Source organism: Nomascus leucogenys, chromosome 21 (assembly GCF_006542625.1).
Source record: "Nomascus leucogenys isolate Asia chromosome 21, Asia_NLE_v1, whole genome shotgun sequence".
Classification (NCBI taxonomy): Eukaryota; Metazoa; Chordata; class Mammalia; order Primates; family Hylobatidae; genus Nomascus; species Nomascus leucogenys.
The window spans coordinates 56532502-56598388 of NC_044401.1; the positions used below are offsets into that span (position 1 = coordinate 56532502).

General features: G+C 47.1%; 1 protein-coding gene across 3 annotated transcripts; it reads left to right on the top strand.

Moving 5' to 3' along the window:
- The first annotated feature begins 2309 nt into the window (after positions 1–2309).
- SSUH2 (ssu-2 homolog) lies at positions 2310–35590 on the top strand. 3 transcript variants are annotated; one of them, XM_030801772.1, is made up of 13 exons: positions 9372–9439; positions 19118–19216; positions 19602–19683; positions 20373–20620; positions 21222–21351; positions 22912–22972; positions 24093–24217; positions 25296–25358; positions 27237–27322; positions 28683–28775; positions 29357–29462; positions 31356–31463; positions 34981–35590. In XM_030801772.1, the coding sequence occupies exons 5-13, from the start codon at positions 21232–21234 to the stop codon at positions 35125–35127; spliced, it is 909 nt and encodes a 302-aa protein (XP_030657632.1). In that variant the 5' UTR covers positions 9372–9439; positions 19118–19216; positions 19602–19683; positions 20373–20620; positions 21222–21231; the 3' UTR covers positions 35128–35590. The 3 variants fall into 3 exon arrangements, with proteins under 3 accessions (XP_030657630.1, XP_030657632.1, XP_030657631.1); XM_030801770.1 differs by lacking the exons at positions 9372–9439; positions 20373–20620 and adding an exon at positions 2310–2404 and having other exon boundaries at positions 34981–35587; XM_030801771.1 differs by lacking the exon at positions 20373–20620 and having other exon boundaries at positions 9378–9439.
- The last annotated feature ends 30297 nt before the right edge of the window (positions 35591–65887 follow it).

Genomic DNA, 65887 nt, shown 5'->3' on the forward strand with positions numbered 1-65887 from the left:
GATGATGTGGGTGATTCTACGAACATGATGTTGAGTGAAAGAAGCCAGATTCTTTTGTTAAAAATTCACTTGTTGAAGCCCTACCCCCCAATGTGATAGTATTTGGAGATGGGGTCTTTAGGACGTAATTAGGTTTAGATGAGGTTGTGAGGGTGGGGTCTCCAGGATGGGATTAGTCCCTTTCTAAGAGACCGAAGAGAGCTTGCTCTCTCTCTTTCTCCTCTCCACATGAGGGCATAGCAAGAAGGCAGCCGTCTACAAGCTAGGATGAGAGCCCTCACCAGAACCCAACCATGCTGGCACTCTGATCTTGGAATTCCAGCCATCCAAATGGTGAGAAAATACATTTCTGTCGTTTAAGCCACCAGTCTGTGGTCATGGAAGCCTGAGCTGACTAATACAAGTGCCTGCTGTTTGAGTCCAAATGTGTCCAGTTTGACAGGCAAAACTGAGCCATGGTGTTTCAGGCAGGGAAATGGTTCCCATTGGGTGGGGTGGGAGGGTCAGGAGGTGGAGAGTGAGTACCAGAAAGTGGCCTAAAGTGGCTTCAGAATCTGGTCATGTTCTGTTCCCAATCTGAGTTTTGGTCACATGGGTACATTTACTTTGTCAAAATGCATCCAGTTGTGTTCTTAAGATTTGTGCTTTTTAAATGATTTGTGTTATAATTCAGTAAAATGTACACAAAGAAAAATAATCTCATTCAAAAATTATCAGTAAAAACAAAAGACTTGTGAACAATATTTTAGTTATTTCTATATTATTCATATTTAGCCCAGTGCCTGAATTTAAACCAGATTGTGTGCTAAATGTAAAATTTGCTACAGCAATAACAATAAAATGAACAAGGTAAAACTGTGTATGCTGTTGACACAGAAAGATATCCATATTGTATTTTGTGTTTTTTTTAACAAAAAGGCTGAGCAATATTTACAGCATGATTTCATTTATGCTTTTTAAAAATTCTAAGTGTATGCACACTTATAAGCAGATTTACATGTAAATTGACATATGGACATTGGAGGTGGGGTGACCATTAGTTTTTAGCTTTTAATCTTTCCAATCTTTGATTTTTTAAGGATTAGGATATTTCTTTTATAAATATAAAAAATAATGGTGAAGGTAAATAAAAGAGGACAATGAAAGTGAGTTTGGAGCAGATGATGTCTGCGGCCCCTGCTCTTGCTCTGAGGTCTGTGATTAACATTGACCTTTTTCATGTCCAGCCAGATAGATGACCAGGTTTGAGTTGGATGACACTGAATCTCCATGTGATTCTTAATTTAGATCCAAAAAGGTGTCCATTCTTGTGGCTATCATTTGGGTTTTTGGTTGTGGATTCTCCTTCTCCAAGAGGATGTGGAGCTGGCTCTGGAAGCCAGGTAAATAGCAGAGCCTCAGGCCATTTAGGTAGCCGATCCCCAGGACAAAGAGGAGCCCAGTCTCCTCCCCACTCCCAGGGAGATGGCCTGAGGGAAAGGGGGAGTCAGTCACATGCTTATATTCACAAATAATAGCCCTGTGGAGAGTGGCCTGAAGTCACAGAGGAGAGAAGAGTTGTTTCTGGTCAGGGAAATCATGAAAAGCTTCCTAGAGGAGAGGGCATCTGAGATGGTCCTTAGAACATGGGTAGAAGTTTGCCAGGGAGAAAATGGTAGGAGGAGAATGTTTCAAACAGGGGAAACTGTATGCACAAAACTCGATATAGGTATATCGGGGAAAACATGTGAGGGCTAAGGCTGGAAAGGCTGTTTGGAGGCTGACTGAAGATTTGGACTTTATCCTAGGGTAATAAGGAGCCATAAAAGATTTGAAGCAAGATACCTAATCAGATCTAAGTAGGCAGGAAAAGCTTTCCACCCTTCCCCTTTCTTTCCTCTCTCTTATCCTCCCTTCTTGGGAGGGGGACTCTGAGCAGCAGGAATAGAAGACAGTCTGGGTAGACATGATAAGCATTGAGGTTATGCCATGGAAGGCAGCTGCTATTAGTGACACAAAGGTTTGCTTGCCTTGTGGATGTCTTATTGGGAAAAATCTGGAGCTGGTAAAGCTATGTCTGTTACTAGTCTATAAGGCTACTCCTGATAACAGAGCACCTGAGACCCTCAGACTGGGGGAGATTGTGGTACAGGTGCAGAGGGAGGGAGATCAGAGACATCCCGAGGAGGGCTCTGTGTGCTTGGATCAGGGACTCAACAGGGAAGGTGGGAGAGTTCTGTCGCAATTTGGACACTGTGTGTCATCCTGATCATGTGATCGTTTGATTTTCCTTCTAGGGATGGACGGTTGACTTCCACCGTTTCCTGGTCATCGCTGTGCATGCGGGACACGCTGTAGAACAGCTCCCACTGGCTGGCAATGCTAAGCAGGTGTGGAGGGGAGTCAGAGACCCCCGGATGGAGGGGTGAGTGAAAGCCTGCCCGAGGCAGTCGCCACGGAGATGGAGGGAGGAGAGATTGGCAGGAGGTGTGTGTATGTGGGAAGAGAAGAGACAGGAGTTGAGGATAATTAGGGGTTTCCTGTACGTGTGGCTGGGCATGATGGTGAAGAGGCAGAGGAGAGGAGGAGCTGGCATGGGGAAAAAGAGAATTAGGCTGGAGCCATGGGAACACATCCATCCTTGCTGAGGGCTATCTCTCCAGTTGACATTAGATGGGAGGCCTAACATCAGGGGATGGAGGAAAAAATCATTTCTGCCACTTTTGGCTTCATGGGAGACTCTGTAATGGGACTATGTCTGATGTTACTTATCGCTCTGGTACCCATCAAGGTCTCTGCAAGGAATCAAAGCTCTTTAATAACATGTGAAAAAAATACACAATTCCTCATTCTGCTCCTGCTCCCAATTTTCTATGTGGCCCCAGGAGTCACTTCACCTCTGGGGACCTCAGGGCAACATGCAAAGTGTATTTGTCATGGAAGAAATCCTGGGCTATGGTCTGCTACTCACTGCCATGTGAGCCTGGACAAGTCCCTTCCTTTCTCTTGGCCTCGGTTTCCCCATGTGCACAGTGAAGAAGTAGAACAAAAAGAATTCTGAGGTCCCAACAAGTGCTCACCATCAGCAATGATGGCTTCCCTCACTTGCCTCCCCCCTTGCTGAGATAGCAGAGAGATGCAATGGGCTGGATCCCGAAGCATTTATGACAGAAACACCTCTGCAAACACAAGGATGGAAAGTTAGTGTTGTCCCGTGGCCTGGGAAGGCTGGTGGTGCCTTGCAAAGCAAATTGAATTTGTGTTTGAAAATTTCAGTGACCAAATAGACTGGCCTTTTAAAATTCCAAATTGGTTTTGTAGATAAATGGATCAGATTAGTAAGAAGGAAGGGAGAAACGGAGGGACCCTGCAAAATGCGTGCAATTGCTGGCAGGCAGCCTTCTGCCTTATGAGATTAGCATCTCTGCCTTTTGTTGGAAATGAGCCACTCTGTTCTCCTTGCCTGCCAGGAGCCATGATTTAAAACCTCTTCCATTTTCTAGCCCAGTGAGGACAGCAGCCAGAACCATAGAAACTGGTTTTAGTTGGTTTAATCTGCAGCCCCCAGGCTGGGCATCTGCATTGACCCACTAAAGAGCTCCCTGGGAAATGTCTTTCAGAGTCAAGGCCACAGATGGAGCAGGAGCTGTCACTGGTCACTTTTCCAACCATGGGGATGGAGCTTACTATAGTCCCAGCTTCCAGGGAAGCATCCTGCATTAAGCCTTTGAGCCACTGGGTCGAACTGAACTCCTTCCTGCTGTTCCTGTAATGCAGCACTGAGACTGGATCCCTGGTTTTGAAGAAGTAAATGTCTAGAAACAGGGACAAACTGGTAATTAAAAATTACCAGTGGCCTTTTTTTTTTTCTGTCAGTTTCCCCACAGATGGAACAAAGCTTATCTTTGGAGAAAACTGTTTAGAAGTCCAGGACAATGGGAAGATAAAGTCCCTGCATACTAATTTATTTATTTATTTATTCATTTATTTATTTATTCATTCATTTATTCATTCATTCATTCATTTATTCATTCATCACATATCTATAGAGCATCTATTATTTTCCAGGCCCTGTTCACAGTGCTAAGTATACAGCAGGAACTAAACAGACACAAATATGCTTTTTGGGATTTTTATCTTGGTAGCCTACACCCAGATTATGACAGGTGTTGAACAAAACACATAGTAAGTTAGTTAATGTATTGGATAGAAGTAAGTGCCATGAAGAAAAACAAAAGCAGGAAAGAGGATCTGAGACGAGATTTGGTGGCGGTGGCAGGGTGTTCAATTTTAAATAGGGGCCAGGGACAGCATCCCTGGGAGAGTGACATTTGAGCAAAGGCCTGAAGGTGGTGAGGGAACAGTTTGTGTGGAGATCTGGAGGGGAATTCCAGATGGCCAGCACAGCCAGTGCAAAGGCCCTGAGGTGGGAATGTGCTTGGTGTGACCCAGGAACGATGAGGAGGCTGGTGGGGCTGGAGGAAAGGGTTGAAGACAAGCAGTCAGAGGCCATATTGGTAGGTAGGGTGCAGGGCATCGCTGGCAGAGCACGGCAAGGACTCGGCTTTTAGTCCAAGTGATTTTGCAGCCAGTAAGGGTGTTGAGCAGAGGAGGGCTGTCTCCTGACTTACAGGTGTAGAGGGATCAGTCTGAGTTCTGAATTGAGCATGGGCTTTGTCAGGGCGAGGGCAACAGCTAGGAGGCCCATGAGGAAGTGACTGCAGCAATCCAGGTAAGGGGGGTGGGGGCTCAGGCATGAGTGGGAGCAAGGAAGCAGACTGGGAGGGGACCCAGGCAGATATGACTTGCTGACATTGAATGGGGGTATGAGGAAGAGGGGGAGTGAAAGCAGGTGGAGACCAGGGGTTCAGTGCTGAACACACAGAGAGAGCTCGAGGTGTCTGTTTGACGACTGAGGGGAGATGTCCCAGCCAGATAGAGGAGTCAGGAGTTCAGAAGAGAGGTCCAGGCAGAGGCAGAAATTGGGAATCATCAGTGCATGGACGACCATCACACTGAAGGAGGTCACCAAGGGAGTGAGCACGGATGGACGGGCACACAATGAGTCCAGACACCCTGATATTTAGAGATCAGGGGAGAGGAGCCACCATCCTACCTTGCCTGCTCCTGGAACCTGCTCTGGGAATGAGGAGAAATGCAATTCCTGCCGTCTTCATGAACTGCAGGAGCCTTGGGGCCCTGGATGTGGTGAGATGTGGTGAAAGTTCCTGTTGCAGGCAGCGATTTTGGGAAGAAGATTTTGAGGAGGAGGAGGAACTTTGTGTGTGGGAAGTTAGCTGGGGGTGCTCTTGGGATCAAGTCCTGTGAGGAAGCAAAGGCAGCAGGATTTCACAGAGGGAGGAGTTGAGTCGCGCTGCAGTCAGGACGAAGGTCTCGCCCATTGTTGGAGGGTAGGGGCTCAGGAGCAGGGCAGCCCTTCAGAGCTGCCCTGAATGAAGGCCCCGGGTGAGTCAGGGAAGGGCTTGGCCGGGCACTAGAGATGAGGTTCTCATCCTGAGGGGACCTGGGAGGGCAGCCCAGCACTCACTAAGGCACCTAGGGGAAGGTGACCAGGCCATCATTAGACAGTGGGGGCAGGCCAGAGTCTCTTAAGAAAGTTGATGAGTTAGGTTCCTGGAGCATGAGGATTGGTAGAATCCTGGAGCTGCGATGTATCCAGGGTCAAGGTTAAGTTTTGTGTTGTGTTTAATCATTTCCCCACCGGTGTTTTGGGAGGCTTCCAAGAGGGGCCTCAGCTACATCAAGGGGATGAGGGAAGGGGCGCTGGGGCTTAGAGAGGTGATAGAGGGAAGCCCAAGGCAGCAGCAGACCAGAGTCACAGAAGGGAGTAGTGCTTTGGTGAGCACTCATTGGAAGCTTCCGGAAAGACTTAGGGATGGGGAGCACCAGCTAAAGTGTGGCTTTGCTGTTGTTGAGGAGACAAAGGTTCAGGCTTGGCTAGGAAAAGGAAAGTTGGAGGGTGACCTTCCTGAAGGCCTCTGGCCTGCCGGCATCGTAGTTTCTCAGCTTTCCGCCATTGCTTTCTGTTCAGCTGATTGGGTAGCCAGACTTACACGGGCCAAGCCACTAAGTAGCCAGGTCAGTGAAAACCATGCCACGCTCCTTCCCCCAGCTTCTTACAATGACACATAACAACGCACAGAATTGTTTGTCATCTACATCAGGGCCTTGGTGCCAACTTGCTCTCATTCCTGTTCTGCCACACCAGAGCTGTATGACCTTGGGTAAGTCACTCAACCTCTCTAAGCCCTTGTTTTCTCATCTATAAGGAGGACAGTATCTATCTTATGGAGCTGTTGTGAAGGTTTAAATGAGAAAGCATCTGTGAAAGCATCTCCCTTCCTTTGTGGTATTTGGGGGGCATCAAAAAGATCTCAGTCCCTGTATTCTGTCTGTGCAGTTAGAAGTCCACGACTTGGGCCTGGAGTGATGTGCCAGTTTCCCTAGCTCCCAGAGAGAGGAGGGTGCTTGGGCACGGTGTTTCAAGAACCTCCTACTTGGACAAGTTTGTTATTTGTGTCAAGTCCATTCTCCTCCACTCCATACTTGATTCCCACCATGGGCACCCCTGGTCTCCATCCACCCAGCCTGCAGATAAGCCAACAACAATGTTATCGTGGCTGCCAGGCCCTTTGGGGCAGAACTCCTTTGTTGGCAGTCTTGGCTCCTGTGGGGGTTCTAGGTGGCTCTGGGCTCGGTTGGGTTGAGAGGGCCTGAGGCAGGGCCTGGTTCCTGGTGGATGTGCAGGGAGCATTCACTGGATGAATGAGAGTGAGGGCTCTGTAGCTGGTGGGGTGAGACCTTTGTCCAGCAGGAGCTGAGCAATAGCTGGCTTCTCTGAGACAAAAGGAAATAACCAGACCAGGCACTGTTCAAGGTTATTCCCCCTGGGAGTACCTCTCCTCACCATGGTCCTTCAGGGATGTTCTTGAAAGGGGCTGCAGTGCTGCTGTGTCCACTTTAGGACTTTGAACTCAGTCTACCCTGACTCTGAAGCCATAGACTGTGATGTTCTACTATTGCTCACACCCCACTTTGTTTAATCACCAAGCTTCTGCTTTAATATTCTTCCGAAGGGCTCAGTCCAAAGGCAAGAAACTCTTCTCCCTAGAAAATTTCTTTGTTCAGCTGAAAATGACCTCCATTCCGGACCAGCTCTCCGCATGCCTGCGCATGGATAGGACAGGTGTCCTGAGATTCTATTCTGCTGCTGCCTTCCCACACGCCCCTTTAAATACTTGAAGACAGTTATTGAACCTTGCTTCTAGGCTTTTCCCTCACTATCATGTTCAGTTGCAGTCCGACCACATGGTTCCTTGATTCCCTTCTAAAGCTCTGCCCTACCCTAATTCTTCCTGCAGCCATGACATATCCCAAGACAGACACCCACCTGTGAGATTACATAGATTTTATATCCAGGAACAAACAAGGTTCTCAGACAGCAATCAATGGATAGAGTCAGCTCCTGGACAGCTGTGCTGATTCCACAAATGTTTCATGAGCACTTAGCACATGCAGGACACGAGGTGTGCAATGGTTCATATTCGTGGACCCCTGAGGGCCAGTTCAGGAGGAGCTCTCAGAGCCCACTGATTTCCATCAACAGCAGGGAGGAAGAATGACCATCAGATGTCAGGCACAGAGTGGGTGCCTCTCTTCCCTGACCGCAACCTCCTTTGATTCTATAATAGTAAGAGGCAGAGTCCAGTACTAGCCTCACACTGTCATGGGTCCTAGAGCTAATGCTGCTTGTTCCTACTGACACCACGGATGTTAGGTGTTGATGGGTACATTATTTACCCCAAGTCACTCAAGCACACTGTTGCAGACAGCACTTCCATACTGATGCCGAAGCAAGATTAGAAAGGTCTAGCTGTTGGTTTGTTCATCCTCCATGCGTTTTAAGAGCTTTTTATTAACTTGCTATTATGTGATCTAAGTAGTGTGCAGAAAAGGACTGTCATTCCTGCTGATCAGCACTCCCTGGTTACGAAGATGCAGCTCAGGGTTGTCTGCATTTTTGCAGCCTCGAGATTTTGGGTCCTTGTAATGCTTAATTCTCTTTAACATTTTGTTCAATTTGACATTTAAAAAATTTTCTGTGGGTTTTCCTTTTAAATGCTGAGGAAGGTTTTAGGTAAGCATATATTGCTGCTTAAAAAGTACTCAAGATGTAATAGTGGTATATTGTTTTAGTTAAGTTTCAAGTATTCTGTCATTAATCTATCATTTGTCATGTTTTGGCTCAAATACATACACATGCAAACACACGCATAAACAGATACTGCAATGGATGCTCACACACATGTTTAGGGTAAAATATACACACAGAGAAAGGCATACAAATTCATGATAATCCCATTTATCATGGGGACAATTCTATAAGGGCTTAAAATCATTGCTTCATGTATAAAGGCATCAAAAGACCACATTTCTTCCTCAGGATCATGGTCTTCCTTGTGTATACACAGTAATGAAACTTATATGACTCTCAAGTATCAGAAATCCAGTGCTCCTACCAGCCATAAAAATCTATTTGTGAGGACTGAGTCACCTAAGAAGTGTTTGTGAAATTGTGAATACTGCTGAAGATTGCACTTGCATGCTGTCGGCAATGGGCAGTCAGTGACGAGGGTGAAGGCAGTAGAGAGAATAAAGACATGCTCTTTATGGAGCAGCTGGGAGCCATCTCCGTGTGCAGTGTGGCCATCCCAGACAGGCCGAACTTTAGGACACTGACAAAATAGTCCTGATGCTTCCCCTGGTGAAGGCAATCCCAGGTTGTCATTGAGGAATACCATGGCACATCCCATGTGCATTGCTGGGATGGGGAAGTCAAGGCATAGGGCAGTTTCATCGCCCTGGCCAGAGAACCCCAGGTTCAGCTGCAGAGGAGTGATTGCCAAGGATGCAGTGGAGGGGGTGGGACCCATAGAGCCTCGGGGACCAGCTCCTTGGGGAGGTAACCTCCTTGTGGTTATGACCTTTTTTCTGCATGCCCCCTACAATACTTAGGAGTCTGCCTCCTACAGCTGGGAGATGTAGCTCAGTTGTCAGGCACTCTGACTAAAGACTAAGACTGATGAGGGTTTGAATCTATCATCCTGCTCAGAAAAATGGGCATGATACCAGTGCCCCTCTCAAAGGGGTGCAGTGAGGACATGAGTAACTAGAAGCATCCACAAGAGCTCGGTTAGTAGAAGGCTCTTGTGGAAGAGGAGCTCCCAGAACCCGGTGGATTGGGTGCAGACCAGCTGCTATGATGAACGGTATAGATGTTTCCCTTTGTTGTATTCAAACTGGGTAACAATGGGCCTGCTGTTCTGGGAGGGGCCTGAGGGTGGTCCATCAGAGCACATCGGTCCAAGCACACTAGAAGGGCAGACATCTCTTTGGCAGGACGTCTGGAACATGGACAGGGATCTGAATGAAGATGACAGTAAGTAGAGCCTCAAAGATGGCACGAAGACTGTGTGGAGATATTTTAGCCTGCACTTGAAGAGGACCTAATCTGACCTCTAATATGTTGGAAGTTGTGTATCCATAGTCTTTTCTAATAAGCTCTGTAGCTAGCACTGTGTGAACTCTTCCATCTGCCCTAAATGCGGTCCTGGGTCTGCATCTGGGTTGCCGAGAGCACCCCTTCCTTCCTTCCTCTCATGTGTAAAGCCTACCTGCAGCTTGCAATCTCTTCTTCCGTTATGAGCCTTTGGACAATGGAGAAGGAAGGTGAAAGACGAAGTTGAGAAATGTTCTCTCTATCACAGTGACACCGTGCAAACCTTATATTCTTTTTCCTTTTTCTTCTATTCTCTAGTTGACAGTATCTCCTGCTCCCAGCCAAATGTAAGTGAGATTTTCAGGATTCTTATTTCAATCACAATTGGATTCAGTTCTTAGATGATGTTAACTCTACAGAAAGGTCGGGAAAAGTCTTCCCTCGTGATCTTTCTCAAGCAAACAGCCGGCTCGTCCATTACCGCTTATGAAACATAGCAAGGTGACCCCATCCTGTCACTACCAGGACAGAAATACAATGGATTCTCAGGGCTATTTAAAAACATGAAGGAAATGGTGTTTCAGAAAGAAATGTGCTATGTTTTAAAAAGGGAAATTTTTGAATCCGAATTTGAAACAGGCAGTGCAGAGAGGTGGTGGTTGCGGGTGGCAGGGAGTGGGGAGGGGAAGAGCATGAGACTGAGAAGTGGGAGGCCAGGGTTCAAGTCCTGGCTCTGCTCTGAATTGGCTGTGTGACCTTGGGCAAATCACTTAACCTCTCTGAGCTGCAATATTCTCATCTATAAAACGAGATTGGTTTAGGAGGTCTCAATCTGAGGACCATGAGGGTGTGGGCGAAATGTTTCTTGAACATGCTTTGTGGGGGATATAGAGAGAGGTCTCTAGCTTTCATCTGAATCCAGAGAGACCCATGACACTAACACAACTTCATAGTCACCAGACTTGCCAGACTTGATGACACTGGAGCTTATTTGCAGGCATAACGCTCTTTCTTGTTTTTAATGTTGATATCTAAAAGCTTTAAGTTTTAGACCTGAAGTGGAATATGAAATTAACCTATACTAAACTTAGAGAGCTCAATTTAAATTTTGTTGGAATCTTTTTTCATATTGAAGTGAAAGACTGCCTGGAGATATTTTAGCATGTATTGGAGGAGGACTTAATCTGACCTCTAATATATTGGAAATTGTATATCCATACTCTTGTTCTAATAAGCTTCAAATAACATTCTAATGCAATCTTTTTCCTTCAGAACACTGCTTATTAGCAGTCTTTCCATTTATGAATATAGTTTCTCATAGTAGCAATGGACTAGGTCAGATCTGGACTCAAACTTATGCTCTGCCTCCTAGTTTCTGGGTGACTTTGCTCAAGTCACTTAACCTCTCTGAACTTCATTTCCCGTATTTTTTTTTAAGGGGATGGTGTCATCTTGTAGGATTGATCAAAGATTCATTGGCTACAAAGTGCCTAATACATCACCAGCCCAGAGTAGACATGGAGTCAATATTGACTCTACGAAATGATCAGGTCCCCAGAACTTTAAAGGTAAACTGCTATTAATGGGAAACATTATCTCCTGTGAAGTTCCTGTTTTGACCTCATGCCTTTTGGTGAGCAAGGTGAGAGAAAGGTGAAGTCCTTGGCCCCATTACAAGTCTAGGAACCCTGAGTCTTTCATAGGGTTGTCCTGAGTGCTGGTCTCAGATGTGATGGAACTCAGGTGAGCACTTGGGGTACACTGCAAGGTATGGGGGCACCCAGGGAAACTTTTAGAAAAAGTTAATGAAATCAGAAACTAGGTAGATTTTTTTTTTCCTCCCCAAGTGTCAGAAAGGGAGCCTGCAACAGGCCTTACATAATTTAAATGTGCCTATTTAGGGGAGAGATGATTGCCCATTTTATCCAATCGAGTTAACTTTCCAGGCACTAAAGTGTTGTCCCATCACTTTTCAGGTCTATAATATGAATGACTTCAGAGGGAAGAAGCCTTTCCCCAGTGATACATTTTGGGACCAAAGTGCATGGATAGGAATATTCTGGGATGTGGCACCCATGTGCAAGTCTCCTCAAGGAGGCCTTTGATCATCACCTTCAGGTGCTGGCTGCCTGTGACAGCATCCCTGACTAGGGCAGCATCTCCCACTTTGGCTGGAACACTTCCAGTGATGGGCTGGTCCTATTTCTATAGCTGAGACTGTCCAAAATTCCTTCTTACATTGAATCGCTATCTCTCTCGCTGGAGCTTCTACTCTTTGGTCTTGATTCCAGGCTGCAAGTCTACTCCGAATGTCTGTTCCCTGTTTAAAATAAGAGCCCTGTAAGTCTTTTGTTTTCTAGCCTTCTGTTTTCTTTTCTAGCCTAACCAGATCCTGTTTCTTCAACAATCCCAGAGGTAATCACTCTTTTTTTAAAGTGCAGTGTCCTAGCAGAGAGCAGAAGAGAAAAAAATCCCCTCCCTTATTCTATATACCATATCTTTTGTGATAGAACTTACTTCTTTGATTGCAGACTGAAACCTCTTCCAGAAATGGTGAGCAAAAGCCTCTTCAAGTAAGATGGGCTATAAATACAGCCTCTGGTAATTTTAGGAGGCAGCTTTTCTGGTCTAGGACTATAAGACATGGGTTGTACCGTTTAACTCCTGGGCATGAGTCCCTGTGGACAGGGGCAGGGTTGAGATCACGAATGAGAGCCCTGGTCTGAGGCCAAATTGCCATCACCACCCCTGACCCAGTGCTGAGCAGCTGAGACTCTCCCCTGGTACCCAGGCCAGCTCTGCTCCCAGAAGGCTTGTTCATAGAATGCCCCTGCCCTCCACGACTAGGGATGGAAAATCGATACTAGCTTTCAGGCTCTCAGTGTATCTCGGTGAGAAAGGGTGCTGGACTTCTTGGCAAGGGCCAAGCTGCCATTAGCTGTGGTGACTGATGGGGGATCTCGGTGTTTTTCACACATCCCCTGGATGGAGGCACAGCCACTGGAATGCAGCCTTCCCAGCCAGGTCAGCCCTGGCCTCTAGGGGCCCATCTGGTCTTTCCCGCAGGCTGCACACTTCTGGAGGGGGATAGTGGTTCTGGTAGCCCCTAATGGGAAGATACAGCATCTACTTTGGGGAGTGAGTAAGAAATAAAAAGCTTTAATGAAACTGTTACAGCTTAGACAGGATACCCAGGGCTCTCCTGGATCAGTTTCCAGAGTCTCCTGTCATCCATTGTCTCCTTTGCTCCTCTCAGTGATCCTACTCCCTGAGCCCTGTTTTTAGGGAAAGGAAATCAAGGCCCTAAAAAATTGAGTGATTTTTTCTCCCCAAAGACTGCGTAGTGGGTTAGGTACTTTTTGCTGTGCTCATTGCTGGGAAAATGAGGATTAATAAAACATTGATCTACCTTTGCGGTACTCCAAGTCTGGTGGGGGACACAGACCCCGACATGGACTTTTTACAAAGGATTCTTAAGAAGCCATTTGGCAAAACAACAGTGGAGAAGAGGAATGGAGTGCTAAGGGGCACAGGACAGGGAGCCGCACTCAGGCAGGCTTTGGAGACAGGGAGGTCTAAGCTAAGTCAGGCTGGAGGGGGTGCCCAGGGGTGCCACAGGCAGGACCAGCTCCAGCCAGGGCTGGGGAAATGGCACAGGGTTGTGAGGGTGAGTACAAATGTCTGTATCATGAAGCCACAGGGCACCTCTGGAAGCCCAGTCCCTGTGTGGCCCTGTCTTGTCATGACAACACTTTCTAAGAAGCATTAATTTCACATTTCAAATAATTGAAAAATATGGACAAATAACAATCTCAAATAATTTCAAACAAAAATTGCAATATTTGCTGCATTCTTGCTTGGCAACCCAGGGTGGCCTACATAACTTAAAGCAAATCTTCTCCCAACTCTTCACCCATTTCTCTTGATGTTGGTCTCATGGCATGGTGAACATTTGCTCCTCCAAATATTTTTTCGATGGCTCCCAAACCAACTACTCATGCTTCTCTCTCCAGCAGGTTTGCCTTTCTCCTTCCTTCTTTCTTTCTGCTCTCCTTGTCTCTTTCCTTCCTTTTTTCTCTCTGTTCTTTTTCCCTACCATTGCCCCCTTCCACAGTTAGCTGCCTTACCTTCTCTCACCCTGGTCTGCACACGTAGGATGCTTTTCCCTGGCATGTGGGCAGATGAGAATCCTTTCTTCCTCTCTTGTGGGTAAGAGCATCTAATGTAGGGACCTTACCTGCCAAATTCAGGAGCTTGGATTTAGCTGTGGGTAATAGGGAGTCACTGCAGGGGTTAGGAGAGAGGGTGATGTGATCAGGTTTTCTGGTCTTGCTAGGAAGTACTTGAACTAGTGTGACCAATTATTTGCTTGTTCTTTGTGGGAAAACAGGACTTCTTTCTTTTCTTTCTCTTATGATCACCTCTCTCTTTCTCAAGTTGTTTTTATTTGTGATAAAATATACCTGACATAAAATTTACCATCTTAGCCATTTGTAAGTGCACAGTTCAGTAGTATTGTTCATTCACATTGTTGTGCAGCCATGACCATCCTTCTCTGGAGCTCCTTTCACCTTGTAAATCTGAAATTCTGTCTCTATTAAATAATTCCTTATTCCGTTCTCCCCGCAGCCCCTGTCAACCATCACTCTACTTTGTGTGTCTGAGTTTGACCACTTGAATCTTTTTGGCACCATCTCAAGTATAATTCAAATCATGAGGCATTTGTGCATATCGACAATATGCCCATCGTGGTAGGTTTGTTGTTCCCCTAACACTTACATGTGCCTGTTGTACTCCCACTCTTTGTTTAAGTGTTGAATGCCATTCCTTTCTTATACAGGAGAGAGGGGCCCCTGTCCAAAAGGGGCCCTCACACCTGTCAGAGGAGACAATGTATGAGACGAACTCAAGTAAGATGGTGATGGGAAGCCCTTTGAGCACGCTTCAGTGCTTTTAAGATGATAAATGTGGAATTAGGGGCAAAGGACATTGATTTCCTTTCTCATCTGAAGTCAAGGGAATGACATTTTAAAAAGAGAAAGTTAAAGGGGTTACCCATTAATAATACCTTTCTCCGCAAGGAAAATTCCTTTCTATACAAAAGAAAAATATCTTGTGGCTGGTGAGCTGAAACACTACCTTGGCGACTGTCTTTGCAAAGTCTTCTCAACATTCACTTGATGCTGTTTGCATGGAACCATAGGGTGTTCAGCTAAGTAAAAAGGTCACTGGGCTTGGAGACAGGATCTGAGCTCTAAGTGCTATTTCTATCTCTGCCATGCGTGTGTGAGCAAGTTGCCCCAAACCACATCTTTGAGTCTCATTTCATTCTTCTCTGAAATAGGGAAAACTGGTTATCATGAAGCACAAATGAGATCATGCCTACAGTGTCCCTTTGGGAGCCACAGGACACAATGTGTGTGCTAGGGCGGGGTGGTCCAGCTGGATGACTGCCTGAAACTCAGCTGCAACACCATGGGAACAGCAATGTGGCTGGTGGCCCCTTCTGAGTGCCCCGTGCTGGGTGTCACACAATGCCCTGTGACGTCCACATTCCCTGCTGAGCCCGTCAAGATCTGTACAGGAAATGACACATCCTCCTTAGTTCAGTCTGGAGTCTTTTATTTTTGTACATAATGGAATGGCGAGATTAATTTAGCTCTGATGAACTGTAGCTGCCCTGAGAGGTCAGGGTGGCTCCTGGTTGAGGAATGGAGTCTGAGTTTCCCACCTCTCATTCTTACCCTCTTCCTGCCCCTTTTGTTTGGTTTCCAGCAGGACATTGCAGCCGTGTGGTATTTCCCTGTCTTCGCATCAAGAGGAGTATTGATGCCCCAGCAGACCCAAGACTTCCGGGTGGGTGGGGGGCCATCCCAGGGGACAGGGCTGTGACAGTCTTTCTATGCTTGATATTTTCACTGTTGTCTCCTGGCTTAAATGAGCACAAAGAAAGGGGAAGACCTACCCTTCTTAGGTTTGAGGCAGTGACTGGGTTTTGTTATAGGCCAGGCACGGGACTAAGGACTATGCACACAGTGTCTCATTGCTTGGGTATTAATATCAACTGCTCTGTTTTGCATAGGAGGGAGTTGAGTTCTACAGGGATGTGTGGCTTACATGGTGTCGCATCATGCAGAGAGCCTGGGCTCAAGGTGACATGTCAGAACCCACGTTTCTAACCATGCTGCCTCTGGGTTTCTTACTCCTGTCAAAATGTGACAGGACCATTGGCTCACGAAGATGTGTTTTCCTGCTTACGAAGGCACTCTACATCTATGAAACTTTTTTCTATTTACCTTCCTTGTAGGTTTTCTGCCAGGAGGAAAAGACCTTAGAGATACAGATAGTATTTCTTATTGTCAGAGGACAAGGACATTCCCAATTTGGGAGGTGGTAGAGAGGGGGTGTTCATTCGTCCTAAAGGCATCCCCTCCTTCCTCCACTGCTTGGGCCACATATTTCAGGGCTACAGTCCAGCCCTGACCTTGATCTTTAATTCTGATAATGGAGCTGACAGAAACTACAGTGGACATGCATGGGCCTTTGCCCCAGAAAGCCTCAGGTTTCAGCCTCTTCCTTTCTGATCCCCTCAAGCCCATTCCCAGGAGAATGTCTAAGCAGACACACAGGTGAGTGTCTGAGTCAGGGATGGGCTAAACACGACTCAGAGGGCCAAATCGGACCCACCACCTATTTTCACAAATAAAGTTTTCTTGGAACGAAGCCACACTCACTTATTCAATTGCGTATTGACTATGGCTGCTTCACACTACAACAGCCAACTCGAGTAACTGAGACAGAGATTGTATGGCCTGCAAAGTCTAAAATATTTACCACATGGCTCTTTACAGAAAATTGTTTCTAACCCTTGGGTCCCTGGTGGCTAATATAGCTTCAAATGCTACTAAACTAATTAGAAGCAAAGCAATATTGAGAACTAAGGTATTAATAGTAATTCCAGATGAATTATCACACTGGAGATTTCAATGCACATTGGCAGGCATCAGTTTGAAGCTTTGGGATGACGTCACTTTGCATCCCAGCCACATCTATCTCAGATCCCTCCCGTGTTTCCTGGCAGAACCATTTGCTTACAAAGGTGGGTTTTCCTGCTTAGAAAGGTACTCTCTACATCACAAACCTTCTTCTACCCACTTTCCTTTGTAGGTTTTCTGCAAGGAGAAAAAATCTTAGAGATGCAGATAATAGTTCTTATTCTCAGAGGACAGGGACATTCCTAATTTGGAAGGTGGCAAAGGGGAGTGTTCATTTGTCTTAACGACACTTCGCTCCCTACATCATTCTCAGCCATGTGTTTCAAGATTTCCTCCTTCCTCACCTGCTGACAGCTCCACTTCCAGATCAGCCTAGGTTGGTCTCATTTAGAACAAAACCTGCTATTGTCTGGTTTTTGTTTTTATTAAACTTGAAGGGACAGAGCATATTACTTTTACTTTTGTGAAGGGAGAGATCTACTACGGGCTTTAAATAGGTTCCTCCCACCAAAAAAAAAAAAAAAAAAGAGGCTCTAGGAGATGGGGCAGTTCAGCTGGAAGTCTGATCTGAGTTTGCTTCAGTGACTGAGAGAGACAGCGTCCCCTTCCACGACCATTTCACAGGCACCATTTGAAGTCAACTCCTGTGACTGACTTGGCCGCTAGACAAACAGAGCCAAGGGATTCTTGTCTCCCAGTGTGAGGGGTTGTAGGAACAGTTTTAAAGGGGTGGCCCAGTGGGCTGGAACTAGACCTCTTGTTCCAGAGGCCTCCAGGACCTCTGTCCTGCTCTAGCACCACAGTTGTGGGACCTAGGATTACTGGAGTAATCTCTCTGAGCCTCATGTGCCTCATGTCAAGTGGGGTCAGAAGTGCTGCCTTCCACACCCCCAGGTGGGAGTACGGGATGACGCAACAGGTGTGGGAAGGTGTTTAATGAACCATCCAGTGCTTCAGGGGCCAGTTCTTATATTATGCTTTCCTCATTGGCATCTCAGGGCAACCTGTATCTATGTCACACCTGACAGGCTAGGATGAGGTTTTGAAAACAGATATGTAGTGAATGATTTTTTCATAGTTTTGCCTCATGAAAAGTACAGATACTACTCCACCGACAGTGGGGTTATGTTCCAATACACCCATCATAAGTTGAAAATATCAGAAGTCAAGAAGGCATTTAATACACCACGCAGTGGTGGAGTGGGAGCTGTGGTTCACTGCTGCTGCCTGGCATCATGAGAGTGTATCATATTGTCTATTGCTAGCCTAGGAAAAGACCCAAATTCAAAATTTGATGTTTGGTTTATAATGAATGCGTATGGCTTTTGCACCATCATAAAGTAGAAAAATCCATAAGTCCAAATATCCTAAGTTGGGGACTGTCTGTACTTGGAAAGAACATGAACTTTGGAGTCAGATGAGTCTAGGTTTGAATCCAGCCCCAGCCACCACTTGCTGGTTGTATGATCTTGGGCAAGTCACAACCTTTCTGAGCCTCAGTTTCCTCATTGGTAGAATGAGGGAAGGCGTTAGTGTACCAGTTTGGGTCACCCATGAAGCAGACACCAAGATGGCGTTAGATGTGCAAGGGGTTTCTTGAAGATACCTGTGAAGAGAAAAGAGGAGGGAGTGTCTTCAGACTGCAATGCAGGTCTGACATTTGTGAAGGGAGAGAGGGAAGGAAGGAGACTAAGTAGGAGGAGTCTCAGACTCCATGTGGCTCCAAGAAAGTCTTGGTCAAGTCTGCTGGGAATCCCAGAGCAAAGATTGTCCACTGGAGGAAGCTGCATAACAAATGACCCCACATCTCGGTGCCTTAAAACAACAATGTTATTGTATCTCATGATTTTGTGGGTCAGGAATTAGGGTAGGGCTCAGGCAGGAGATTCTTCTGCTCCACGTGGTGTTGATTAGGGTCATCCAGTGGCATTCAGCAGGTGGCTGATATGGCTTGGAGGGTCCAGCATGGCTTTGCTGGTTTGGCGGGGATAGCTGGAAGGCTGGACTCAACTGGATCTCCTTTCATGTAGTCTTAGGGTCTCCTCATGGTCCCTCCAGCATAATAGCCTGACTTAGAGCTCAGGGTTCCAAGACAAATGCTCCATGAGGCAGAAGAAGCTGCAGTCTTTTAATGCTTCCACTGTATTCTCTTGGTTGAGGCAGTCACGTATCTTCCCAGGTTCCATGGAAGGGAAGCATCAGAGAATATGTGGCAATCTGTAATTTACCACAGTGAGCTCCAAAGTTCATGTTCTTTCCAAGTACAGACAGTCCCCAACTTAGGATGTTTGGACTTATTAATTTTTCTGCTTTATGATGGTGCAAAAGCCATATGCATTCACCACAGTGAATTACAGATTCATGAATGCAATAATGCATATTCATAGAGTAGGTACCCAGCAAATAGGAGCTGGCATTCTTCATATTTCTTATCACTATTATTACTGCTTCTACTATCACCTGCCCTGCAGATGTATTCTGTGTCCCAAGGATGCCAGAGTGAGGCTGGCTTAAATTGTGAGGCTTTTTATAATGCACCCGCCCTCATTTCTCAACTTCCTGTGAAGCCCTCATCAGCCCTCCCCTCCCTGCCCAAGGCTTAGGAATGCTTGTCTTTCTGCAGGTCTGGAGGACCTCAGTTTTGAGGCCGAGAGTCCTCTGGCGCCCCCCACAGAGCTCCTGGAGAGACTGCCCAGCTATGACTGGCTTTTTCAAGGGGGCAGTAAGTCCAGGGGGGCTTGGGTCTTTGGGCTTCTACCTAGGGTTCATGCTGGTTGGGGGGATGTCTCTGGAAAAAGGTGGTGCTGAGATAGCTCCCCTTTCCCTGGGGGGACCCTGGGAAGCCCCTCATCATGGGTAGGTGGAAAGAGGAAGCAATGGGGCCTAGGCCTTCTGTCTATGAACAGTCCATGACCACAACAGGTCCCTCTAAGACCTAGATGGTGCTGGTCTTGGAGTCCCCATTCTTTTTGCATTAGATGCATTAAATGCATCACTTTTTCTTCATCTGTTCTTGCTCACATTCAATCAGTCTTTCCTTCTTCCACCACACAAATATTTGTTCCTTTGGCCTGGGCTGTCCAGCCCCTGACTCTTCCCTTCTCCAGGAGGACAGATATTCTTCCCGTCTTTGGAGGCCCCGGGGAGGCCCCAGGAGCAAAGGTCCTGGCCCTCGTTCCTGCAACACAGGTGAGTTTCAGGTTGTGCTATGTGACTGTGTGCATTTCCTATGTCACTATTGCCCCACAGGAGCCCTCCTTGAGGATCTCAGCCCTGGCAGTGCATCAGGATCCCTGGAGGGGGCCCTCTGCACCCCAGACCTACTGCACCAGATCCTCCAGGGATGGGGCTTGGGGATTTACATTTTACCAAGCTCTTCAGGTGGTTTGACAACAAAGCCAGGGTTGAAAACCATAGTCTAGATCAGGGTTGCAAACTTCTGTCTGTGGGCCAAATCCAGTCCACTGCACATTTCTGGAGTAAAGTTTTATTGGAACACAGTTACACTCAATTGGCTGTGTATCGTCTCTGGCAGCTTTTACTCCAGAGCTGAGTAATTGGGACAGAGACTATGTGGGTCACGAAACCTCAAATATCACTATGTGGCCCTTTGCAGAAGTTTGCTGACCCTGGTCTAGATCCGTGGAAATGCCGATATCCACCTTGTTTTGAGAGGACTCAGGGCTGAGCTCAGAGTTTCCAGCCAGCTTTGTGCAGAGAGAAGGTGGAGCTGCCCCCCATTTCAATCCAACCTCTCACCTGGGCAGCATGAGAGGCGTCTCCCGGGGGCTTCTGACCCTGCTGCTGCCAGAAGCAACCCCTGCTGCTGCCAGAAGCAACCCCTTTCTCCTCCATGGACACCCACTTTCCATGCTTAGGAAGACCCCTGCTTCCTCCATGGAGTCACCTCTGGCCTCTCCAGCCCACAGTGTCTCTTGTGCTTCCATCCATGGATCTGAAGACAGACGGGCCCCTCCGTGTGCCGGGGCTGGTGGATGCTGGAGACGCAAGTGTGCAGGATTGTGGATTAACGGCTCTCAGGGCTGCCATGGAGAAATGCATGAAGATGCAAGGGGAGGAAGGAGGATTCTTTCCTCTTGGAGGTGTTGGGGCCAGAAAGACTTCAGTAAGGGGGTGGCATGGGCTCAGGGAAAGGACTTCCAGGAGGAGGGGGAGGCATGCTGAAAGAGGGCCGAGGTTAGGGCCCCTGTCTGTCGTCCCACCCACAGTCCTCAGGGTGAGTCTCCATGGGCGCTGCCATCAGCCCTGGCCAGTGCCTGGCTGGGGTCTTCCCATCATGTTGCTAACAGCTCCTCTGGCCAAGGTCAAGGTACCCAAGGGCAGGAGCCTTGTTTAGCCTGTCTCTGCCTCCTTTTAACTGGGTGACATCCTCTCTGGACCTCTGTTTTTCTTATCTATAAAATGGTACAATTCCTCTCTAAGGTTTTGTTCCTTCAGTTGCAGGATTCTATCAGCCCTTCTCCTAAGCTCCACATTGCAACTAAAGTGTTTTTGGCTGTTCTCTAGGAAAACCTGCCCCGTTCTCACCCTGGGCACCTGTTCACATGCTCCCCTTTGTGGGAGATGCCCTCCCCACTTGGACTTCTGAGGGCTTTACCACTACTGTGGCCTCAGTTTCTCACCTGCTCATTGAGGAGGCTGGCTGGCCTGCATGAGTCCACAGGCCCTTCCCAGAAGCCCCTGCCTCTCTGTTCGGTCCCCTGCAGAGTCCCCGTGATGACGGAGGAGGTGGCGCGGGAAGCCCTCCTCAGCTTTGTGAACTCTAAATGCTGCTACAGCAGCACAGTGGCTGGAGACCTCGTCATCCGGGAGCTGAAGCAGCAGACCCTCTGCAGGGTAAGAGGCCAGGGCCAGTGGGGGGCCTTGGCCAAGGGGCTGGGGGTGCTGGGGGCTTTGGGACAGTGGAGGCCTGTTTGTGTGATGTAGCCAGGGGAAAGGAGTCCTGGGGGCAATGTGTTTGAGTGTGAGCGGTGGTGATGTTGAATCCCATCTGCAACTTGACTTGTCTGTGACTGTGAGTAATAATAAAAAGAAGTGTCAGGCCGGGTACGGTGGCTCACGCCTGTAATCCCAGCACTTTGGGAGGCCGAGGGGGGTGGATCACCTGAGGTCAGGAGCTCGAGACCAGCCTGACTAACATGGTGAAACCCCATCTCTACTAAAAATACAAAAATTAGCCCGGCGTGGTGATAGGTGCCTGTAGTTCCAGCTACTCGGGAGGCTGAGGTAGGAGAATTGCTTGAAACTGGGAGGTGGAGGTTGTGGTGAGCCGAGATGGTGCCGTTGCACTCCAGCCTGGGCAACAAGAACGAAACTCCAACTCAGAAAGGAAAAAAAAAAAGATAGGCGTCAGCAAACGCCACTGACAAGCTCGAACATGCCAGGCATCATGGAACGCATGCTACACACACGCCTTGTCAAATCCTCATGGCTGCTCTATACAGTAGCATCACTGTCACTGGTTTACAGATGCGAAATTGGAAATTTAAAGAGGCAAAGTGATTTTCCCAAGAAGATGCAGCTAGAAGTGACAGAGGTGAGATTCAAACTCAGATTTGGTAGCCTCAAAGCCTATGTCCTCACTCCATACTTCCACAAGGCATGGGCTGAGAAAGGTTCATCTACTTGCCACTAGACTTCAGCTCCCTCTGCCTCCCCAAAATCATGACTGTGCCAAGAAGTTATTTATTCATTACTGCAGGGAAGTCCTACCCCTGGCAGGCACTTTTGTCTCCTGTATTGACAGAGCAGAGGGGCAGCTTTTACGTTCACATTTCCTAGTGTTGCTGATCCAGCGATCCTCTGAGGAGCACATAATTGCACAGAAATTAGATGAGCCTTGCAGACAGTGGTTAGAGCAGGAATCTGGAAGAAGAGGCCACTGTGTGGCTGTGTGACCTTGGGCAAGTCAGCTGACCTCTCTGAGCCTCCATTTCCTCACATGTAAAAGGAGAGGGCAAGTGATGTTCAAGACCTCTTCCCATTCTGTCACTCTATGGATGAATATCAAGAAGGAAGATCTTGATATCAGGCAGATAAATTCCTCCATAAGGGAAATCTCAAAGCCATAGATTCCAGGGACCTCCATCTATCAAAGACAGCTACTGCTTTGAAGCTTGTCTCATAGAATCTTTGTATAAATTCATGGGGAACTGAATTAGCTCTAGTTTGAGCCTGTCAGGGGAGATTTCCTGGGGCTGGCTGACTTCCCGCAGACATGGGGGCACGTGGAACAGAAATCGCTGTTGTCAGCCAGTTCCAGGAGCCGAGGGTGTTGTGCGTGGACCTCTCAGTTTCCCCACTGAGCCCTGGCAGGGGAAGAGCTTCATCTTTTTGCATAATGCTCTGTCTTCATAAAGGGCACGAGTGTGAACATGCTGTTTTTTTTCCTTTTAGTATCGTCTGGAGACCTTTAGTGAATCCAGGATAAGCGAGTGGACATTTCAACCCTTTACTAGTAAGTGAATTGTCTGAAATTAGTTTAACCGGGGGCAAATAAGTCAGAGAGCTGGTGGAAAATATCAGGACTTGGCTCAGCCACTCTTCTTAAATAAGACGGTCTCTTGCTTGGAGCCTTGGCTTCCTTATCACCTGCAAAATGAGAGGGTGGACTTTCATCTCAGAGACTTTCCAGTGCTTATCTTAGAAAATGCTTCCTGCCCAGGAAGCAGGAGGTCCTGAAAGAGCCAAGCATTTGCTTTTCCTACAGTCTGGTGCTGCCACATGGGGCCAGGTAGTAAAGCAGCACGTGTGTCTAAGCATTCACCTACCCCCTCATGCCACCCTTAATTCCTCCTAAGCCTCTAGGCCCCTGTGCTCCCCATTTCCCTTGCCATCCCACCTTATGCTGAGCCCCCACTGGAGGCGTAAGTTTCTCTCTTTGGGAAGATCTATGTCCTACTTGTTTTCTCTAACAGATGACTCAGGTCCATTCTTCAAGACTGAGCTCACGTGTCACTTCTTTTAAGAAGCTTTTCAGGATTTCTCCTCCTGCTGCTCCCCTCCCAGCAGGATGGGCCAGTCTTCTGAGTTTTCAGAGCCGTTTGTGCAACTCTTGTCCAAAGCATGTATCATATCCTATCACATCTTATTGTGATGGTGTGTTGTCTGTCTCCTTGAACACAGCAAGAGGAAGAAGAAGATGGGATGGTGAAGGGGATGGTGATGATAATGATGACAATTCTTGTTTGTCAGCCCCTCAGTATGTGCCATCCCTGGTGCTAACAATTTTATATACATTCTTCCATTTAATTTTCACTACCATCTTGTATGGTAGGTGCCATGACTATCCCCATTTTACAGATGAGAGGATGGAAGCTCAGAGAGGGTAAGAAACTTCTCTAAAGTCAAACAGCTAGGACATAAAAGAGCCAGGAGTCAAACCCAGATCTGTCTCTCTCTAAATCTTGGTCGCTTTGTCACTGCCTCCAAGGAGGGCCTTGACTATCCATCCCTGTAGCCCCAGGATCTAGACTCATACCTGGCACCAACTGAAGGCTCCATGCTGTTTGCTGGATAAATGAAAGTTTATCCCTGCTGCCCTTTGTCATTCTTACAATGACCCCTTTCTGTGTCAGACCACTCTGTGGATGGGCCACAAAGAGGCGCCTCCCCCAGGCTCTGGGACATCAAGGTTCAGGTTCCTCCGATGTTTCAGGAAGACACCAGGAAGTTCCAGGTCCCTCACTCATCAATGGTCAAGGTAACACGATTAACACAATTACTGGAATACTTGCCCTTCTCCTTGAGAGGCTTTCCAGGCACTGCATGTTTCCTCAAACTCATCCTTTGAAGGGAAACCCAAAATTCAGGCCAGTGCTTCATTTGTTGGTTATAAATAAACATAATTTAATAAAACCTAGTGTATGGAATGTAGTCCCAAATAAAATTCCAAGCAAATCTGGGAGTGTTCAGGTAGCAAACAGATCATCCGATTTACAAATCATCACCAGCTTTAGTGAGCAGTGACATTCCTGGACCGGTTGAGTGTAGTTTTCATTTTTTTTTAAATTTATTTTAGCTTAAAACAGCTGGAGTGCTGAATGAAATTGATATAAAATAAAAACTTAAAACTCTGCTGGGATTTTCCATGAGAGTCAGTAAAGAAATGGAATCTGACTTCCATCCTGCTTTATGGACATATAATCATGGCGTGAAGGGAGAGGAGCCTAGTGGATTACGAAAACATGACTGAGATAGCTCATATTGTGTTCTTTTCCGATTACTGCCTGCTTTACACTTTTGGACTGGATTTAAGGGTGCAATTTTGCTCTTTGAGTTTTTATAGAGTTCTAAGATAAAGAGGACTTTGAGAGGTCAAGAAAGTGTTCTATTCCTCTCTCAAGGGGGGCAAGGCTATTTGAAATTAGTGATTAAATACTAGTAGCTAGCTCATTGCCTTTCATAAAAATCCTGTCCATTTTTTAATGGCTTCTGTTCCCAAACACCACATTAGCTACCTTATGGGCAAATGCCATCAGACTTTGTGGTTCAGCCTGGCAGGAAACTGTAGAGCATGAGCTAGGATATGGGGCTCCCAGAACACGTCTCCCCTTGATGGCATCCAGATTGGACTAAGGCTCAGAGGAAATAGTGACATGATCTCCTGATGCAGTCAAGCCTTCTGGAATCTTAGTCAAATGGGAAGGGCCATTTCTTTCCTGTGCCATCTTCCTATCCTGGTCCTGAGCCGCTGCACCTTTGGTTTAGATGGTGATGTTATGGGTGTGGGAGAAGTGGACCTTGGGAAACTAGATCCTGAGAAAGTGTTGCACTTTCAGGAATGCCACAAATGCCACGGGCGTGGGCGGTACAAGTGCAGCGGCTGCCACGGGGCGGGCACGGTGAGTCATCTGTGAACCATTGGTGAGTCAGTGAGGGTGTGGTGGCAGGGGGATCCTGGGGACAGTGGGCTGGGCTGGTGGCCTAGGGCTCCCTGCAGTAACTGTGTCATCTCAGGCAAGTCATCCTCCCTTTCTGGGCCTCCATTTTCCCGTCTATAAAATGAAAAAGTGGGGTTGTGCGGTCTCTAATGACACTTTCACTTTGACAGTTCAATTTTAATTTTTCTCTTATTTTCTCATCCGTCTACCAACATATACCGAATACCTGCTTGGCTCTGACCTCTAGGTCCTGTTAGAGGACCAAGGCCTGGGGTTCTTCTTACCAGGGAGTCCCTGCCAGCCAGGGAAACCAACAAGTGACTCCATTTGTCATACAGGGCGGTGGGTGCTGAGCAGGTGAAGTTTGGAAGGCTTGGAGAGACAAAGTAGACAGGACACTTAAGTTAGTTTCCTTCGGCTGCTGTAAGTCATGACCGCCAATGGGTGGCTTAAAACAACAGACAGTGCCAGGCGCGGTGGCTCCTGCCTGTAACCCCAGCACTTTGGGAGGCCGAGGCAGGCAGATCACGAGGTCAGGAGATCGAGACCATCCTGGCTAACATGGTGAAACCCCATCTCTACTAAAAAAAAAAATACAAAAAATTAGCTGGGTGTGGTCATGGGCGCCTGTAGTCCCAGCTACTTGGGAGGCTGAGGCAAGAGAACGGCGTGAACCCAGGAGGCGGAGCTTGCAGTGAGCCAAGATCACGCCACTGCACTCCAGCCTGGGTGACAGAGCAAGACTCTGTCTCAAAAACAAACAAAAAACCAAAACAAACAAAAAAACCAGACACTTATTATCTCAAAGTTCTGGAGGCCAGAAGTCCAAAATCAAGGTGTGGGCTGGGCTGGTTCTTCCAGAGGCACTGAGAGGGAAGTCATCTCCTTCCTCTCCCCTGACTTCTGGCAGCTGCGGGCCGTCCTTGGTGTTCCTTGGCTTGTGACTGTGCTACTTCAGTCCCCACCTCCCTTGTCACCCAGCCTTCTTCCTGCATGTCTTTTTGTCTCCACATGGGCTTCTAATAAGAACACGTCATTGGTTTTAGGCCCTACCTGGTCATACGACCTCATCTTAACTAAATGCATTTGCAAAGACTATCTCTAAATGAGGTCCCACTCTGGGATTCCAGTAAACTTGAACTTGGAAGGGCCACTATTCAACCCAGCACAGGCCCCTCAGTGGCATTCGTCATGGCATTAGTTGTCTTTTCAGAAACCTTCAGGCCTATTTACCATCCCAGGGGGTAAAACCAAACTCCTCGTGTTCTTTGCTGTCCTGATTCGAGCCTCGTCCTTTGGCCATGCTCTGAACTGGCCACCATGAACTGTCTTCTCCATCAGCCCTTTCACCCCTCGCCTGCTGGGTTTGCATCCCCTGCTCACTCCTGCACTGCCTGTGGGTCCCAGCGGTGGTCTTCCCTGAAATGTTTCTGAAGCCCACCATGAGCCAACTGGGAGCACAGCCTAGGCCTTTTCTGGGGGCCATTTCTCAAAAGGAGCTCCCCTGTCTCCAGTGCCAGGCCCCTGACCAGCGCCTCTGCCCCAGCTTCCTCTCAACACTTGGTCGGGGTCAGGTGTCAGGGGTTGTGGGGATCAGAGAAGAGGCAGGAGAGGCTGATGTCTCAAAAGCAACAGGGATTTTAGGGAGTAGAGTCTTTGAAAGCTACAACTGGAAGGATCCAAAGATACCCCATGTCCACCCCGCACCATTTTACAGATGAAGGGGCTAAGGCCCAGGGGGAGGAGGTCACCAGGCTGGGATTTGAACCAGGTCTTGGGATGCCGTTGGCCCTGCTTCCTGGGAGGCCGGCGGGGGCTGAGGCGGTGGTGTGTCTGCAGGTGCGGTGCCCGTCCTGCTGTGGAGCCAAGCGCAAAGCCAAGCAGTCCCGGAGGTGTCAGCTGTGCGCGGGGTCCGGCAGGCGAAGGTAGGGGCGTCTCCCAGCACTGCGGTGAAGTGCTCTCGCTTTCTGGCTTTCTGGCTTTTCGTTGCCTGTCCATCTGGAGGGCAAACAGGCACCTGTCTCGTCACTGCTGTGTCCCCAGAGCTCTGCATATAGTAGGTGCTCTGTGGTTATTTGAAGAGTAGGTGAGCTTTTCTCAAGGCCTAGCATTTCTGGACAAGGCTGGAACTCATCATGCAATATGTGTGGAAAGGATGTGAAGAAAGAGGCACTGCAGGGAGGAAACACAGGGACGGGGTTACCAGGAAAGGAGACCTCTCCTGCCCACGGGTTGGGAAGAGAATATCAAAAACCACCTAAAGGCCAGATTTTTAACTCTCTGAGGATCAGGTCCTGGGCAAACCCCTATTTGTAACTCATTTTGGGGTCCGAATGGAGGAGGAGTCAAGGAAAGTTGGTTGATTGACTAAACAATAAACAAAATTTCATCACTGCTCACAGCTTTGCAAACACCGGGCCATTGCATTTTGTAAATCCTATTCTTTAATGTATTTATAAATTTTTAAGGGAGACAGGAAACTGTGAGGAGTAAAAATACTCAAGGTTGGGTTGGTTCATGACACTTTTGCCTCATCAAATCCCAGGCCATCCTTCTGACAAGCCAGTTAGAGAAGCTTTGGTGCACCTTCCACCGTGGTTGGTAGAGACAGTCTTTGACTGGGAAAAAGAATCTTATTTTTCTTTCATTTGCAAGTGAAAGGAATCCAATTCAAATTGGCTTTGGAAAAAAGTAAATTTACAGGCCTAGGTAAGAATGAAGTCCAGGGGCATATTTCAGGGATGGCTTCTGGCCCAATTGGATCCAGGTGCTTAAACAACACCACCAAGAATCTGTCTCCACCTCTCACTCTGCTTTCCTTTGTGTGGGCTTCATTCTCAGGCAGGGGGTTCCTTGTAGTGGCAGAGGAGATCACCAGTAGCTCCAAGCTTACTAATCCCAGGAGAAAAGATGTCCCTTCCCCGATAGTCGTGACAAACATCCTGGGACAGATCTCACTGCATTCACCTGGGTCATGTGCTCATCTTTGTATCAGCCACTGAGACCTGGGACGTGGAATAAGATGATTGGCCAGTCCCAGGTCCCAAGCTTGTCACAGAAGGTGTGGGACAGGCCCTAGAGCCATGTGGGCTGGGTGGGGGAAGGGTGATCCCCATAGAGATATAAGGGCACTGCCAGCAGAAGGAGGACTAGGTGGTGGGCAGGTACAAACAATGCAGGCCCACTACAGTCTACCTCCAGGAGGAAGGGGGTGCAGATGGGAGCCTCTGGAAGCCACCAGGATCTGCAACTGATCTGGGGGTACGGACTCTATGCCCTTCTCAGATGCAGCACCTGCTCAGGGAGAGGGAACAAGACCTGCGCCACCTGCAAGGGGGAGAAGAAGCTGTTGCACTTCATCCAGCTGGTCATCATGTGGTATGTGGCAGTGTCTCAATGCTGTGGCATGCGGGGGTGTCTGAGGGACTTAGCCCCGGACTGGTTTCTGCAGAGAAACTCTGGTTGGTTGGGGCTTTCACAGTGCAAGCACCTGCCAGGACTTAGAAGGGGGAGAATTCCCTTGGAAGAGGCAGTGTGGGGTTGCGGGATGCCAACTGGCTTTAGAACAGACAGACCTCAGTTCAAATTCTGCCATCACCACTTTCTAGTGCAGCAGCCACTCGACAACTGGGCCCTTCCCATAGGAATAGAGCCATAGCATCCTGCTATGTCCCTAAGTCAGTCAGGGCTTCCAAGCATTAAAGGTTTCTCCTGTGTCAGGCACCTTGCTAAGTGCTTTGTAGGTAAAGATGAAATGAGGTAATGGAGCTGAACTGTCACTATCCTTACTAGCTTCATTTTACAGATGAGGAGACTGAGGCTCAGAGAGGCTACAGAACTGTTGCAAGGTCCCTCCAGTAGCAATTCAAGCCCTCAACCCCAGGTCTGTCTGATTGCAAAGGCCGTGCTTTTAACCTGCCACACTGTGTGCTTTCATCCCTCATCCTCCTTCCCTCCAGGAAGAACAGCTTGTTTGAGTTTGTGTCTGAGCACCGGCTCAACTGCCCCAGGGAGCTCCTTGCTAAAGCCAAAGGAGAAAACCTCTTTAAGGATGAAAACTCGGTGGTAAGAGGGCATTGTAGATGGGAACAAAGGAAGCTGGGTTCCTCATCCGGTCTCGTGGGCCTGGGGCTGCTAGCTGTGTGTGCAGGCTGCATTCCTTGGAAGGACAGGTTGGGTAGGAGCAGAGCTCCCCAGACATGGATAAGGCTGTGGGGAGCCTGGGGGCTGTCAGTTTCCTTTTGACTTTTACATACTCAGCCCTCTGTCCTTCCCCACCCACCATGCCATTCTTCCTTCCTAATACTCTTTCTCTCTTTCCCTCCCTCCCTTCTTCCTCCCTCTTTTCCCGCCTTCCTCATCCCCTTCTTCCCTTCCTTCCTCATCCCCTCCTTCCGTCCACAAATCTTGAGACCCTCCTCCTATAACAGGCACTATTCTTGGCCCTGGGTAGACCACGGCAAATAAAACAAGGACCCTGCCCTCGTAGAGCTTACAGTCTGGTGAGGGGACTATGATGGACACTTTTATAGCAATGTCAGATGGTGAAGGGGCACTGAGAAACACTCAAGCAGGGTAAGGGGCAGGGACGGGTGGCAGTGTCATTCCAGCTGGAGGCGGGAAAGCCTCTCTGTGGAAGTGACCTTGGGCACAGACCTGGATGCAGGGCAGTTGGGGAGTGGACCTTGTGGCGTGGGAGCAAGGGGACAGTGGGGCAGAGGCCTTGAGGACTGGCAGAGGGCAGTGAGCAGGGCAGAGCTAGGAGCTCAGAAGTGAGAGGTGCCTTTAGCCAGAGGAGAGGGTCCTGTGGGCCAGGGGTTGGCACACCCAGCCCACTGCCTGCCTTTGTCAATAAAGCTTTATTGGAACACAGCCCCACCCATTTTCTGACAGGTTGTCTATGGCCGCTTTCCTGATGGTGGGGCAGAGCTGGATAATGACAGACTATATAGTCTGAAAGCCTGAAATACTTACTATTTGGTTCTTAGCAGAAAAGGTTTTCTCACTTTGCCATTGGCCTTGGCAGACAGATTGGCTTCAATGGGACTTCTGAGTGGGGTCCTCAGACTATGGTGGGGGGGGGCGTCAGCCTCCTTTCTTTGCTCCAGTAATTTGGCTTTTTAAAGGCTCACCTCAGGCATCCCCCTACCAGAAGCCCTGCACCCTGCTCTTCCATTTGAGTTAGGGGTCTCCCCCTGGGCTCAGCTCAGACTGAGGACCATCCCTAGGCGTCACTGGCTGCTGGCGGCTCTGTGAGCTGACCCTGCCTAGTGCTGAGCTCTGACCGCTGTCTCACCCTCAGCGTCCACAGCAGCACTAGACCCAGGTGGACACTTAGGAGGAGGATGGAGGGAGGAGCCACAGTTCCACAATGAGGGGCAGAACAGGGAACCCCAGGGGAGGGCTATGCTTGCCCTTAATATGTGGAAGGCTTTCAAGCCTGGCAGAAGGGGATTTGGGGGCTTTGGGGACCGAGGAGATGTTCCAGTGCCCGGACTTTCTGTAGGTTGAGTGCTAGCACCTGGGCTTATTTGCAGTTCATTTTGTATCCACAGCTCACAGACAGTGCCTGACCCTTAGTGGGCGGTTTGAATGTGTAAATGAGAAATGAATCTGAGTTCCTTTTCCGCTACACGTGTACAGACCCCACGAGTCCACACTGACGGGGACCACACCTGCCATGGTCACTGCCTTCTCCTGCACCTAGCGCGGTGCCCGGCACACAGGAGGCACACAGCTGGGGGATCCAGTGGGCTGCAGGTGATAGCGTTCTCTCTCTGACTGCAGGCCGCCTGTTTTCCTGTTTTTGAAATTCCTGAGACCGCAGTGTGGGTCCTTCTCTCCGCCCCCTTCCTCTCTCTGGCTCTGGCTCTGGCTCTGGCTCTAGTCAGCCCCAGTGACTTCCAAGGCTCCAGGTGCAGCAGCCAGGCGGTCTGTGTCGCTCTCTCTTTCCCCCAGGTGTACCCCATTGTGGACTTCCCCCTGCGAGACATCTCTCTGGCCTCCCAGAGGGGCATTGCAGAGCACAGCGCTGCCTTGGCCTCCCGTGCCCGCGTTCTGCAGCAGGTGAGCCAGGGCTGAGGGGCCATCTGGCTCTGACATCTCTTCCTGGGCTGCTGAGCCCTCTTTCCTGAGAATGTCAGAGCAGAAGGATGAGGATGTGGAGGTGAGGGAGGTCCCAGGGGGAGGAGTGTGGGAAGGGCTAGGGCCTGACCTAAGGCCCCAGGGCATGGAGCAGAGCAAGTAAGAGGCAGAGGCAGGAAGGACCCTGGGTCACAGGAGAAGTTTGCATTTTTATTCCCAGAAGCGATTGCAGGGTTTCAAGCACGAATGTGGTGTCATGGGATTTTTGATTCTGACTCTCTGGTGTTTAGATAGGGGAAGAAAAAGCTGGAGATTCAACGTCACAGGCCTGGCTGGAGCTCAGCGTCTTGCCCCTGAGGCCCCTGGCACTTCCCAAGCCCCAGCCCTGTCTTCTCCCAGCCTCTGGGGTTTTGGCCGCTGTATCCTGATGGCCACAAGGTGGCGGTGGTGGCTGCTACATCCCCAGGAGCAGCCCTGAGCGGCCCCTTCTGCTGCTGCTGCAGCCAGCCAGGGGGCCCTAAGGTGGGAGTTTGGCCTGGTAATGTGCTTTGCTGGAGCTGCATGAAGTGGGACTCAGCAGCTGGGACAGGAACCTTGCAGACTGGGCTGAGATCCTGCGTTTCCTGCATCCCAACTTGATCCTGGGCCAGCCACTTCCCTCCTTTAAAGCCAGTCTCTCTCTCACCTGCAAAAAAAGACACTAAAGCACCTCATAGGGTTTTGCAGCAAAACCCTCTTAATGTGTTTGGCACCTGGTGCTCAAAATGTTCCTTTCTGTCCTTTGCAATGAGCATTTCCCCTTCTCTCTCTCTCTCTGCACATCTCCCTGATTTGTAGGAGAGAGAAGATGCATTTTATCTAAATGAATACCGACCATCTTGGAGCTGGAAGGGGACTGAGAAATCATGCAGTTCAGACACTGCAAACTTACATGCCTGCCAGGGCCAGGCAGTAAGGAGGGTGACAGGGCATCATTCAAAGGGGCCTGTCAACACTCAGCTTTCTGTAGGCACAAGACCCAGTGTTTCCAGACTGTCTAAAGTCCAGATTTTTAGATGAAAACTTGTAGTTTTTCAATATTTTGGTAGGTGGGGAAACTGTGGACCAATGAGGGGAAGTTACCTGTCCTAAGTCACACAGTATGTTGGTGGCAGGTCCAGGACTAGAACTCAGGTCTCCTGAGGCCCTGCCTCTGCCAATACAGCCATTCCTGGTGCCAGGAAGGGTAAACCAGGGGGCAAATACACATTTTTCTTTAAAAAGGAGTATAATGGGAGTGGAGGTTACTTCTCTGAATCTTTTTTCTAATTTTGCCTTTGGTCCTAGAGCTGTAGACAAAGATTCATGCTAATATTTTACTCAAGATGGAGAAGTTAGAGACAAAATCCAGCCATGAGGACATAGCTCGCTAAATTCCATTTCCCGGCCATGGTCATGACTCTGAGACCTGGAATCTGCTATTGCAGGGGCTGAGCAGCACAGACAGATAAACAGCCAATTACATGATGACCACTTGATGGCAATTGATGTCTTGAGCAATTTCTGGCCTCAAACTTGGAGACTTTTTGAGCCAGAAGCAGATGGAGGCAGGGGGGTTGCAGGGGTTGGGGGGGTGGTATTGCCATGCTCTCCATTGGATCTTCATAGAAAAATCTGGAAACAAGAGTGGTCCTGACTTCAGTGTCCAGGCCTTCTGAGCACTGACGTTGACTCCCATCTCCTTGTGCCCTTTAGTCCCTATTTGGGGTCCTTTGCACTGAAATTTCAAGAGGCATCTTCCAACTTTTATTTCCAAAATTGTCATTTGGATTCCAGTTTCTGGCATATGAAGAAAACTCAGTCACCGGGGTCTTATTTGGTTGTCTCAACAACTCTGTGAAATAAGAGTTTTTATTCCCATTTCACAGATGAGGAAACTGAGGTCTACAGAACTAGAGCACAAGATCACACGGAAAGCTGTGTGGAAATTTCTTGCCCTGACTCTGATTCCCCTCTTCCTTCTGTAATGTCATGCTGCCTCCTGGCCTCTCCTCTGACAGAACAGGGGCCTGCCTCTCAAAATACACCCCCACTGTCCAGATCTCCAGGGATGGCCAGGGCAGTTTTTCTGAAATGGAGAGAGAAGTCAAAGCAGCCAGATGGCTTCAGCCTCAGCCCCCCACCCAGCCTGGTTTACCTCTTCCCTAGGGTCTTCAAGCCATCAACTACAGCAAGAGGACTTGGGGCTCTTTTCCCAGCAGGAAGAATTCCCTGCAAGTAAAGAGGGCCTGACCCTGGGCCAATCATGCCACCTCTCCCTGGGTTTGGGTCCCCACATCTGAGTCTGGGACAGGGGCACAGCTTGTGCAGAAGAACTCAGGGGTTCTTGCACAGAGCCTGGCCCACAGTAAGTCCAGAAGAAAGCTTGGCTTAGATGGTTAGGAGCAACATTCCTATGTCACCTATGTAGTGTAGTTGCCAATAACAAAACAGCACCAGAAGCCAATGGGGATGGGAGCCTAATGTTTGCTCCCAAGATGGGCTGCTGTTTTCGGTTCAGGGCCTCATCATTGCAGAAAGTTATTGAGTAACTGCTCAGAGAAGGGGCTGGAGAATGAGGGACTTAGCACCACCCTGTGGGAGGGAATGATGTCCCCATCCTGAAAATAGCCTGGCACAGCCAACTAAACTTTCAAATGTCTTCGGTGTCAATGTTTTACTTAAAATTTGATTCAAATGTTATAAACCACTTCCCAATACCTCTGTGGTTGTTTTAATATACACATGTTTAAACTGACTTTATCTTTCACTGTCCCCCAGCACTCCATCTAAAAATTAATGCTTCTGGAAGTTGTCCTACTTGGCTGGTGACTTTCCATACACGCTGGAACTCCCCTGGGGATGCCTGTGCCCACTTGGTGAAACCTAGAATCAAATGGTAGCTAAAGATGAGAAGTCAGTTTTGGCCAGAGCTTAGGGTGTGTGAAGGAGCACAGTAGGAGATACATCTAGAAAGGCAGATTGAAGGCAGATTGTAGCAGGGTTTAGAATGCTGTGTTAGTCTGTTCTCATGCTGCTAATAAAGACATGTCTGAGACTGGATAATGTGGACTCACAGTTCCACATGGCTGGGGAGCCCTCACAATCATGGCAGGAGGCAGAGGAAGGGCAAAGGCACATCTTACATGGCAGCAGGCAAGGCAAGAAGAGCTCATGTGCAGGAGAACTGCCTTTTATAAAACCATCAGATCTCGTGAGACTTATTCACTATCATGAGAATGGTATGGGAAAACCCCATCCCCACGATTCAATTACCTCCCACTAGGTCCTCTCATGACACATGAAGACTATTATAATTCAAGATGAGATTCAGGTGGGGACACAGAGCCAAACCATATTGAATGCCAACTGCAGAGCAGGACCTTCATACCACACACAGTGGGGAGCTACTGAAAGTTCTTGAGCAGGTGAGTGACTTGAACAGAACACTGACATTTTCCTTGGCTATTTGTTTCCTTAGCGCCAGACCATTGAGCTGATCCCCCTCACAGAAGTTCACTATTGGTACCAAGGAAAGACTTATGTCTACTACATCTATGGCACTGACCACCAGGTGTATGCAGTGGACTATCCTGAGCGGTATTGCTGTGGCTGTACCATCGTGTGACATAGCAGAGCTGTCCCCAGAGCCTGCCATTCACGTTTGCCAAGGAGGATAACCGACACTCTCAGAGTGTGTTCACTGTTGGCTGCATTGGACAATCACATACAAACCCAGGCATGTCCTTCCAGAAAAACCAGCTTATCATTTATCAAGCTACAACTCCTTATGCAGCTCCTCTGGTGGAATCCATCACTCATATGTTTAACCTAAAATAATTCAGCTACACATTCCTGTAGAACAAATGAGAGAAATAATTTAAATGGCAAGGTCTTTGCCTCTGGTCTCCAAGTTAATGCCCCGATGAAGCGTGTGATTTGATTTTGCTTTTTCCCTTTGTCGGTCTTGGTTCTGTTGTGCTTCTTCTAGTGGGAGCCTCTTGACAATCTGAGTGTTGCTGAAATGTTCAAGGATACACACAAATATCTGGCCTTAATGCACAATAAATAGGGCACTTAGGCATAAAGTGCAATATGTTACTGCCCATTCTGTGTATTGGGAATTCAGGCACAGCCACAGTGCGGATGATTTATCTCTGCTTTGTCATGTCTGGGGCCTCACCTGGAAGATTTAAAGCCTGGAGCTGCTCAAGGGTGGGGCCTGAAATCATCTGAAAGCTGGTTCACTGAGATATTTGGTGGTTGATGGTGGCTGGTAGTTGGGACCCCTTTAGGGAAGCTGTCAGGTGGGGCACATATACGTGGCCTCTCCATGCAGCAAGAGCTTCCTCACAAGATGGCAGCTCTGAGAGTGTGTGCCCCTCATGCACATCCCAAATGAAGAAATAGAGATCTGTTTCACCGCTGGAGAACAAACCAGCTGTGTTGGATGGACTAAGAGTCTGCATGCCAATCTCTAGTGTGGTGTCTATGTAAGGAATTTAGAGAGTGTTTTCGAATAGATACAGTTTTTTACATCACAGGCTGACCTTAGAGCCCGCCCACTGAATAAGATGTGAACTTGATGCTCTGTGCACCCATCACAGGCAGGAGCTCCCACCTGGTGGTGTAAGGCTGGGTGGGGGGTGGTGCTGGAGGGGATGTCCTGCAGTCCTAATGCTGAATCAGCTTTGGAGAGGTGGTGCTGGGCTAGGCAGGTCTCTGAGCTTCTGGTTGTGGGTAACCAGAGACCCTCTGTCATCTCACGATGCCTGCCCCACACCCAGAAGGGGATTGCTACAGCAAGGAGTGGCCTCAGGAAGCAGCCCCTCAGAGGGCCATTGGTGCCCTCTCTTGATCCCCAAATCCCCTCACTGGGATGTGGACTTAACAGGCCTAGTTGGGGGAGGCTGGGGAGACTGAGGCCATCCCCCAGGGCATCACTGATAAATGATATGGAAATGAGCACTCTCATCCTCACCTGCTACTGCCGAACCCTGATTTTCCTGCGTCCCGTTTGCATGTGGCTGTTTCCCGCGTTTGGCTGAACCACATGAACCCCACACACGGGCAGGTCCTGGCTAGCGGCATGGTGGCTAGCCTCGTGCAGGAACAGCAGGGGTTAGGGGGGTTCTAGCTCCCTTGGGACCACACAGAAGCCCAAGGGGAACTGGACAAAGAAGCAAAGGGAGATGAACCTGGAAGCTTGGAGAAGCCAGGGCCCAGCCAACCTTCCAGGCTCTGATTTCAGCTCCTGCTCACTCCATAGCTCAGTATGTCAGGGAGGCCAAGGGCAGGACGAGGTGTCCCCTTGGGTCAGGGTGCACTGGGGCACGGGCAGCAGCTGGTCCCAGGGACAGAACCTGGTGGTGGCGGGGGAAAGAGGAAGCATTCCCCAAGGAAGACCTCACTTCATCTTCCTCCATTGCGCTCAAGTCTGGGAGGCCCCTGCTCTGGTTTAACAAGGGAGGCCATGCCCTCCCATCCCCATGGCCTACCTGTGTGGTCCTCAAAGGGGAGGCTTCTGCCTGTCAGGTGCATGATGCAAACTGGGGGGACAGCTTTTGGTTGTTGCAATGATTGGAAGCAACACCATTGGCACTAAGTGCACAGAGCCAGGAAGGCCAGGCGTCCAGCAACGCTGTTCTGCATCTCACACGACTTGCACATAACCCACTCACTTTCCTGCAGAATGTCAGTTATACACAAAAGTCCTATCAGGTAGTACTTAATGTAATGCTTATTTTTATTTAGTGCTCACCTGTGTTTTTTGTTTTTTCCTATATGTCTTGTTTGAAATGACTTTGGATCATCTTACTTTTCTTAAGTCCAAATGTGTGTTCTAAGTGGGTATAATTGATGACTGCATTGTGGTTCCCCACATGGTTGTGCCTGAGCATTTACAAATTGAAACACATGTATGTAAAAATTACCTTCTTCCAATTACTCCTCTATATTTTATTGCTCCTATATATGTATATATTTATAATCTGGGCATTAAATTGCTGTTTTAAAAACTTCTGTTATGTAAGTGGGATGTATATATATATATGTATATATATATATATTTTTTTTGTGGAGACAGGGTCTGCCTGTGTCATCCAGGCTGGAGTGCAGTGGCTCCCTCACAGCTCACTGCAGCCTCCATGTCTTGGGTTCAAGCCATCCTCCTACTTCAGCCTCCCTAGTAGCTGGGACTACAGCCGCATGCCACTGTGTCTGGCAAATTTTTGTACTTTCTTGGCAGAGATGGGGTTTCACCGTGTTGCCTAGCTGATCTTGAACTCCTGGGCTCAAGCGATCCTCCTGACTCAGCCTTCCAAAGTGCCAGGATTACAGGTGTAAGCCACCATGCCCAGCCTATAAATTTTATTTTAGGATAAAAAGGAAGCATTGTGTATGTTAAGGCTGAGGCTCAATAGCCCAGATGCACTGTCAGCTTGTGAACCCAAAAAGAAAATGCTAGCTGCAATAACATGGGCCCAAAGGACCACTATTCCTATTAGGCAGCAAGTGAAAGAAAGCAGCAGTGAGCCACGAGCCATAGCATCCTTAGTTCTGATGGAGAGCGGGTCTGCTGGCCGTTTGATGACTGCTGCATGTTTTCCCTTGCAGTGTCATCTGTTTTTATGACATTCACTGAAGCCAGGTTGTGACTTAATTCGCTATTTTTGCCTCTCTTTGTTATAGTAGGGCTGATTCAGCTGTTAGTGTATAGCCCTAGATTCAGTTGAAGTCATTAAGGGTGGAGAATAGAACATAAGGACACTTCTAATCCTAAAACTGGCCACCATAGACTGTGGCTCTGAGCCTGATTCAGTTTTGTTTTAGAATAACATTAGACCCATGTGGTTTGCCTTTTCTTTATTGCTCTGTCAAAGAGGAACATGAGCTCTAATCTTCACCAGTCAGCAACAATCACAGGGTCTCTGCTAGGTGGCCAGAACCCTGCTGGGCTTAGTGAGGGTTTTGCAAAGATCTAAGGTCTCTTTTCTAAGTCTACAGGATAATAGGAAGCATTATATGTAAACAGAAGAAAGTGAAAGACTCAACGTGAGAGTCGGGTAGCTGTACTGGATGAAAAGGCATAAGACTTAAGTTGGTGGTGGTGTTTACAAATGACAGAAACTCAAATGGATTTAAACAGGAAAGAGGTCATCGATGAATTCTTTCACCTTAATTAAGTTTACTAGTTTCAGGTATAGCTGGACTCAGGGATTTGAATAAGTTTATTCCAACAGGCTCTCCCCTGCCTCCTGTCTTCTCCTTGTCCTATAAGCATTTCTCTCTTTTGTTTTTGTTCTCAGACAGGCTTTCCCTGACTTGGTAGTGAGACAGCTACTAACAGCTTTAGCATTTCATCCTATGAACTCAGTGAATCTAGGAAAGAGAATGCTACGAGCTTATTTGCTAATTAACTTCCACAAAAATTCCCAGGGAAGGCTCTCAGTGGCTTGGTCTAGGTCACATGCCCAGTCACTGGCCAGGGAATGCAGTGACTGCATTGGTCAACCTAGGTCACATGACCACACCCTCCCCCAAGGTAAGGTCTGTCAGCCTGGGCCAAATCTGAAAGGGTCTGGAAGCTCTGCAGGCAGAAACATTGCCTGTCCACTAGAGAGGCACAAAAAGTGGACTGGCATTTTCTGTGTGCTTTATCCCAAATGACATCTTATGCCAAAGAGGAGCGATTGGGGCTGGGTCCTTTCCCTGCTGAGCCTTGCATCTCCCTTCCCCATACTTGTTGGGGTTGCAGGGCTGCTATGCCTCTGAGCTCTGGTTATTACAAATACAAATTCACACTGACCTTGGGCCTCCTTCCTGCAGGGCTCAGGGGAGGCATGTGGACCTGAAATGTGTGTATGCATGGTGTGTGCATGGGGGTAAGTGTGTGAGTTTGTGTGGTGTGTGTGTACATGGGGTGTGTATGTGTGTGTGTGTGTGTGTGTTTTCCAGTTGGGAGGGTCACTGCTTTGAAAGCAGGAAAGACTTCTCTCTCCCATCTGGTTTTCTTCCCCTTCCTTCCAGGCCCCTATCATTCTCGTGGTTCCCAATCCCCTGGCCCTCAGCATGTGATCACCTTGTTGTAACATGGTGGACTTAAATTTCTAGTTCACAGGCAGACCTTTAAATGGAGAATGATGAAAGAACTGTTTTTTCAGTCAGGGCAAACAGCCCAAGTGGGGTGATGTTTCTCAGCAGGAAGGCACCTGCTAGATACAGCAGCTCGGATCCTGTTGGTTTACATTCAGATTTCCATTTTCTCTGCTTTTTGTTTGCATAGAGTGATCTGGGGTTGTGGAAAGCGTATGGGTTTGGGAATCAGGCATACTCGGGTTCAAATTCTGGCCCTGATCATTTTGAGATCTGAGATGTTGAGCAATTCATTTAAATCTGTCTAAGCCTCAGTTTCCTCATCTGTGAGATGAGGATGACAGCACTTGCTTTGCAGGATGGGTTGAAGAGATGAAAAGAGATCAGGCATGCAGAGCTCAGCATGAGGAGGTGCTGAGTACCTGAGAGCATCCTTGTTCTCCCTGAATTGAGCTCTTTGATAGGTCAGTGCTTGGCTGCTGGTCTCAGGCCTCTCCTGAGGGCTGGTGTTCTGGGCCTCCTGCACTGCAGCGGCTGCTTATAGGAGAGATGTAGCTTCCCTGCCGGTGCCCCTCTATTCATCCCTCAGCTCATCTCAGCTCTCATATCCTTTCCCTGGGGAGGTTTCCCTTGCCCTTTATTCAGGTGAGATCCCATGTCCTTCCTTTAGGGCTCGCGTCTTAGCAGCAACTGTACATGTGTTTGCTGTATTGCACACGCATTGTTGTCTTTATTGCACATTTGACTTGTATCTGCCTGTCCCACTGGTGCCTGTCAATAAACACCAGCAAGCGTGACTGAATGCCTGAATAAAAGTGCAGGATGTTGATTTAATACAAGGAATATTAGATTTTAATTCCAGCCTGGCCTCTATGAGCTGTGCAATCCTGAGCAAGTCCTTTCACCTCTGAGGTCTCTTTCTTGCACTGTGAAGAATGGGGTTGGATCTTATATTTCCTTTCCTTTCCTAAGTCACTGTTTACTTCTCACTGATATATCACATGAATCAAGTGGGACTGCTGTGGTTGGGTGTGGGTGGGGACTCAGAACCCTTCCCCGCCTGAGCATCTGGGCCCTGCTCACCTCGAGCCCTCAGCTTCTAGAAATCCAGCTGAACACGGCCAGAGTGGAGCCACTCAGAGCCTCCCTGCCACCACATCTGTGAGTCTGGAGGATGAGCTGCGTCTCTAATAGACCACAGGACACTCCCAAAAGTTTTATTTATTTTCTTTCTTTCTTTTTTTCAAAGAATTAAAACCTTGGCAGAATCTGATTTTCTGCTTATTTCTCAGAATGGCAAATGTATTGAGGAGAAACGCACGGTAAAGCCCTGTTGAGGGGTACTCTGGGCAGCAGACAGTTTTTCCATTTTTTATCTAGAGCAGATGGGCCCTGGGGCATCCAGATTCGGAGGCCGCTCCCTCTATCCTGATCTCCAAGCTGCAGAAGCATGTTGCTACTTATTTTTGCATCTTTGAGCCTGCGGCATTTCTTTGCTTTTTTTCTCATCAGCTGATGGAATTGAAATTTCCAGCTAAAAGGAAGATGGGATGTGGGAATGGGGATGGGGGGGACACAAATCTTTTAGGTCAAATCAGTTACGGTCATTTTAGTGATTGTTTCTGTCCCATAATCAGAAAGTAAGATAGGACTTTCAGAGGACTAGGACACAGGATGGGAACATTTTTTAGGGGAGACAGTACAGTGGGACTTCAAGTCACCCAGTGTGGCTTCCATGGTCACAGCCTGGGACTCACATCTTGGCTCGATTGCATGTCACCTGGTGAACTATCGGGCACCTCTGCTTGCCTGGGACCGGTGACGGGCTTGCAGTGAGGACTCAGTGCAATTGTGCACACAGTATGCATGGCACACATGTCCTCAAGACATGCTAGGTGTTATGTGAGGGGACACGGAGAAATAGGCATGTGCTGGGAGGGAGAGGTCGAACCCTCAGGCACAGGGCTGGAGGGAGAGGGGTGTCTGCACACAGACTCTGAGGCCATGTGATGCAGGCGATGCTTTCCAAATGCCAGTCCAAATATTGGGACCTGACTGCACCGGACTCACCTAGAAAGTTCATCAGAATGAAGATTCTCGGTAGCCCTTAGGTATTTGGGGTAATGGTGGCTGAGATTCTGTAGTTTTACCCAGTGTCCTCAGAGGATTCTTATGTACTGTCAGAAGAGGGAATTGGCATTTAGAGTCCAAATAGTTGAACTGTGGGATCAGAACTCTCAGCCTCGTGTCATTTTTTTTAGCTCACCATGGGAAGGCCCCTTCTAAGCCTCATTTTTTTTTTCATCTGTGGAATGGCGATAATCTTTAGCTACCTTGCAGGGTTGTTTTAAGGCTCACACAGGCTACTGAATGTGAAAGCGCTTTGCAACCGGAAGCACTGCCTCATTATCTTTTCTTACCAGGAGTGGAAACGACAACCTTGGTTTTCCAAGGCTTCCCGTCACTTTTCACTCTGCCCACCAGGGGGCAGCAGGCACTCGCACATGAAACCTCGGAGCTGGAGCCGTTTCTCCCGCAGGAACGAGTTAAAGTGACTGCAACACCCGCATCCAATTTCCCCTCAGCAGTCCCTGGGCCATGGAATCCCCTTATAGGACCAGACCCTCAGGAAAATCGAGGTGGCTCCAGGAAGTTTCTTCAGAAACGGATTTAGTATATCTTCTATTATTCGTAGGCTGCAGTTAAAGTGTTTTATCTTCCCAAAGGAAGGATGGTGCAGAAAACCATAGTGACTTTGAGAAAGCCAGGCTTGAGATGCCAGACTGGAAGTTCATGGTCTAGGTTAACACGTTAGCTCCTGAATCCAATTCATTCATTCATTCATTGATTCATTCATCAGACTTGAACTGAGCCTCTTTTCTGCCAGGCACTAACTAGGCCAGGCATGGGGGAGACAAAGGTGAATCGGGCACTGATCTTGCCTTCAGGATTCTTGGTCTTTAAGGGAGCGGCAGGTGTTTCTAGAATACCACTCATGTGTCAGGTGCTGTTCTCAGCCCTTTACAGGTGTCAAGATGTGAGTCCTGTGAATGAGGTATTATTATTCCCTCCACTTGACAGAGGGGAAACTGAGGCCCAGAGAAATTAAGTCAAGGTCTCAGGTCTAGGAGAGAAACAGGGCTTTGGACATGGGCAGCTGGCTGCAGAGCCTTCACTCTCCCTGGTTGATGGGCGAAGCAGACATGAGACCAATTCAAGGGTGGGAGCCCACAGCCCTGTGCCTTAGCCACTCGTTCCTGGGAGTGCTCTGATGGGGCTGTGCTACCAGCCTCTGAGCCCCCGTCTGAAGGTGTCCTCTTGCGACTGTGCCTGGCAGTGGGAAGTGCTGGAGGGGGTGCCCCTAGGAGCAAACCCTTAGCCAAAGATGGGAGAGTGGGAGGTTGATTCACTCCAGGTGGGGCAGTCATGGAGGGCTGCTCTAGAGTGCCTCCTAGCGTTCCCCAGAGGGACTGAGCTCCAGGTGCCTTCAGCAGAACTTGTGGCTGTCCCAACAGTATATGTGGGATCCTCGTCTAAATAAACCATCCTCACTGAAAGCCCTGGCTCAGGCTTTGTTCTGGGAAATAGCCCTGCCCAAGGCCACTGTATCTCCCAGGATTTGTATCCTTTAAGGAACAAAGGGCTGAGTTCTAGGCACAGCTGTGGTTCCAGCCCAGAACATGCCAGGGATGAAAGGAATCAGAGGTTGCGAAGCTTTAGGGGGCATTACTTTGCCCTTGTAATGGGTGGTGAAGGCCTCTCAGAAGAGATGACGTTTGGATTCAGATCACCCCTTTTAACTCCATGTTAAAGGGCGTTCTCCCTCACTGATGCTTTCCTCGCCTTTCAAACCCATGTGCCTGTCTGAGGTCTCAGAAAGTCATGAGCCAGCTCCTGGAATCCCAGTGCCTTCTGTACCCTGCTCATTCATCTCTAAGCATTTATTTTCCCCCATATTGATCAGATATGGTAAACAATCAGTTGCTTCTGCCTGACTTTTCTAGAGCCATCTGAAGCCACACGTAACCTCCCAGGGCCTCAGTTTCCACACCTGTGAAATGGGGACGGTGACGCTTTGAGTCTCAAATGTGATAGGCTTTGACAGTGGGCATGCTCAGCTGCTGGGCTCCCCTGGGAGCTGGGTGGCAGCCTTAGTCCTGCTCTCCACAGCGGCCCAGTGCTCTGCCTTGCTAATGAAGGTGGCCCAGCTGCTGCCTGTTTATCTTCTGCCCTGCCACCTGCTCCAGTCATGGGACATCCTTCTCTGATCCTTGTTGGCCCTGATGGTGTCCTGGGCTCCTAGAGGAGATGCTGCACTTCTTCCTTGTTTCTTTCAGATGCCCCCAGACACCCAGAAGCAACCGAAGCCCCTTTAAGGGTTCAAACAGCCCTCCCTGAACCCCTCCAGGACACCCCAGTATAACAATTAGACTTTATTCTACTGACAGAACCCTTGTCTCTTCCCCACCTTGTCATACTACAAAGCCCTATGTGACTCCTCTAACCTACCCTTGGGGGGCAAAATGACCCCCTCCCAATTCCTTGCTTTTTTAAGGGATCCCTTCAGGTACTAATAATGGCAAACACTTATTAAGCTTTTCCCAAGTTGCAGGCACTATTCTAGCCATTTTTCAAGTGTCAGACCCTAAGTCTTCACAACAAGCTTATAAAGGAGGGGCTGTTTTTATCCCCATTTTACAGATGAGGGGATGGAAGCCCAGAGGGTTTCAATCGCTTGCCCAAAGTCACAGAGCAGGGAAGTGCAGAGCCAGGCCACTGCCTGGTTTTAAATTCTGGGTGGAAATGCAATGTGCGGGTCAACATGGTGTGCTGGTGAGTGTGTTATCCTCAGTGGCGCCCAGGGGACAAATGTGCAGACCAGCTGACAGCAACAGCAGGCTCTCCTCTTCTCCATCAGGAACTGTCAGAGGAGGCTGGGTAAGGAGAGCAGTTTGGTCGCCTGGGGCTGCGGTTGGGAGGCCCCAGCACAGCAGCTGCTGGGTGAAAGTGGGTTGTTCTTCTTCAGTAGGGGTTTTGGGCCCAGGTTGCTTTGTTGCCAAGGCCAGCTTGGCCTCTTTGCAAGTAATTGGTAATTGTGCCATTGCACTTCAGCCTGGACAACAGAGTGAAACCTTATCTCAAAAAAAAAAAAAAAAGAATTAATAGTAATAATAATTACTGAGTACTTGGTATGTGATATGGTTTGGCCGTGTCCCCACCCAAATCTCACCTTGAATTATAATAATCCCCACGTGTCAAGGGTGGGGCCAGGTGGAGATAATGGAATCATGGGGGCAGTTTCCTCATACTGGTCCAAGGTAACCTCCTCTTTAGCCACACCTGAGAGTAGAAACATCTTCATTTTGGAAGGCAAGTAAGGGTCCTGTCCACAGCTTCCTGCATGTGATCATTGCTCAGGGCAAGGTGACCAGTAGAGCCCTGGGTAAGCCTCCCCTCTACCAGTCATTGTGGGACTAGAATTACTTACGATACATATTATGCAAGATATGGTGTATGTAGGGCACACACACACACACAACATGTATATGATTAATTGTAAAACAACTTTTGCCTTTGAATAAATCTTAGCTAAGCCTAACCCTAGCCCTGAGACCGTCTCATCAATCTCTGCGAACTTAGTCTGCTCATCCGCAAAATGATGGTATTAAGAGTACCTACTCCTCCCAGACCTGTTGCGAGGACTAGAGATATGTAATTAATGGAAGGCTCTTAGAACACAACCCAGCACATACTGTATTAATCTGTTCTCACTCGGCTAATAAAGACATACTTGAGACTGCATAATTTATAAAGGAAAGAGGTTTAATCAACTCACAGTTCCACATGGCTGGGGAGGCCTCACAATCATGGCAGAAGGCAAAGGGGAAGCAAGACATGTCTTACATGGCAGCAGGTAAGAGGGCATGTGTTGGGGGAACTCCCATTTATAAAACCATCAGATCTCGTGAGACTTATTCACTACCACGAGAAGAGTGTGGGGAAGCTGCCCCCATGTTTCAATTATCTCCACCTGACCCCACCCTTGACATGTAGGGACTATTACTATTCAAGGTGAGATTTGGGTGGGGACACAGCCAAACCATATCACATACTAAATACTCGATGATTATTATTACTATTAATTCATTTTTTTGAGATAGGGTTTCACTTTTGTCCAGGCTATAGTGCAATGGCACAATCAGGGCTCACTGTAGCCTCAAACTCCTGGACTCAAGCAATCCTCCTGCCTCAGCCTCCCAAGTAGCTGGGACGACAGGTGTGTGCCACCAGGCCCCGCTAAGTCCATTGTCATATATTGTCATTATTACTGTTACTTTTACAATGTGGAGTCATTGTGGGACTTAGATGCATAAATGAAATAATTCCTCGCACAAAGTAAGTGCTCATTAAGGGGTACTTTATATTTTTGTTGTTATTACAAAGTTCTTTCTCCCGCATTTAATCCCTACCCCAGATGTGGAGGAAAGCTGGGATTCCTTTTCTCATTTGAAAAATGTTGAAACAGATGCATATAAAAAAAGCAAAATGTCTTGTTCCAGGTTTCCTAAAGAGGAAGTATGAAAGGCGTAATTGAAATTCAAAATGTTTGGTCTGAAAATCCTACATCCTTTCTCCTAACCACCGTGAATTCTTACTAAGGGATAAGGCATTAAAGGCTTTTTTGAGCCATCTTTCTCTTACGGAGGAACACAGCCTCTTAAACCACAACAGCTACTAACTGCCTGCTAGGGTCTGAAAGTGTCCTCCCAGCAGTCATGTCCGCAAGGTGATGGCATTAGGACGTGGGGCCTGTCAGAGGTGATTAAGTCACTAGGGTGGAGCTCTTATGAATGGGATTAGTAACAACTTTTCTAAGAAGAGGCCAGAGAGCTAGCTCTTTCCACCAGGAAAGGATACAGGAGAAGTCAGCCGTCTGCAACCTGGAAGACGGTCCTCACCAGAAGTCAACCATGCTGGCACTCTGATCTTGGACTTCTAGCCTTCAGAACGGTGAGAAATGAGTTTCTGTGGTTTATGAGCCACCCAGTCTATAGTACTTCAATATCAAAGCCCAGACAGACTGAGACACTGCTGTTTACAGAATTCTGTTCCACCTGTCATTTCAATTTTGTACTCTTAGGAGTCCTTTGAGGCCTGTCTATTTCGAAACCCATTTCAAAGATGAGAAACTGGAGGTTCAAAGAGGTTGAGCATCCTGCCCAAAGCCATATAGCAGGTTGGGCTGGACCAGGGCCTTCTGGCTTCTGGTTCTCCAGGATGGAATTAAAGAAAGAGTCCCTTTAAATCCAGAGGAGGCTTGGGGTGTGCCAAGAAGCACCCAGTGCCTCCACAGAGCAGGCTCCTTCCTTCTCCGTCTTCACCTCCCTGGCCACCCTGGCAGTCCCAACTGTGCATGACGGCCAGCCTCTCACTGTGGCCTCCAACCCCTCTTGTAATCGGTGCCGCCTGGTGAACTTGCCGTGCCTTAGAACCCAGCACTGCCTCCCTTTCACTGCACAGTCTCGGTGTGAAGCTTCTGAGTGCGTCTCCCAGCACTGGAACCTGCAGCCTCTGAGCACTTCCACACTCTCCTCTCAGACCTGCCAGCAGGCAGTCACCTGTACATGGTATGGCTGAGCCTGAGATCTCACCTCCCAACACTCAGCTGGCTCTAGACAGGCAGGACCATTCGGAGGCAGACAGAGGGAGGTGTGCAGGGGTACAGAGGACAGATAGATGTCACTGACCCCACCAACAAATAGTGAAACAGCAGAAAGAAAACATAGATGCACACGTGGGCATTAGGACACTTGGTCACAAGTAACGGAAACCCAACCCACCCTGGGTGAAGCAGTTTACTGGCACACAGAACCGACAAGTCTGGTGTAGTTCTGGCTCTGGGCTGGGGTGTTCCCAGAGGTTCAGGCAATGCTGTTGAACATGTTTCTTTCTACCTGTCTCTTAGGCTTCCCTATCCTGCTAATGGCAAGAAGTACACCCTTAGTTCCAGGTTGGCTGTGACTTTCTCAGCATTCCTGCAGCCAAGAGCTCATGACTTTCCTGGTTGCTCTACAAAAGGTCCCAGGACTGAGACTCCTTGGGCCAAACACCCTGGCTTGAGCCAGCCTAACACCAGTCTCTATGGCCCTGTGCTGAAATAAGCTGATTATCGAGGGGGGTGGAGCCAAGATGGCCGAATAGGAACAGCTCCCGTCTCCAGCTCCCAGCCCGAGCGACACAGAAGACGGGTGATTTCTGCATTTCTGCTTGAGGTACCGGTTTCATCTCACTAGGGAGTGCCTAACAGTGGGTGCAGGACAGTCAGTGAAGCGCACTGTGCGCGAGCCGAAGCAGGGCGAGGCACTGCCTCACTCGGGAAGCGCAAGCCCTCAGGGAGTTCCCTTTCCTAGTCAAAGAAAGGGGTAACAGACGGCACCTGGAATATCGGGTCAGTCCCATCCTAATACTGAGCTTTTCCAACGGGCCTGGAAAACGGCACACTAGGAGATTGTGTCCCGCACCTGGCTCGGAGGGTCCTATGCCCACGGAATCTCGCTAATTGCTAGCACAGCAGTCTGAGATCAAGCTGCAAGGCGGCAGCGAGGCTGGGGGAGGGGCGCCCGCCATTGCCCAGGCTTGCTTAGGTAAACAAAGCAGCCAGGAAGCGCGAACTGGGTGGAGCCCACCCCAGCTCAAGGAGGCCTGCCTGCCTCTGTAGGCTCCACCTCTGGGGGCAGGGCACAGACAAACAAAAACTCAGCAGGAATATCCACAGACTTAAATGTCCCTGTCTGACTGACAGCTTTGAAGAGAGTAGTGGTTCTCCCAGCATGCAGCTGGAGATCTGAGAACGGACAGACTGCCTCCTAAAGTGGGTCCCTCACCCCTGAGCAGCCTAACTGGGAGGCACCCCCCCAGTAGGGACAGACTGACACCTCACTCAGCTGGGTACTCCTCTGAGACAAAACTTCCAGAGGAACTATCAGACAGCTGAATTTGTGGTCTCACAGAAATCCGCTGTTCTGCAGCCACCACTGCTGACACCCAGCCAAACAGGGTCTGGAGTGGACCTCTAGTAAACTCCAACAGACCTGCAGCTGAGGGTCCTGTCTGGTAGGAGGAAAACTAACAAACAGAAAGGACATCCACACCAAAAACCCATCTGTACATCACCATCATCAAAGACAAAAAGTAGATAAAACCACAAAGATGGGGAAAAAACAGAGCAGAAAAACTGGAAACTCTAAAAAGCAGAGCACCTCTCCTCCTCCAAAGGAATGCAGTTCCTCACCAGCAACGGAACAAAGCTGGATGGAGGATGACTTTGACGAGTTGAGAGAAGAAGGCTTCAGACGATCAAACTACTCTGAGCTACGGGAGGAAATTCAAAACAATAGCAAAGAAGTTAAAAACTTTGAAAAAAAATTAGAAGAATGGATAACTAGAATAACCAATGGAGAGAAGGGCTTAAAGGAGCTGATGGAGCTGAAAGCCAAGTTTCAAGAACTACGCGAAGATTGCAGAAGCCTCAGTAGCAGATGCGATCAACTGGAAGAAAGGGTATCGCTGATGGAAGATGAAATGAATGAAATGAAGCGAGAAGGGAAGTTTAGAGAAAAAAGAATAAAAAGAAATGAACAAAGCCTCCAAGAAATTTGGGACTATGTGAAAAGACCAAACCTACGTCTGATTGGTGTACCTGAAAATGACGGGAAGAATGGAACCAAGTTGGAAAACACTCTGCAAGATAGTATCCAGGAGAACTTCCCCAATCTAGCAAGGCAGGCCAAGATTCAGATTCAGGAAATACAGAGAATGCCACAAAGATACTCCTCGAGAAGAGCAACTCCAAGACACATAATTGTCAGATTCACCAAAGTTGAAATGAAGGAAAGAATGTTAAGGGCAGCCAGAGAGAAAGGTCGGGTTACCCACAAAGGGAAGCCCATCAGACTAACAGCTGATCTCTCAGCAGAAACTCTACAAGCCAGAAGAGAGTGGGGGCCGATATTCAACATTCTTAAAGAAAAGAATTTTCAACCCAGAATTTCCTATCCAGCCAAACTAAGCTTCATAAGTGAAGGAGAAATAAAATACTTTACAGACAAGCAAACGCTGAGTGATTTTGTCACCACCAGGCCTGCCCTAAAAGAGTTCCTGAAGGAAGCACTAAACATGGAAAGGAACAACCGGTACCAGCCACTGCAAAAACATGCCAAATTGTAAAGACCATCGAGGCTAGGAAGAAACTGCAGCAACCAACGAGCAAAATAACCAACTAACATCATACTGACAGGATCAGATTCACACATAACAATATTAACGTTAAATGTAAATGGGCTAAATGCTCCAATTAAAAGACACAGACTGGCAAACTGGATAAGGAGTCAGGACCCATCAGTGTGCTGTATTCAGGAAACCCATTTCACGTGCAGAGACACACATAGACTCAAAATAAAGGGATGGAGGAAGATCTATCAAGCAAATGGAAAACAAAAAAAGGCAGGGGTTGCAATCCTAGTCTCTGATAAAATAGACTTTAAACCAACAAAGATCAAAAGAGACAAAGAAGGCCATTACATCATGGTAAAGGGATCAATTCAACAAGAAGAGCTAACTATCCTAAATATATATATGCACCCAACACATGAGCACCCAGATCCATAAAGCAAGTCCTGAGTGACCTACAAAGGGACTTAAACTCCCACACAATAATAATGGGAGATTTTAACACCCCACTGTCAACATTAGACAGATCATCGAGACAGAAAGTTAACAAGGATATCCAGGAATTGAACTCAGCTCTACATAAAGTGGACCTAATAGACATCTACAGAACTCTCCACCCCAAATCAACAGAATATACATTATTTTCAGCACCACACCACACCTATTCCAAAATCGACCACATAGTTGGAAGTAAAGCTCTCCTCAGCAAATGTAAAAGAACAGAAATTATAACAAACTGTCTCTCAGACCACAGTGCAATCAAACTAGAACTCAGGATTAAGAAACTCACCCAAAACTGCTCAACTACATGCAAACTGAACAACCTGCTCCTGAATGACTACTGGGTACATAATGAAATGAAGGCAGAAATAAAGATGTTCTTTGAAACCGTTGAGAACAAAGACACAACATACCAGAATCTCTGGGACACGTTCAAAGCAGTGCGTAGAGGGAAATTTATAGCACTAATAGCCCACAAGAGAAGACAGGAAAGATCCAAAACTGACACCCTAACATCACAATTAAAAGAACTAGAAAAGCAAGAGCAAACACATTCAAAAGCTAGCAGAAGGCTAGAAATAACTAAAATCAGAGCAGAACTGAAGGAAATAGAGACACAAAAAACCCTTCAAAAAATTAATGAATCCAGGAGCTGGTTTATTTGAAAAGATCAACAAAATTGATAGACCTCTAGCAAGACTAATAAAGAAGAAAAGAGAGAAGAATCAAATAGATGCAATAAAAAATGAAAAAGGGGATATCACCACCGATCCCACAGAAATACAATCTACCATCAGAGAATACTACAAACACCTCTATGCAAATAAACTAGAAAATCTAGAAGAAATGGATAAATTCCTCGACAAATACGCCCTCCCAAGACTAAATCAGGAAGAAGTTGAATCTCTGAATAGACCAATAACAGGTTCTGAAATTGTGGCAATAATCAATAGCTTACCAACCAAAAAGAGTCCAGGACCTGATGGATTCACAGCCGAATTCTACCAGAGGTACAAGGAGGAACTGGTACCATTCCTTCTGAAACTATTCCAATTGATAGAAAAAGAGGGAATCCTCCCTAACACATTTTATGAAGCCAGCATCATCCTGATACCAAAGCCTGGCCGAGACATAACCAAAAAAGAGAATTTCAGACCAATATCCTTGATGAACATTGATGCAAAAATCCTCAATAAAATACTGGCAAACCGAATCCAGCAGCACATCAAAAAGCTTATCCACCATGATCAAGTGGGCTTCATCCCTGGGATGCAAGGCTGGTTCAACATATGGAAATCAATAAATGTAATCCAGCATATAAACAGAACCAAAGACAAAAACCACATGATTATCTCAATAGATGCAGAAAAGGCCTTTGACAAAATTCAACAACCCTTCATGCTAAAAACTCTCAATAAATTAGGTATTGATGGGACGTATCTCAAAATAATAAGAGCTATCTACGACAAACCCACAGCCAATATCATACTGAATGGGCAAAAACTGGAAGCATTCCCTCTGAAAACTGGCACAAGACAGGGATGCCCTCTCTCACCACTCCTATTCAACATAGTGCTGGAAGTTCTGGCCAGAGCAATCAGGCAGGAGAAGGAAATAAAGGGTATTCAATTAGGAAAAGAGGAAGTCAAATTGTCCCTGTTTGCAGATGACATGATTGTATATCTAGAAAACCCCATTGTCTCAGCCCAAAATCTCCTTAAGCTGATTAGCAACTTCAGCAAAGTCTCAGGATACAAAATCAATGTACAAAAATCACAAGCATTCTTGTACACCAATCACAGACAAACAGAGAGCCAAATCATGAGTGAACTCCCATTCACAATTGCTTCAAAGAGAATAAAATACCTAGGAATCCAACTTACAAGGGATGTGAAGGACCTCTTCAAGGAGAACTACAAACCACTGCTCAATGAAATAAAAGAGGATACAAACAAATGGAAGAACATTCCATGCTCATGGGTTGGAAGAATCAATATCGTGAAAATGGCCATACTGCCCAAGGTAATTTATAGATTCAATGCCCTCCCCATCAAGCTACCAATGACTTTCTTCACAGAATTGGAAAAAACTACTTTAAAGTTCATATGGAACCAAAAAAGAGCCCGCATCGCCACGTCAATCCTAAGCCAAAAGAACAAAGCTGGAGGCATCACGCTACCTGACTTCAAACTATACTACAAGGCTACAGTAACCAAAACAGCATGGTACTGGTACCACAACAGAGACATAGATCAATGGAACAGAACAGAGCCCTCAGAAATGATGCCGCATATCTACAACTATCTGATCTTTGACAAACCTGACAAAAACAAGAAATGGGGAAAGGATTCCCTATTTAATAAATGGTGCTGGGAAAACTGGCTAGCCATATGTAGAAAGCTGAAACTGGATCTCTTCCTTACACCTTATACAAAAATTAATTCAAGATGGATTAAAGACTTACACGTTAGAGCTAAAACCATTAAAATCCTACAAGAAAACCTAGGCAATACCATTCAGGACATAGGCATGGGCAAGGACTTCATGTCTAAAACACCAAAAGCAATGGCAACAAAAGCCAAAATTGACAAATGGGATCTAATTAAACTAAAGAGCTTCTGCACAGCAAAAGAAACTACCATCAGAGTGAACAGGCAACCTACAGAATGGGAGAAAATTTTTGCAACCTACTCATCTGACAAAGGGCTAATATCCAGAATCTACAATGAACTCAAACAAGTTTACAAGAAAAAAACAAACAACCCCATCAAAAAGTGGGCAAAGGACGTGAACAGACACTTCTCAAAAGAAGACATTTATGCAGCCAAAAAACACATGAAGAAATGCTCATCATCACTGGCCATCAGAGAAATGCAAATCAAAACCACAGTGAGATACCATCTCACACCAGTTAGAATGGCCATCATTAAAAAATCAGGAAACAACAGGTGCTGGAGAGGATGTGGAGAAATAGGAACACTTTTACACTGTTAGTGGGACTGTAAACTAGTTCAACCATTGTGGAAGTCAGTGTGGCGATTCCTCAGGGATCTAGAACTAGAAATACCATTTGACCCAGCCATCCCATTACTGGGTATATACCCAAAGGACTATAAATCATGCTGCTATAAAGACACATGCACACGTGTGTTTATTGCAGCACTATTCACAATAGCAAAGAGTTGGAACCAACCCAAATGTCCAACAACGATAGACTGGATTAAGAAAATGTGGCACATATACACCATGGAATACTATGCAGCCATAAAAAATGGTGAGTTCATGTCCTTTGTAGGGACGTGGATGAAACTGGAAAACATCATTCTCAGTAAACTATCGCAAGGACAAAAAACCAAACACCGCATGTTCTCACTCATAGGTGGGAATTGAACAATGAGAACTCATGGACAGAGGAAGGGGAACATCACACTCCGGGGACTGTTGTGGGGTTGGGGGAGGGGGGAGGGACAGCATTAGGAGATATACCTAATGCTAAATGACGAGTTAATGGGTGCAGGAAATCAACATGGTACATGGATACATATGTAACAAACCTGCACATTGTGCACATGTACCCTAAAACCTAAAGTATAATTAAAAAAAAAAAAAAGGAAAAGAAAAAAAAAAGAAATAAGCTGTTTATCCAGGCCTGGATCCAGGGGATGGGACCTGCCCCATCAAAACATCCTGGATGAGGAGAGGGCAAACCCTGCTTCCGGCAGGAAAATTCAGGTGCCATTTCCAGAGGCGGAGGTGAATCCTGGCAGCAAAACCACCAATACCCAGGGCAGTGTTTATGCACACACTGGACACCGGGTGTCCCCAGCCAACCACTTTCCTCATAAGACTGCAAACTTGGACCTGTTTAATGTCACATGTGAATTTGATAAGAAACCAGGATGGAGGGTTTCCTCTGAAGATGCAAGGGCTGGGATGGAGATTCTCTGTCTAGACTGGCCTGAGTTCTTTCTGAAGCTGGGCAGGACAATCAGCCTCCCAACTGTCCTTCCTTCCTGGTGCCCCCAGCAGCCACTGATGATCGTCTTGCCTCACAGTCAGGGAGGCTGTTGAGGAAGACAAGATGCCTGTTATTTCTAAGGGACACACTCTCTCCAGGTGGTACAGAATGCAGACTCTCCCCTGAGAAAGAGAGAGTGAATGAGGACAGCCCGGGCTGCAGAAGCCAGTGTGGTCTGCGTTTGGGCAGCAATGGGCAGGTGGCTTTGGCTCTGTGGTCATTGGTGGGCACAGGGAGTCCAAATTCTTGCAGGGGAACAGATCCAATCTGATTATACAAACGTGACTATCTTCCTGGCTCGAAGCATCTGGTTATTCTTCTCATTCCTGCAGCTTGGCTCAGAGAAAGTTTTCTCAAAGAAGGATCCACTCAGCGGCTGCCTCTTACAGCTGCAGAAAATCCTCTTTAGTTTTGCCCTGAAGCAGATAGCTGCAGACACAGCAAACCATCCATGAAGAGATGGGATTTATATTGACAGACACATGTTTATCCAGATCAATTAGGGAAAATTATTTTTTGCAACACTCCTCAAACAAGGTTTTGCAGCTAATAATGAGTTTGAGTTGTGCAATGTGAATGCCAAAAATGTGAGATGAGATGAGAAAGCTATGTGCTAGATTGCCTCTCAGGAGAGCACTGTACGGCCGGGAAGAGACACTGTGGTGATCCTCTGGCACAGAGGGCAGGATGTTCTCTAAATTACTCTGCATAATTAAGGAGAGATAAGTTTGACATCGGGGAGGGAGTGATTGGATTGGGCAAACTGACCACTGTGTGGAGGAGTGGCAGGAGAGAGAGAGAAAGCCAGCACTGCAGAGAAGGGCCTGGGGAATGCCCGAGCCCATGTGCCGGGTGGAGAAGTTTCAAGGGAGATCTTGGGTGCAGGGTGACACGGACCCTCCCACATTGTCGGGGGAAACTGTTGAGAAATCCTCACTTGGTGGTTGAATCTGTTCTTTTTGCTTCTCTGGATCCTCTCTGGACCCCTCTCCACTCTAGACTGGGCCCTGGGAGGCTGTCCTGCATGGGCCTCCTTGCTCTCTGGCTTTTTTGAGGGTTTGGCCAATGGGGAGTGCAATGCACTGAATGCGTCCCACCAAAATTCATAGGTTGAAATCCTAACCCTGAATATGAATGCACTTTACTTTGGGGAGTAATCAGGTCATGAGGGTGGAGCCTTCATGAATGGGATTAGCGCCCTTATAAGAAGAGATGCAAGGGTTTGATCTTGCTCTCTGCTCTCCATCACATGATGATACAACAAGAAGGTGACCGTCTGCAAACCAGGAAGCAGGCCCTTCCTAGACACCAGATCTGCCAGCACCTTGATCTCAGACTTCCAGCTTCCAGACTGGGAGAAATAAATTTCCATTGTTTATAAGGCACCTAGTCTATGGTATTCTTCTGTAGCTGCCCAAACTGCCTAAGATAGGGGCTTTACTTGGCTTTGGCCAACAAGGAGCTTTCATTGAAGCCTGGGAGGGAGAAGAGTGAGGCTGGGGATACTAGTTTCCCTATCCCCCAACTGCTGCATTGCCTTGGGCTGGTTGGGTCTCTCGACAGAAGACCTCAGTGTGATGGAGTGGCCTTTCTCCACAGCCTTCTATGTCTCCTGGTTCTTGAAGCTGCTCCTTCCTTGGCCCCTGCTGTTACTAGCTCCAGGGAGTCACACAATCCCTTGGGGTTTCTGTAAGCCTTGCCCACACCTTGACAAAATTTCCCTCCATTGAACACTCCCCAAATAATCCTGGTTTGAGTGTGCTGGCTGTTTCCTGCCAGGACTCTAACAGACCCACTTGGGTGAGTGCTTTTCTCATGGAAACCAGTCTAGGACATGCGTTCTGGGTCCTGGGTGAGTGGCTGAGCAGCAAGTTCACACTAGGGAACAGTTGGCTTGTAGGTTAAAGCAAACACATTTGGGAGCTCTCCGGGAATATCCCAGCAGCCTGGCTGCCCCTTGAAGCCATTCCCGCTTCCAACTCCAAACTTCGAGGCTCAGTGGGGGAGGGATAGCATTACGAGAAATACCTAACGTAAATGAAGAGTTAATGGGTGCAGCAAACCAACATAGCATATGTATACGTATGTAGCAAACCTGTACGTTGTACACATGCACCAAAGAACTTAAAGTATATAAACAACAACAACAACAACAACAAAAATCTACATACTTCAGTGTGAAAAAAAAAATATCAGAGCAGTCCCCGGAGCTCACCCAGGCTAGGGCCCCTTAGGCCATTATGGAGAGGTCTTTCATTAACTGAGACCGGGAACAACTAGGATCTCAAGACACAGAAGGTAGGAGATTGAGAACTGCTGATGTGAGCATTTCACTGATGTGGAAACTGAGGTTATAAGAGGTTCAAGGTCACAGGTCAAGTAGACAGCAGCATTGAAAGAGCCATAGAAACGTGAAAACAGGCCTTGGTCTGAGATCAGATGCTGAGCCTGGGTGTTTATAGGCCATGTCTAGGCAAGTCAGCTAGGAGGGTTCTGGGGTGCTGAGATTGAAAAGATGTTTCTCTGTTTTTCTGATTACAAAAGTAATTCAGATTCATTACAAAATATTTTAAAAATATGGCATAAAGTAAAAATCACCCAGGATCTTACCACTTAGACACAACTCATATTTATCATATTTCCTTCCAGGCTTTTTTCTTCAATATAGCTGCAGTCATTCCCTTCTTATAACTTTGCTTTCTACATATTTTTCTTAGCATTATGAGTAAGCATTCTTTGTAAACGTGATTTTTAGAACTTCCTTTTTTTGTCACGTAGATTGCCATAATTTATTTATATAACCAACTCGTAATCATTCCCATGAGTGGCATTTATTTTTTTGTCTCTAATTTTTAATTTTTTGCTGTTATAGTTAACGATACATAGTTATATATGTATGTAACTAATGTATACAAACCCTGTACTTACATGTTTATGTTCACGTACAATTATTTCCTTCATTTAGAGTCCTAAAAGTGGAATTACAGCATGATAGAAAACGTGAACATTTTTCAGAGTCCTAATAAATATTGATGACTTGCTTTCCAGGAAATTTGTACAGCAGGCCCTCAAATATGGTCATTTTGTTCAACATTGTTTTGTGGTAATGTTGATGAAAAAAAAATCCATTCCCGGTTGGGGCCGCTGTTGTGTGTATGGAGTTTGTACGTTCCCCCATGTCTGCGCAGGTTTTCTCTGCATACCCCAGTCTCATCCCACATCCCAAGGATATGCTGTAGGTGAATGGGCGCCCTCAGTTGTCCCAGTTTGAGTCTGTGTGGGTGTGTGAGTGAGTGTGCCCCAAGGTAGATGGTGTCCTGGCCAGGGTGGGTTCCCACCTTGTGCCCTGAGCTACAGGGACCGGCTCCAGCCACCCACGTCCCTGACCTGGAATAAGCAAGTTGGAAAATGAATAAATGAATGAGCATGAATTATTATAAAATAATAATTCATAAAGTTCACAATAATCATACAAATGCACAACAATAAACTATTTGGTACGAAAGCGCTGAGTGAGCCACCGTATTTGTGATTGTTGGTGTTTGAACTGAGTGGTGGTAGGAGGTGCTTCTGACAATGTTTGCTTTGCATATATTTATTCCTTGATTTAACTCACTCAATGATTCACCAAAAGTTTGGTAAATAATTCTCTTACTTGTTTTTATTAATATTTCTTAGATATATGTGTATCTTACATTTATTTCAGTGTTTGCTATTAGAGTGTTTTGGGCCTTTCTTTAGAAGTTGGGAATGATTTTGTGACCAGAATTATGCCATAGGAACTTAACTCCTGTTTAAGCCCATGGTTAAATTGGTTTTGTTATATATTGTTTTGCTGAAATTCTCAGTTTCAGAGATCCTATCAAAGACGTTAAGTGAGAACTTAGTGTGCTAAAAACATTTCTCCTGCCAGTGCCCTAGGACAGTGTGTGTCTCAATGCATGGAGTTTAGTAGGGGCTTGCTTCCAGGCATTGGCTCCACTCCAGATCCCAGCCCCTGCCCCAGGCCTTGCCTTGCTTCCAGGTTTCACTTCCATTGGTCTTAAAGGTGAGCCCCATGCCGATTAGTGAGTGCATGGTGTGCGTGAGGGTTCCAAGAGTAATATGTGCCTACTTTCTACTTTGCAGATGTTTCTCCCCTCTGGGGCCAATTCCACCACTCCCTGGAAAGTGATGTGATGACCCTGGGCTTGAGTCCAAAGAACATAGGAGAGTTTTGGCAGGTCGATGGTGTGTTGGTGCCAACCCACTTAAACTGTAAGTTGAGTTCACATGGATGAACATATCAGCATCTGCCTCACATGAATTCAGAGGGCACCACAGCCTCCTCCCAGAGACTTCCTGGGCAGCCAGATCCCTTTGGAGGAGAAGCGAGCAGGGTGTGGTTTAGAAAGGATTTATGTATGGGATGTTGATGGAAGGTGTATTAGTCGGTTTTCATGCTGCTGATAAAGACATACCTGAGACTGGGAAGAAAAAGAGGTTTAATTGGATTTACAGTTCCACATGGCTGGGGAGGCCTCAGAGTCATGGTGAGAGGCGAAAGGCACTTCTTACATGGTGGTAGCAAGAGAAAATGAGGAAGATGCAAAAACAGAAACCCCTGATAAAACCATCAGATCTCATGAGACTTACTTACTACCATGAGAACAGTATGGGTAAACCACCCCCATGATTTAAATGATCTCCCACTGGGTCCCTCCCACAACACGTGGGAATTATGGGAGTGCAATTCAAGATGAGATTTGGGTGGGACACAGAGCCAAACCATATCAGAAGGGTAAACATTTTCCAGGTGTGGACACCTGGAGACACTGGCCTGTAGAGACCATTAGTACGAAGTCAACAGTAGTAAAAGAAGTGGAAACTTAGCCTCTCTGAGCCTCAACTTCCTCCTCTGTGTGGGTTAATGTTGGAAAAGTTTTCTTGGGCATTTTCCATTGAGCACACATTTACCCATGTGCATGAGTGTGCGCGCACACACACACACACACAAATCCATCCCAAATTTATGTTCTATTGCATTATGAAGTTGCTGGATGGTGGATAAATCCCAACTCTTACCTATTTTAATTTTCATCTTCCTACTACTTATCCTGATGCTAGAAATGCATTTAGTGGATTATTAGTAGTAACTATGGAAACCCTGAACAAGGCCCTCTCCCCATCACTACCCTGGGGCCTCACCATTTCCTGTGACTGGGTATAGCTTATTTAAATACTAACTTTAAAAATGCAGTTAAGAAAGTGGATCTTCAGGGCTTGCGTATGGGCTTATCCAGTGTTTATGTAGTCATCTTGCATTGTTCTTCTCCCTGAGTGTGGGCAACTTAGAGTTGCTGGACGTGACCATCTTATAGATGTGGAAACTGAGGCTGAGAGAGGGGCCATGTCTAGCCCCAAAGCATCCACTTGGTGAGTGGTAAAACCAGGAAAACGATGCATACCTCCAAATTCCAGGCTAGTGCTTTACTTATTTTACCCATAATTTTAAAGAGGTAAACTTCCTTAGAAAATGTGTCTTAAACAAATCTTCCCTTTTTTTACCTTTTGAGAGGGGGTCTCACTCTGTCACCCAAGTTGAAGTGCAATGGCGCCATTTCAGCTCATTGCAACCTCTGCCTCCCAGACTCAAGTAATCCTCCCACCTCAGCCTCCCACATAGCTGGGACCACAGCCGTGTGCCACCACACTCAGATAATTTTTTGTATTTTTGGTAGAGACAGGGTTTCATCGTGTTGCCTAGGCTGGTCACAAACTCCTGAGCTCAGGTAATCCATCCATCACAGCCTCCCAAAGTACCGGGATTATAGGCATGAGCCACTGTGCCTGGCTACACAAATCTTCTCAATTCATAAACAGATGGAAGTAGTGAGAGGGGGTAGGTGTGGCCCAGAGTCTCATCCACTACAGGTTTCTGAAGCAATTTTGTGGATCTCTATAGTTCTGCTTAGAAATCAGTGGGGTCCACCAAGCCTGCCCCCTTCCTTCACTTATTCTTTCATTAATTTATCCACTTAACAAACTTATGATGAGTACTCACCATATCTTAGGCTCCAGGCTCAGCTTAAATGAACTACCTGGGATCCTTCCAATAAATTCCCTGTCTTTGCCTTTTTTTTCCTTTCTTAAATTACTCAGAGTTTTTCCTGTTGCTTTCCATCAAGAAATCCTAATAGGTGCAAAGAGTTTATACTATTTAGTGGGTGAAGCCCCTTTGAAAGATTTTAGGTGGGGAAAGATTTGAGTGTTATATAGACTGTGCTGATGGCTTAGAAAGAATGACTGAGTTCCCATATGAGAAGGAGGAGATAGGGGTACAGCAGGTTGGTTAGGTAGTATTGAAGTCGAGGAAAGAAATACTGAAAGTCTAAGCTAGGTCAGTGATTAAACTAAAGGCAGGAAGGTGTAATGATTAATAGCTTGTACTCTAACCACAGACCAGGGTTCAAATCCTGACCCTGCTGCTTACCTGGTGTGTAAACATGGGCGTTTATTTAACCTCTCCAAATCTGTTGCATCCTCTGTGAGATAGACTGGATAACAGCATCTCTGCTTGTGAGGGATTCACTGAAATAACTAAAATGGAGGTGAAGTACAATGCATGGTTCATAAGAAGCATTCAATAAATACTATTGGCTATTGTTGGTGATAATGGTGATAATGATGATGATGACAGTGATCACGATGGTGATGATAATGGTTATAATGATGATGGTGGTGATGACAGTGATGATATTTATGATGTTGATGATAATGGTTATGGTAATGATAGTGATGATGATGGTGATGATAACAGCAATGACACTGATGATAGTGATGATAATGCTGACACTGATGATGATGGTGATGATGATGATGATAATGGTTATAATGATGGTGATAATGATGATGGTGGTGATGACAATCATGACGTTGATGATGGTGATGATGACATTGATGATGGTGATGATGATGACAATGGTTATAATGATGGTGATGATAGTGGTGATGACAGTCATGACATTGATGATGATGATGATGACAGTGAAAGTGAGCATTGCGATTGTGATGGTAATGATAATGATGGTTATAACTATGAAGGATGGAGATAATAAGTGAGATATGAGGGGAAAGGCAAGGATGATTCCTGAAGTTCTAGGCTGGGTGATGGCGGGATACCTTTTTGAGAAAAAGAAAAACATACAAAATGTATTCATATGGTCCTGTGCTTTTTGGAATTTGAAAAGTTGGATATCTTAATCCCAATCAATTAAGGTTGCCTTCTTTTTTCACTCTGGCTTTTTCTCCTGTATGCTATCACTTTTATTGAGTGGTGCTGGGACTGCTTCAGGAAGGACCTATGCAAACTTCATTAGCTGTGTGTTTAATCTATTTCTTTGTAATTTTCAGAATATCTGAATTATATTTACTTCATGTTTTATTACATTGTCTTATGGTTATACATGGGAACGAACATCATTTGGCTGGTATCACGTCTTATGCTTATACATGATACTAACATTACTTTTATAAATAGAAAGTAGCTACAGAATTAAATATGATGAAATCAAACCAAACTATTCTATTTAGTTAGATACCTGCCAACACTTTTGTTTTTGCTAAAAAGGGAGATTAAATATGTTAGAAAGATGATAAAGGCATAGTGGCAACAAAGAGAGACTTTTTTTTTCTTGAGACAGAGTCTTGTTCTGCCACCCAGGCTGGAGTGCAGTGGCACAATCTCAGCTCACTGCAGCCTCAACTTCCCAGGCTCAAGTGATCCTCCCACCTCAGTCTCCTGAGTAGCTGGAACCACAGGTGCATGCTACCATGCCCAGCTAATTTTTGGATTTTTTGCACAGATGTGGTCTCACTATGTTGCTCAGGCTGGTCTTGAATTCCTAGGCTCAAGCGATCCACCCACCTTTGCTGGGATAACAGACCTAAGCCAATGTTCCTAGCTCAAAGTGAGACTTTCTCCTTGAAGTAACCAGCTAGATTTGGAGAGAAGTGATAAAAGAATATGGTCAATTTTTCACTGTGTGAGTCAATGTTGCTTAATGCTAGATTTGTGAAGCACTGAAAGCCATGTCCTGAATGGCCAGTGATACTCACTCAACACCACGGACAGTCCTGCTTCAAAGCCAGGCTGTCATATTACACACCACGTGACTACACTATTCAGGACCTGTGGAAATGGACATCAACAGGTGGACACAGGTAAAAATTAGCTCATAACTAATCAGCTTGGCCTCTCAGCCTGGCTTCTGTAGGCAGGCAAAAGGGTAGGCATCACTAAACAAGGCTTCTATTTAGAGAAGGCATCCGAGCAGCTGAGTTTGGGATGGGCCAGGCACTGCAGAAGGATTGCTTAAATCTCCAAAGCTGACTTGTGGGTGACATCACTGGAGCCAAGGGGGCAATAGCCCAGCTCAGAGATAACCATGAAGCAATTAAATGGACAAGAAACGCTCCCCACTTCCAGGCGCTTCCACAGAGGACCCTCCCCACGAAGGAGGCAAAGCTGGTAAATTGGTCCCTTGGAAAAGAAGTGAGGATGAGAAACAGTTTTGCCATTATTTTGTTGAGTTTTTCTTTTTTGCCATTATTTTGATGAGGAGTGTAATTTTCCCAGTCCCTGTCCCATTCAATAGCAGTTTGGCCAAATGACTTCCAGGAAGATTAATAAGCACTAATATAATTATGGATACTAAAATTGACCTTTGCAAAATATTCACATCCTTTTAAAAATTCTCTTTCTAGGCTGTGACATTAGCAGTGATGCTCAAAATATTGGCAACATATTTTTTCAAACTTTAATTATGGAACATTTCAAATGTATATAAGAGTAGAGAGAAGGGCAAATATAACAAAGCCCCTTTGTACTCAGCCACCAGTTCAACGATTATTAACTGAGGTTGTTTCATCTGTCAGCACCTCCCTCTTCTGGCACCCCCATTAGGCTATTTTGAAGGAAATCCTATAATTATGTTATTTCATCCACAAATACTTCAGAATGTATTAGGTTAAACCTTATGTCATTTCTGGTAGGTAAACATATTTATTTAAAGTTGATTTATTTGGGTGAGGATTCAAATGTGGTCCACCCATTTTGGCAGTGTCTTCATCTTGCCTTTTCTCCTCCTTTCACATGTCTCCATCTTTCTTCCCATGTCCTTTATGTTTACAGTTATCCCAACAGGGGACATTTGGGAAGGAAGCACAGTAACCCCCCCCTTATCTGTGAGGGGTATGTTCCAAGACTCCCCGTGGGTGCCTGAAACCACAGACAGTACCAAATCCTATGCCCACTATGTTTGCTATGTTTTTCTCCCATGCAATCACTTTTTTTTTTTTTTTTGAGACAGAGTCTTGTCCTGTCACCCAGACTAGAGTTCAGTGGTGTGATTCTGGCTCACTGTAACCTCCCCCTCCCAGGTTCAAGCGATTCTCCAGCCTCAGCCTCCCAAGTAGCTGGGATTACAGGCATGCGCCACCGCACCCGGCTAATTTTTGTGTTTTTAGTAAAGATGGGGTTTCATCATGTTGGCCAGGTTGCTCTCAAACTCCTGGCCTCAAGTGATCTGCCTGCCTCAGCCTCCCAAAGTGTTGGGAGGCATGAGCCACCGTGCCCGGCCCCTATGCAATCACATTGTATAATAGGGTGGGTGACACAGACGGTGTGCATATGCTTGACAAAGGGAAGATTCAAGTCCCAGGTGGGATGGAGAGGGACAGTGTGAGATTTCACTATGCTGCTCAGAATGGTGGTGTACAATTTAAAATTCATGAATTGCTGATTTCTGGAATTTTTTACTTAATCTTTTCAAACTGTGGTTAACCTAGGGTAACTGAAACTGTGGAAAGTAAAACCACAGGTAAGGAGGCATTACTGCCAATGTCTTTGGAGTCCCTAAGCTCTTCTGGGTGTTGTCTGCTCTGTGAGGTTCCAACCTCCCTCCTGTAGACACTCAGAGATTGTGTATTGGCTACTGCCTTAGGAGTTTTTATTCTCAATAAACTCTGATTCCCTGAAAAAAAGAGGTTCCAGAGATGAGAGAGTTGGTAGATTGGAGGATGCAAGGGCCTCCTTTGTGCTTCTGGGCCCAGTGGGGCTGACATTTCTAACAACACTTTGACCAAAGGTGAGAGGAATCCTGGTCTGACCCTCAGCCTTGCATTGCTCTGTGACCCCGGCCAAGTCACTCAACTTCTCTGGGCTCCAGTGTATTCAAATGCCACAAAACAGAACGTTTGTTCATTTGTTATTCCCTTTCTTTCCCACCATTAGAATCGAGTCTGCCCTATGGCAAAATGCCTAACATGTAGTGAGCACTTGCTCATGTCTGCCGAGCAAGGGGATTGGGTGTTCTCAGGAACTTCTTGTGCTCCGAAGCCCTGCTGTTCTCCCACACCCAAGACTCATGCCCAGTCTCGCCCGTCTGAACATGTCTCACTTCCATCGCACGGTTGGGATTGTCTCTCATTCCTGACTGTTTGGCTGATTGAGAAGAAAACAACTGCAGACCCCAGTGGAGGGAGAAGAGGCAAGGATGCGGGAAGCCACTTCCCCATGTCCTTGACTAAAAGTCCCCTTTCTGGGTGATAGCCTGGGTCCCAGGGCTCAGCTCTATTTTGGTTGCCATTTGACAGGTGTCCCCTTGCTGAGGCCTGGGCCCTCAGGGACAAGAGGCCAAAATCTGCTACAAGAATGGTAATTTGAGGAAACTTGGCCCCCTGCCCTTGGGGCTTCGGTGTTCTTTAGGACAAGTTGAGTGATGATATCATGGACTTAATTACTTTCTGGAGCTCTTGTCTCTGAGCTCTAGCCCCTGTGTGAGGCCCCAGGGAGCCTAATTTAGGAGAAGGAGTCAGTGGGATGGCAGCTGTTGAGAGGGGTTGGCCGGAGAATTTAAGAAAAAGGTGCTTTGCTACACCTTGCCCTAGAGGCAGTGTTTCCTTCCTGAGGCCTCCCAGGAAAAAGGCTCAGTTCTGGAGATAAAAGGGCCCACGGGGTGGGGGGCGGGGGGGTGCATCTTGGCCAGCGTCTACCTTCTTAGTACCCCTCTGAGGTGGTTGTTCTGTTGTGCTTGATTACTTCCAGTGACGGGGAGCTCAGTCTCTCTGGAGACAACCCATTTTATCATCAGACAGCCCTGACTGCTGGTCAGTACCGAGTTGACTTCTGCATATCCCAAATCTTCCTTGATGTCACTGGCATTGCACTGGCTTCACCCTGTGGAGCCACACAGAACAAGTTTGAATTCTTCCTTGTGACAGCCCTTCAGATATTTGAAAGCAGCTCTCATGTCCTCCTGAGCTTCTTCTGTATGCTAAACATAGCACTTTCAGCCATTGCTCATAGGACATGGCTTCAGTCCCCATCACTCCTCACCATTTTCCACTAGATGGGTACCTGTTTTTCACTGTCCTTCGAGTGTGGGGCTCTGGAGGCTCTGAATCGGAGCAAGGAAAAGGAGGACACTCACTTTATTCTGACACATCTGCGATCACAGCTCTGCTTAGCAGACACCCCACACTCTGTACATGCAACAAAACTCCC

Coding starts and splice junctions, on each gene's coding strand:
- SSUH2 (XM_030801770.1), top strand. CDS start 2,359: ATGCTAAGCAGGTGTGGAGGGGAGTCAGAGACCCCCGGATGGAGGG. Junction 19,217..19,601: donor CTGGCTTTTTCAAGGGGGCA/GTAAGTCCAGGG, acceptor TCCCTTCTCCAG/GAGGACAGATATTCTTCCCG. Junction 19,684..21,221: donor CCCTCGTTCCTGCAACACAG/GTGAGTTTCAGG, acceptor GGTCCCCTGCAG/AGTCCCCGTGATGACGGAGG.